The 72,089-nt window shown below is 47.7% G+C and overlaps 1 protein-coding gene and 1 pseudogene across 1 annotated transcript; both read right to left on the minus strand.

The window, feature by feature from the left end:
* Positions 1-24,238: 24,238 nt before the first annotated feature.
* On the minus strand, positions 24,239-25,701 carry LOC149369778 (uncharacterized). The gene is made up of 2 exons (XM_089576395.1): positions 25,052-25,701; positions 24,239-24,446 (listed from the first exon to the last, which is right to left on the minus strand). The coding sequence occupies exons 1-2, from the start codon at positions 25,699-25,701 to the stop codon at positions 24,239-24,241; spliced, it is 858 nt and encodes a 285-aa protein (XP_089432521.1).
* Positions 25,702-33,324: 7,623 nt separating this feature from the next.
* Positions 33,325-48,013, minus strand: LOC149369779 (uncharacterized; annotated as a pseudogene).
* Between the last annotated feature and the right edge of the window lie 24,076 nt (positions 48,014-72,089).

The following is a 72,089-nucleotide window of genomic DNA, read 5'->3' on the forward strand; positions in this document are numbered from 1 at the left end:
TATTTGAATACCTTAGTGAGCTGCAACCAGCACCTATGACTGCATTTTCACTGACGTCAGAGATTAGTACATTTTCTTGCAAATGCTGAGATAATGGAAACTATGACTGAAAGCATAAGGTTTCGGGGAAGTATGCTTCCTGATTGCTTGTGGGCAAGTGCTGGGTAACCACCAATTCAATGGGTACAAGCTTTCTCCTCACCTGGTGCTCGTCTTCTTTAGGGTGAAATGCCTTCCAAATGGTTCGTTACCCCACCTTGAGATGAAGAAAATTCCTTGTGCCATGGTGCTCATTGTCCTCAGATTCCCTCGCGCCATCAAAAATCACAATCGTCATCATGCTTGTGGGCAAGTGTCTGGCCTTTTTCAGATGTTACCAATGTTCCTTGCCGCTAAGCTGTGCATTGAGTACTATGTAATGAAAGGCATCTGCATTGAATTGTATTTGCCAAGCAACTTTAGCTACTTTCTATTTGCACAAAATTGTAGAGAACTGTAAAGACTTTCATACACACAGTGGCGTCCGAGTAAGTGCATTTTGTCTGCTTCTTCCTGGCCCTGTGGTTTTTGCTGTTTACTCTTATGAGAAATGAATTTTAGGAAATGAATCATATTGGTTTGGTTCTCAGTAAATGGCTTTTACAAGCTTCTACGAAAGCCGATTGCTCAATAGCGGATGGTTCAAATGTATTTGTGTAATTTATAATTGATGTTGTGTGGCTACTGAATGAGGATTTTTTTATCTTTTCAGATGAATCCGACAGCAATGTTTAGAGGTACAGTGTGTGCAATTTGTCATGAAAATAAAACGTATGTACTTGTACTCACCCAAACACTTGCCACTCTCATTCTAAGCTGCATTCTTTGTATGTGTGCAATACATAATATGCAAGAAAGTCTTGTCATAATACTTATTTCCTCGGCCTCTGGACTGCTATATCTGCAGTGAACATTCTGGGCAGAAGCTATACACAGATGCATGTGCATGTACTACTGAAAGTACTATCGAGAGCAAAAATAACAGACCCCTGCCAGCGCGTGCCGATCTGTGCCAAACTGCATACAAGCGCCGCTTGACGCACTCCAGATGCTGAGACGAGCGCAGTGGCACGCAATGCGTAGCGCTCCTCGAGATGTGCGCACGCCACTGCGCTGGTCCCGGCATTAGGAGCGCTTCGTCAGGCGGTGTTCGCATGCAGTCTGGCACGGATCGGCACGCGCTGGCAGGGGTCTGTTATTTTTGCTCTCGATAGTACATAATTACAATGCAGATCATTTCCGTTCTACATCAGATAACTTCCAAGTGAAAGGAGGAAGTATGCGTACACATTACGGGACCTTTAATAAGAACACAACAGACGCATTCGTTGCAAAAAAACGATTTCATTCTCGTGCATAGCATAGCGTAACTTTCCGTTACCAAGAATTTGACTACCGTCAGACGGAGTCGCTGTATTCATGTTGCGGAAAACCCTCCGGCAAAGCTTTACCAGCGGGTTTCTCTGTACTGTGGAGCATTTTTTTTACAGTGTAAGCAAAATGCAAAGAGTATTATATCCTTGAAACTAGGGCTTCAATACGGAGTTTCCCGTCTTTTATTGATGATTGTAACTTAGATAATGCAACTGCATGCGATCAAACCCTCGTAGTCACGATCGAGGGTGCAATAAGGAAAGCATAGCGAACTGAAATGCTGGTGAAATACCAGTTAACGACTCGGAAACTGACAAACGTCTGCATCCGGTGATATAATTAAAGTGCAGTTACTCTAATCACATGATCACAAGACCTAATAGCTCCAGCGCACATGCCCAGAGTGCAATCTAAGGACCACATCATAGGTCAATGGATAAAAACCCTTACACCCCGATAGCAGGACAGCCGACGCAACCAATAAACAAGAAAAAAAAAACAAAAAGCCCTCTCTGTTCCCTGCCTTCGTCCGTTCGCGCGATTTTTTGCCCAAATTAACACATACACACTATCCATTCTACTAAGGTGTGGAAGGCGGCAGCGCTAACCAAGAACGAAAAAAGAGAGACATGTGAACACAGGACAAATCGCTGAACTGCCATATGATTTTATATTGAAAACAGGCCGCGTTATGTACAATGTCTTGAAAGAATGTCGTACGCCAAAAAAGGACGAAACAGGAAGGAAAAACACAGAACAGGAAAGAGGCGAAACTTCCAACTTTAATAACAGGAAAGGAAACCAGGCGCTCTTTTATAGCCGCTGAGCTGCATGAGGGTGCGTGAACTAAAAAACAAATGCGGTGGTGGACGAGTGATAACAACACTACAACACAGCACAACAAGTCATAGGGAGGTCGCCATTACAAAAGGCATGTTGATAACTCATGCGAGCGTGAATGATAGCACAGGTTGAACGATTATGAATAATCGTTCAACCTCTAAGATATTAACAATCATGAAATCGATTGAAGGAAGCAGGCGGACTTTGCAAAGGGCATCTAAACGAAACCGTCCAAAAAAGCTAGTTCGTTTCTGGTGAGGAGAACAGAAGGCGTGCTAACGCAGCTGTCTTTTCTTTGATCAATATAAAAAGCCTCAATGACTTCTCTTTCCATTTTTTTTTTTGCCCTGGCTAGAAACCTGGTCTCTTGAAATTTCGGACAACAATCTTTACACCTGCTACAATGTAAAGCTAGATTGTTTGTCCGAAATTTCAAGAGACCAGGTTTCTAGCCAGGGCAAAAGAAAAAATCGAAAGAGAAGTCATTGAGGCTTTTTATATTGATCAAAGAAAAGACAACTGCGTTAGCACGCCTTCTGTTCTCCTCACCAGAAACGAACTAGCTTTTTTGGACGGTTTCGTTTAGATGCCCTTTGCAAAGTCCGCCTGCTTCCTTCAATCGGTTTCATGATTGTTAACATCTTAGAGGTAGTTCTTATCCTTATTCATAATCGTTCAACCTGTGCTATCATTCACGCTCGCATGAGTTATCAACATGCCTTTTGTAATAGCGACCTCCCTATGACTTGTTGTGCTGTGTTGTAGTGTTGTTATCACTCGTCCACCACCGCATTTGTTTTTTAGTTCACGCACCCTCATGCAGCTCAGCGGCTATAAAAGAGCGCCTGGTTTCCTTTCCTGTTATTAAAGTTGGAAGTTGCGCCTCTTTCCTGTTCTGTGTTTTTCCTTCCTGTTTCGTCCTTTTTTGGCGTACGACATTCTTTCAAGACAATGTACCAACTAACCCGTCAAAAAGTTCTACTATATACAATGGTTAGGCCGCCGCGGTGGCTCAGTGGTTAAGGTGCTCGGCTGCTGACCCAAAAGACGTGGGTTCGATCCCGGCCGCGGCGGCTGGAATTTCTTTGGAGGAGAAATTCTAGAGGCCCGTGTACTGTGCGATGTCAGTGCACGTTAAAGAACCCCAGGTGGTCGAAATTTCCGGAGCCCTTCACTACGGCGTCTCTCATAGCCTTAGTCGCTTTGGGACGTTAAACCCCATAAACCAACCAACCATATACAATGGTTAGAGCGAAACAGAACTGCGCGAAGACGACGGGACACAAGAAAGGCACGAATACACACACACAAAGCGTCTTCGCGCAGTTCTGTTTCGCTCTAACCATGAACCGATTAGCCCAACATCATGTCTTACTTATATACAATCTAATACATCCCGTGCCCAGTGACATGAGCAACCATGAATGTGCAATCAGTGCCGACGCGGCACTGAACATTGTCACTGCAGGCCATATACCGACCAACATCTCAAGGGCGTGACACCAAACGCGCAAAGGAGGATCAAAGTTATAAGTACAGAATGCGTCTTTACGTCATAGCAAAAGAGTAAACATGTCGAGGCAAAAGTACAGTCAAAACGTCGTCATAGCAAAAGCGGAGTCAAGAGAAAACCCTGTGCAGAAACAAAATAAAAAAATAAAATACAGGCTGTAAGACGGGGGTTTATTAAAGGCACTGGGACCTTATTAAAGGAGCAGGGCGGCAACAGTCTGCGGTCAGCCAAAGCGAGCCCAAAGCACGCGCAGCGATGGCACTGCCGCCGCTGCGCAGAATGTTCGTCTTCGTCTTTACAATTGCCCCCGGGGAGAAAAGGACCCAACCTGGCGACTCAGGGCGCAGGCAGGACGGCTGGGTCGTAGAATGGCTTGAGGCGCTGGACGTGAACAGTCTCGCGTCCACGGCGGCGGCGATCAGAAGATGGGTTGAGAGGTTCGACAGTGTAATTAACTGGAGATGTGCGCTCCAGTACGCGATATGGGCCATGGTACTTGGCAAGAAATTTTGATGACAAACCCGGAGTATTCGTCGGAATCCAGAGCCACACAAGGGAGCCGTTGGCGAAGTGTGGTGTTGTGTGGCTGAGGTCGTGGCGGGATTTCTCTCTGCACTGGGTGTCAGTTGTGAGAGCACGGGCGATGCGGCGACAGTCTTCGGCGTTCTGGGCGGCTTCAGATAGAGGCGTATACTCGGAAGCATCGGGTTGGTACGGCAGAATGGTGTCGATGGTAGCAGAAGGGTGACGGCCGTAAAGGAGAAAGAAAGGAGAAAATCCGGTAGTGGACTGCGTTGCGGTATTGTACGCGGGGGTTACATACGGAAGGACAAGATCCCAGTTTGACTGATCTGAAGAGACGTACATAGACAACATCAACATGTCACCGAGGGTACGATTGAAGCGCTCGGTGAGACCGTTGGTTTGCGGATGATATGCGGAGGTGGTTCGATGAATTATATTGCACTTGGTGAGCAGTGCTTTCACAACATCCGACAGAAAGGCGCGGCCTCTGTCGCTCAGCAGTTCGCGAGGGGCGCCGTGACGAAGGATGAATCAGTTTAAAATAAAGGAGGCCACCTCTGAGGCTGTGGCAGCTGGAAGGGCTGCGGTTTCGGCATACCTTGTCAAATGGTCAACCGCGACGATAGCCCAACGGTTGCCGGCCGAAGTGTACGGGAGGGGACCGTATAAGTCAATGCCGACGCGGTCAAATGGGCGTGGCGGGCAAGGTAGCGGCTGCAATTCTCCAGCAGAACGATGAGGAGGTGGCTTGCGACGTTGACAGGTGAGGCATGACCGCACGTATTTGCGGATGAATGTGTACATGCCACGCCAATAATATCGTAGTCGGATGCGATCGTAGGTCTTGAACACTCCGACATGACCACACTCCGGGTCAGCATGAAAATGGGCGCAGACTTCCGAGCGAACGTGACGGGGAATAACTAGCAACCACTTGCGGCCGTCTGAAGTGTAGTTGCGGCGATAAAGGAGGTTATCACGTATTGAGAAATGGGAAGCATGGCGGCGAAGAGCGCGCGAAGGCGAAGCAGCCGTAGGGTTGGTGAGGAAGTCAATAAGAGAAGAGATCCATGGGTCGGCACGCTGCAAGGAAGGCATGGCGCTGATGTGAAGCATCGGTGAGGAGGCGTCGAAGGCGGAAAGGCTAGAAATATTGGCTGGAAGTGGGCAGCGGGATAGAGCATCGGCGTCTTGATGTTTGCGGCCAGTACGATACACGACGCGGATATCGTACTCCTGGAGGCGAAGGGCCCACCTCGCGAGGCGACCGGATGGATCTTTCAGAGAGGAAAGCCAGCATAGCGCATCGTGGTCGGTCATGACTTCAAACGGGCGGCCGTAGAGGTAAGGGCGGAACTTGGTAAGAGCCCAAACTATCGCCAGACACTCTTTTTCAGTGACCGAGTAGTTAGATTCAGCCTTTGTTATCGTGCGGCTGGCATAGGCAACGACGTATTCGATGAAGCCAGATTTGCGTTGCGCGAGTACGGCGCCGATGCCTACCCCACTGGCGTCAGTATGGACCTCGGTAGGTGCGTTTGGGTCGAAATGGCGCAGTATCGGCGGTGCGGTGAGGATACGGCGCAAAGAATCGAAGGCTTCGTCACAAACTTGGGACCACTGAGAAAGATCGGAACTGCCGGACAGAAGTTGTGTCAAAGGTGCAGCAATTGAGGCAAAGTTGCGTATAAACCTACGGAAGTAGGAGCACAGACCCAGGAAGCTGCGCAGATCTTTGATAGAAGTAGGTCGAGGAAACGGAGCCAAAGCACGAAGTTTAGCCGGGTCCGGACGGACACCGTCCTTAGAGACAACATGGCCTAAAATGGTAAGTTGGCGGGCGGCAAAATGACACTTCTTTAAGTTCAGCTGAAGGCCGGCGTCAGAGAGGCAGGTCAAAACGTGCTTCAGTCGGGAGAGGTGAGTGTCAAAGTCAGGCGAAAACACGACGATGTCGTCGAGGTAACAGAGGCAGGTCTTCCACTTCAGCACACGCAGAATGGTATCCATCATCCGCTCAAAGGTGGCAGGAGCATTACAAAGGCCGAAAGGCATCACAGTAAATTCATATAGGCCGTCAGGGGTTACAAAGGCTGTTTTGGGGCGATCGGCCTCTTCCATGGGTACCTGCCAGTACCCGGAGCGTAAATCTAAAGAAGAAAATATTTCGGCACCTTGCAAGCAGTCTAGCGCATCATCGATGCGTGGCAGGGGATATACGTCCTTGCGCGTGATCTTGTTAAGGCGGCGGTAGTCGACACAGAAACGGATGGAGCCGTCTTTCTTTTGACAAGCACAACTGGCGATGCCCAAGGACTGCTTGAGGGCTGAATGACGCCGCTCTTGAGCATTTGGTCGACTTAATCTTCAATGACTTGGCGCTCGGTTGTCGACACACGATAGGGGCGCTGCCATAGAGGAGCGTGGGCACCTGTGTCGATGCGATGTGTGACAGTCGAGGTTTGGCCAAGGGAGCTGTGATGGCAGTCGAAGGAGGCGCTGAACTGGTGGAGCAAGTGGAGAAGCTGCTTGCGCTGCGGCGGAGGAAGATCTCCGTCGATGGAGCGGAGAAACACTTTTGTAGAGGAAGGAGTGGGCGTAGAAGATGGTGGGCTGAGGCAGTGAGATTGATGTGCGATGTTTCGTCAGTCTCCTCACGGGTTATAATAGACGCGATGGGTTGGACACTGCCGACACATTCGCCGCGGCGCAAAGCACTAGAGCAGGAGAACGGGTTACAGACCCACAGTACGGATAGGCCAGCAGAAATAGTCAGAACGGCGTAAGGCAGGGGAAGACACTTCCGGCGGAGAAAAGTATGAGCGGGCGTGAAAAGTACAGCGTCATCACGGATAGGGTCACAACAGAGGCGCACAAGGACGGAAGAGCACGGAGGCAGGTCGATGTCTTCGGCGACGAGGGCTTTAATACATGGCGACGAGAGATCAGCGTCCGGCAGCGTTTGGGGCAAGGCAGAGAATCCGACTTTAGCGCGAGCGCAATCTATCACCGCAGCATGACGAGACAGGAAATCCCAGCCCAAAATAACATCGTGGGAACAAAACGGCAGGACGACGAACACGATTGTATATAGGACGTCCTGAATCAAAACTCGTGGTGTGCAAGCTGCTGACGGCTTGATGTACTGAGCGCTGGCCGTGCGCAGCGAGAGACCGGCAATTGGCGTCTTAACTTTCTTCAAGCGGCGACAAAGTTGTGCGTCTATTACTGAAATTGCGGCGCCAGTGTCGACAAGGGCCATGACAGAAATTCCCTCGACCGAAACGTCAATAAGGTTCGCAGGTGACAGCTGAGGTCTTTGGTAGTTCGACGGGGACGCAGTTCTTGCCTTAGGAACTGCGGCATCTAGTTTTCCTCTTGCGAATTATTAGGACGGCGACGCATCGGAGAGATGGAACGGCGTCGCGGCGAAGGGGAACGGCGATCGGTAAGCGGTGAATGGTCGGGGGAGAACGGACGAGTCGACGGACGGGGCTCAGCAGACGCAGAGTACTGACGCGCTGGAGGCCAGTACCCGGCCGGCGGTGTCGAGACTGGGAGACGGCGACGACAATAGCGGGCTACGTGCCCAGGCAATCCGCAGGTGTAGCAAATAGGCCGGTTATCCGTTGTGCGCCAGGGATCTCGGCCTCGTGGACAGGGTCGCATATAAGGTGCCGGCGCTGGTACGGGTACTGACACTGTAGGGTACGTAGGCGGCTGAGTTTGAGCAACGACCTCGGCGTAAGTCAGTGGACGTGCGGCAGGTCTTGGGACGACGTTGGCATAACTCAGAGGCGTGGCGACAGGTCTGGGAGCGGCGTCAGCGTACGTCAGTGGAGCAGCGACATGTGATGGTGAATGGGTGGACGGAAGCGCCTCAGCAACCTGCTCGCGAATAGCATGTTGGAGAGCCGGAGCCAAATATGGTGGCGACCCCTGAGGGCTAGGCAAAAGAGAAAGCTGACAGGCCACCTCCTCACGTACAAAGTCTTTGACTTGCTGCAGCAGAGAGGAGTTATCAGCTGCGGGTGTCAATCCAGCAAGTGACTCTACATGAGCTGAATGCTGACGAGTCAGGACCCGCTGCTTCCGCAGCTCCTCGAAGCTCTGGCACAGCGTGATGACTTCTGAAACGGTGCGCAAGTCCCGCGCTAGCAGCATTTGAAAGGCGTCATCATCAATACCTTTCAGGATCTGCGTTATCTTGTCAGCTTCCGGCATGCGGACGTTCACTCGGTTGCAGAGGGCGATTACGTCTTCTATGTAGCTAGTGAAGCTTTCGCCGACCTGCTGCGACCGTTCACGCAAGCGCTGTTCGGCGCGGAGTTGTCTGACGGCTGGGCGACCAAACACTTCGGGGAACTTCGTCTTGAAGGCCGACCAAGTTCCAACGTCCCCTTCATGGCTGCGGTACCATAAATTGGCGACACCGGTAAAATAAAAAATGACATTGTTTAGCTTAGTCTCGTCGTCCCATTTGTTATAGAGACTCACACGTTCGTAAGACGCGATCCAATCTTCCACGTCCTGCTCATCTGTTCCGCTGAAGACAGCCGGGTCCCGCTGGCGAAGGGAGCCGGCACAGATGACAGTCGGTGGGCCTGCTTGCACGGCTTGATTTTGGGTGTCCACAGGCATAGCAGGTGTTGGAAGAGTGCGGTTACGGAGCTCCAGAGCCGATATCGTTACCGCGCACCTCCACCAAATGTAAGACGGGGGTTTATTAAAGGCACTGCGACCTTATTAAAGGAGCGGGGCGGCAACCGTCTGCGGTCAGCCAAAGCGAGCCCAAAGCACGCGCAGCGATGGCACTGCCGCCGCTGCGCAGAATGTTCGTCTTCGTCTTTACAAGGCAACAACAACCAGTGTCACAGGTTCTCTGGACTCTCTTTCGTCCTTGTTGCTTCGCGCTACCGTTTTCCGCGATGACTGACCAACTATACCGCACTAAGATATTGCCGCACTTAGTTTAGACATCACTCTACCGGCGCCCCCGAGCGGTCTTTCTTCGACCTTTGTCGCGCGCCGGACTTCGTCCTCTTCTGCTCGGTGCTAGGGCCTGCCGGCTGCGCTCTGCCCAGTGTGCTCGCCAGGTACTGTTCTGCCAGGAATAGAACGTCCTACCGGCGTCCGTGACATTTTTGGTGGAGGTGCTGGGTACGATCTATGTACGAAGAGGTCCCAGGAACCTCCAGCGCTCAGCCACACCCCCTGGACACGACACCTGTCCACAAGTCAAGCCGCCGCTTGAAAGGCTTAGCCCCCGAGTACAATCCCCTCACCGCGCCATCCCGCAAAATGACCTCTACGGTGGCCAGCCAGACCTTCCAGCAATCTGTGAGTTCGCCACCGCTGCTTCTTCATTCGCCTCGTACGCCCGCGTCATTTCATGGTGACAAGTTTGAAGATGTGGAGGACTGGTTGGACGGGTATGACAGGGTCTCTGAATTCAATCTGTGGGACGAGGACCGCAAGCTTCGGAACGTCTACTTTGCCCTCCAGGACGCCGCCAAGACGTGGTTCGAAAACCACGAGTCCGCCATCCACACCTGGCAAGACTTCCGGCGCCAGTTGCTGGATACGTTCAGCAGCAACGAACGGAGGGAGCGTGCTGAATTGGCCCTGCAATCGAGAGCGCAGCAGCCAAACGAGAGCGTGGCGATGTTCGTGGAGGATATGACCCGGCTTTTCAACCGCGCTGATCCTTCGATGTCGGAAGCCAAGAAGGTGCGTCACTTGATGCGGGGCGTGAAGGAGCAATTGTTCGCTGGGCTCGTGCGCGATCCTCCGGCTACAGTCGCCGATTTTGCAAAGGAAGCGGCAGGCATGGAGCGCGCCCTGCAGCAGCGGTTTGCGCACTACGGCCGTCCGTCAAACATCACTGCTGTGGAGTGCCGCATGCCGAGGTCCGGGGATGAGAACACCTCCCTCCGAGAGCTCATCAGGAGCATCGTTCGCGAAGAGCTGCAGAAGCTTCGCTCTGTGGAGCAGCCTCCTAGTGTCACCGCCATCTCGGAGGCTGTCCGTGACGAGATACGCCGCACGGTGCAGCCCACTCCACCTCCGCAACCGCAAGCGCCTTATGTGATGACCTACAGCGAGGCATTGCGAAGTCCTGCGCCACCACCGCCGGCGTTCTACTCTCCTGCCCCTACCGCGCCGTCCCACCGATTCCCGCATACGACAGCGCTGCCAGACGACCGCCCACCCGTCACGAAGGCAAACATGTGGCGAACGCCGAACAACAGGCCCCTGTGCTTCCACTGCGGCGAAGCAGGCCACATCCGTCGTCACTGCCCGTACCGCCGGATTGGCCTGCGCGGCTTTTCGCCAGACGCACCACTGCCACGCTATGGTCAACGACCCCGCGAGATCGATCAGTACCTAGCGCTACTACAGTGTGCTTATAGCGCACAGGACTCATTTACATGTTTCAACTTAGGCCTCGCTGCCCCAGCGTACATCGCCAAACTATACGCAGTGTGTGTATGCAGAGCCAGAGTAGCTGAGTACTCCAGCTCGCCCATTTCCCCACGGATCTACAGCGCATGTGCTGACCCTTACAGCCCTCAACAGGGCATTCAAGAGGGATTTGCTGCATTCGTCGTTCAGAGCTTTGGCGACATGCACGATACCTAAAGGAGTGCTTATGTATGGCATGCGGACGATACAGAACCGAATATTAGCAAACCAACGTCTACAAAAATGGTTGGCAACCTCACAACAGATGACGGAGTTCTTGTGGACTTCGGCCCTTCTTCACCTTCCAGGAAGTCAGAGGACTGACAAGCAAGCTCGAAATGCGCACTTTCTGAGCGACGCAAGCCTTCCACCGCAGCACTATTAGACCCTGGGAAAAGGACCGAAGTACTCCCAGCCGCCAGTAGTAGCGCCAGTGGAGAAGCTGGTCTTATCCAGGCACATCTCCCAAATAGTCAAGAAAGAGCTTCGGCCGAGGTTCTAGAGGTAAAAGCGTCAATGCTTTGGGTTGTCACCGAGACGACCAAAACGATCGAAGCAAGGACATCCGTGCCCTCATCATAGAGTATTTCCACAGCACAGATTTACGACTTTATTTTATCAAATCAGGAGTGCGCTTTATCACAGCTTCCTTATTGACTGCTCTCCTTATCACAGAGAGTTTTCGCATGCTACTATTTCGCTTTATATATATATTGATCATTTCACTACTTGTACAGCATTTTCCAAGTGTTTGTTACTGCCGTTAGCTGCATTGTTGCTGGGCCTTTTGAATGAATTTACGTATGTTGCCAGCGCTTTTGCCTTTCACTTTGCCTACCCCCCCATACACCAATGCCCATTGGGGCGACTTGTACGTACGCAAATAAATAAATGAAGGGCATTTCGTAGTGATTCCTGAAGTGATGTTCAATGAAAAGGCTTCGGCAGCCGTCAGCAAATGTTTTAAACAGGCAAATGTCGATCACGTGGTTGTGAAATAACGCGCCATTTCACTTCAAATCATTCTAATTCAATGTCGTTAGCCACCTGTGTTAGAAAAACAGGAGTGGAATTATTATTTTTCTCGTCAAAACTCACAGAATTAATGTCCCCTTTAGAGCTATCATTTCCAAACCCGGTACCTGGCAGTATTTGGTCTCTGGCTGTCTACAGAAGCACCTTTCATGTTTTGCGCTGGGTGATCGGTTTTCACTGAAAATTGAAGATGTACTGGTCATGTTCCTGGGGCAAGAAAATCCAAGAGGTGCCTTGGTTTTAGCACTGATATACATGACCTGTATTATTCTGTTCCGCATAAAGTCATGTTGAAAGCTGCACGCAAGTGCATAGATGAAAGGGATGACGAGGCTGGCTTTGTGGGCCGGTGCGGCATTTTTATGTCTGCGTTCGTTGAACTTTTGTCTTTTTATCTGAAATCGACGTACGTGGGCTGGAAAGGGGATGTCTATGTACAAAAAAAGGGCGCATGTGTTAGTTCGAAGGTTCCTGCGGCCCTCAGCAATATTTTTCTTGCTTAGGTGGAGAGGGAAATTAAGAACACGATTCTAATACATTTGAACATTTGTTGAACTTTTATTTTCATTATCAGGGACAGTTTCCAAATAAAATTAACGACATCCTAAAACTTTTTTTAAGAAATATGGTAACGGAATGTCTTTCACATTTAAGTTGCTTCAGGAAAAGCTCTCCGGTTTCTTAGTTTAAAGTTGTTGTTTTTTTTTTCAGGAAAAGCACGCCTTCTAGAGCGTTGTTTTGCCTCGAGACACTCGAAACTAGTAATAAATGGAATAGCGACGAGGAGCTTACGTTGAACCCTGACAAATTCATGCCATCACTGCGTAGCGGACAGCGTGTTTTTACAGGAATGTTGATTAAAAGCTCCAGGGTTTCCGAAACTAGTGATTTCAGCAAATTGCTAGAAGCATTAGTTTGATTTCAGCTAGTTGGTTGTAGCATGACATGTTTACGCAAAAACGTACTGGCGCTAAAAGACGACGACAATACACACAACGAGACAGGACTGGCGCCAACTTCCAACTTAGTTTATTCACGGAAAAAACTACTTACAACCACACGGCATGCAAAAATATAAAGGCAAACCAGATACAAGGGGTGATCTAACAAAGACACACGCCAAAAGGACAAAAGCGTTATAATCATTGCTTTGATCCCTTTGGCACGTGTGTGTTTGTTAAATCACCCCTTGTATCTGGTTTACCTTTATCTTCTTGCATGCCGTGTAGTTATAAGTGGTTTTTTCCGTGAATAAACTCAGTTGGAAGTTGGCGCAACTCCTGTCTCGTTGTGCGTATTGTCGTCGTCTTTTAGCGCCACTACGTTTTTTGCGTAAACATGTCATCTAGAAGCAATTGCGGCCAGTACGGGGAGATTTCTCCAAAGCTAGAGTAGAGAGCAAAAGATAGGAAAGATGCAGTTATTCCGTTTGTGCATCAAACTGCTCAAAATGTTAAAAAAGTGGCAGGACGGCTTGACGTGAACGTGCTGTTTTCTGTACCACACAAGTTGGGGGGGGGGAGGGGGGGGGAGGGGGCTTTGCCATATGGTGAGGAAGTGTCGTGACAACATACCAAGAAACAGCCCATTTCATTGTCCACTATCACATAGATCAGCACGTGTAGAATGTGTTAGATCAGTGGTGCATTAGATTTCTCTTTCTCGCAATAAAGCTCATAGTGGTGAGACCGGCCGGTGTATTAATATTCGGCTTATGGAACATCTTCGATCACTTTTGGATTGGACCTATTCCCATCTGAAAGAGCATTGCCAGGATTACGGGAAAGAAAACGAAAAAGTGTGCAGACCTTTAGTCGCACACACACGCATTTTATTTTTTATCCTTTCTCACAGAGATAAGACAACAAGTATGCCATATTCGAAAAACACAGGATGATTGCTTTAGTCCGCCTTCTTTATTGCTAGTCAGTAAAGGGGTTTTTTTCTTGGACAACACGTGATGTGTTTTAGTGATATTGGTTTTTTTTTTTGCTTTTTCGTAATTTTCTCCTGGTTTTTTGGTTGTGGTGACTGTGCTTCTATCGGAGTGTAGGGGTTTTTATCCACTGACCTATGATGTGTTCCTTTAATTGCACTCAGAGCATATGCGCTGGCATTATTATGTCATGTAATTGCTAGCTATAAGTATGAGTTCTTAATAAGAATATAGTTGCAAGTCAGTGCTGGGGTGGTATTCTCCCGGTGTCGCCTTTTGCGACATGTCGCATTCGCTCTTCGCTGATTGGCTCGAGCCGCGGTGACGGCGGCGTGATGACACGGACCCGCCTTCCTGCTATGTCATCGTGACGTCGCCCCAATTTACTACGCTTAGTCGAACAACGGAATGCGCTGAAGCGATTCGGGCGGGCGACGGGCTACCGTTAGCGTACGAACGCAATCGGCAGTTGCGGCTTTTGCGCCCTTAGTGTGAAAAAATGGCGACGTCCTTTCAAGCGAGAGCCGCCCGCTTCAGCCAATTCAGCAGTCCTTGCGATTCCGGTCGGCATGTTTACCGGCAACTACTGGTGTTGTTACTTTTCGCTATGACTTACCTTGCTTCGACGATAAAGTTTAAGCTGCAATTCAGCCTAGTTTTTTAGATACGCTCTCGATTCTGGAGCGCGCAAGCCTAATGGGACCTCCAGCTACACTGCTACCGTCTGCAACTGCCCGAAACGCAGCCGAAACCTAGCACAACCGTCCAGAACGAAAGAAAAATAGATTTGGAGCTTTTTCGCGGTGTTTTATAGACTTAAATGAAGTAAAGCGAGTTTATATTAAATTTGCAAATGTTTTTTTGAACATTAGACGTCATGTGATGGCAAATATTCTTCCTATAAAAGATACGAAACTACTGCTGCTAGTGGATCAGCAGTGGTAAATTGTCGCTTCTCGGAGTGAATGAATGCACCGCAGATGAAAGTGCCGGCGGCTTTTTCCGTTTCTTCGAGCATCTGTACGCACTTTTTTAGGCCCCGCCCATATGCGACATGTCGCAAAAGGCGACACCGGCAGAATACCACCCCTAGTTTGTGGGTTTCCTTGTTCTCTGTCTTTCGTCCGTTTGCGCTGTTTTCTACCCCGAATGTATACACGCAACTTTATTGGTGCTATGGGTGACGCGACGCAGACAGCGCACGACCTGCAGTGCTTATTTGCCAGATGTTAGTTTTCCTTTTATGCTACATTCTGGTTTTGTAGCACACTTTTACGAGCACCGGAATTAATATTTTTACGACTTGTGGTGGAACGGAAGCGCTGCGCTTTATCACTGAAAGTTGTTCCAGTTTAATGAATACGTAACTTTTTTCTGCGCAGATTGACAAAGTAAAAGGGGTGTTAAGTTATGACTAGCTTGGAGTGGGTACATCAAAACGAAATTCTGTCGGCTTAGCCGCCCTAGTACTCAGTGATACCTTTTTTTAGGCGTAATCATTAACTTTTGAGCGAAAACCCGTGTGTTTGTGAGTGCGAGCGTGCCTATGTGTGCGTGCGCATGAGTGTGTGCGTGCGTGCAGGTATGTGTGTTAATACTCATGGTGCCTATAATGATGGCGTCCTCGTGCAACCTTGCAGGTGGCGGTTAAATTAACGACTGGTGGCGCGGGTTGCTCGAGAACAGCAACCTGGATCGCACATTCTCCCAGCGATTGCAGCACTTGCCGCCCCGGAGAACAGGCAGTTAACTAAATGATTGGTCGCCCGTGGTTGCTTTGGAAAACAACATGGAACACATAAAACCTATCGCTAGTCGCCCCTGCCAACGCAGGGCCGTGGGGCACCGGTTAACCGCTGCACCTCTGCGCCAGGAGCGGTGTGAGGACTCCCAGGAATCAATGATGTAAGGTTGAGAATTATACCACGCAGATGGTCGGCGCATCTGAATATAACCCGAATGCAGCACTTGAGTGAGGGGGGTGCGGCGGCAGCTGCGCAGAGCCATGCAGAGGTAGAATTGCCAGCTCTGTGACATCGGGTTACATTACACCGCAGCGCGCTGCGACTACTTTCGCAAAGAGAGCGGGCGGTCTGACGCCTTCTGGTCCTGGATCAAACGCAACGGTTTGGTCCAGAACCCTTTTCCGAATCATTTTACCCCCGAAAAGCCGAGCACATGGCCGGGGGAAATCTTGTACCCACTAGAAAACCGGTGGGTACCTGCGGGACCGGTGATAGAAACCAGCACCTTCCGAATGCGAGGCAGATGCTCTACCACGATTAAGCGGGCGTACGTATTTATCCAAGTCAAAACCCCACAAAAAGAACCATAATCGCAGACGTTCTTGCTTTTAAAATCAATACCGGGGTGTATTTTACTACACAAGTTTTCATCCTTGTTTTGGTCTCTTTTTCCGAACCTCTACCTTCTCTAAAGCCTCCAGGCATCGAAGGTGTTGAAACAATATAATCGATAATCAAGTTATAACTTTAGTTCCTCGTTGGTTGAAACCTAGCAAAAAGGTTAATGGCAGCAGAAAAAGGATAGAACTGCCGACAAGCAACCATCATAAGCAAAAAAAACAACTGAAATGTCCTAACTATGCCTCATTTTACGCAACATCAAAAAGACAACGGCGCTCTGTGATGTCAGGATTGCTTTTTCGCACGGAGCAAATATTCACAGCTTTGCGTCATAAAGAGGAGAAAAAATTAAATGATAGAGATAATCGCAAACGAGTACGCCAACGTATGCTGAGAGTGTATTCCAGGATCGGTCAAGGCGATAAACCTCACATGCTGTAGTGTCTGCATTGGGCAAGCACGAAACCGATTTTAAGGAAAAGGCTCGCGAATGCAGCCTAACTTTGCGAAGAATCTCAGGCGGTCATGCAGCTTACCATTGCATTTGTTGTCGTTGCCAGCCGGCAATTGAAAACAATATTTTTCTACAGAAGTAAAGAGAGGACGGATAGGAAGATCGCAAGCATTTTATATCATAAAAGCTATGGAGAAGTTTCTTAACACGCCATTAATTTTATTGGCAAAGCAGTAAATCGCGTTTTGAAAAGCTACTTGTAATTTTCCGACAAGTTCACATTTAAAGGAATTCTTTCTCATCAACGCAATCATGTTCGTCTCGCTTTCTGCGCCTTGTTTATAAACTATTCGCAGTTCAATCACGGCCGCACGTGCCCTTGCGTGGTTTTCATTTCGTTCGTGTCTGTAGTGTTCTTTTTATAACTTGGTGTTACACTGTTTTATTCGCTCACCATCGTTTTTCCGCCTCACATGCAGTAGGTGCGGGGTTCGATCCCCAGCGCCTCCGGGTACACCGGTGACAAAATGGGTACAAGCTTTCCCTTCCCCGGTTCTTGGCTTCTTTAGTGTGAAATGCTTGGGAAATCGGCCTCTGACCCCACCTTGAATAGAAGAAAAACTCCTTGTGCCTTGGTGCTCTTTGGCCATAGATGCCCCTGCACCATAAAAAAATTAATCATCATAATCCCCGTCGCTTTTACTTAAGCGACTTGTCAGTTTCGTTTCCGTTTTGTTCGCGAGTTGCTTTTCCTGCCTCCCTTGTCTATGCTTTCTTATCCAACGTTTCAATGGTCTGATATCTGCTCTTTCGAAGGTTTCACCACGGCTTCCGCAATCCTATAGCTGGGCGTCGGGTTTTGTTGTGTTTTTGCTACCCGCCATGATAATTCTTACCTGCGAAGGACATGTACTTATATTTGTGTGACCATGCATAACTCATGTGTAGGGGTGATATCGTTTGTTCGTTTTTCTTTAGTATATTGCCTCTGAATTCGCTTGCCATGGAGAAACACCTGGAAACCCCGCCAGTGGTGTCATTTCTACCTCTCTGTCTTTCTATGTGTATTTTCCACAGTGTAGTTCCTTGGTTAATGTTCCTGCTGAAAAAACGCCTCAAACTGGAGGGTACGCACAAAAGCAGAAGCCAACCACAAGCGTCATCCGTTTCACTTCAATGAGCAATGATGACCTGGGCATCCATCCCTCATCAGAGGTGTGACATAGAACACTGACATGGCACTGAGATAGATACATAGTCAGCTCAGGAACACACCTTTAACTGCCTTTTTACGCGGCTGTTCAGAACAAGTTTGGTGCCCCGAAGAGCGCAGCGGGATGATCGAATCCTCCGCCAGGCGTGAACTTCTCGGCTATTATTCCTTCTTTTTGCGTTGTTTTTTCAACATGAATATATGCCAACTATTCAAAACTTCTGCGCTGCTACATTAAACGTTTCTCTTTACGAAGTCATGTAAATAATAAGTACGGACGGTGGAGGTGATCCGAACAGCGCGTGATAAAAATCTGTACTGAGCAATCATCTGAAGTAAGACTATTTCTTGATTGCACAACATAACGCCCATAGCCCTAACCGGGAGCAATGTAAACATGCTTTTGCCTGGATGCTTATCAAAAGAGAAAGATCACACTCCGTAAGCGTCATGGCATGCAAATAGGAAACCCCTAAATGGCGTGTTTTTCCCGTCCTGCACGATGCAGCCCGCTGTTACGCTGCTACAAGTTGGAGTCGCTGGTGTAAAATTACTCTTCTATTAAAGATTCAAAAAGCGTGAGCCGCTTGTCTCGAGCAAAAGGGTGAATCACGTAACCCCTTGCTTGCAGTGATTCGACGTTGACCACTTGGTGAAGATGAAGGCTGGCAATGAAGACCGAGTACTCCATTTGCCCTTACCTATAGCATTGACATTCGCATCATCTCTTTCTACGCCCTGGCCGTGGAGAAGCTTCAGATCAGCCCAGACAAGGCACCACTGTTGATCATCCTCTTGACTGCACTTGAACAGTCAGAACCAAGTTGGTTGCGATATGTATTTTGTATTTCCAAGAATTGCTTCCTTTTCATTCTTTCTCCCTCCAATATTTAGAAACACGTGTCTCTTTTTCTTGAAGATTAATTTGCCAATGCATGTTTTCTTTTTCGACTTTAGGGATGACTTGCTAGCTGCTTTGTCCAGTACGTTCAGATTGAACTTAAGTAGTGAAGCAACGCATGGAATCGAAATGTGGTGGCTAACGAACAAGGTTCACCTTCAAATAGTGCAACGCAATGAGGTGGAAAACCATTGGTGCGACATGAAGAGAAAGGAAGAGAGCAGAGTAGGACAGGCAAGAAACACAGGTTAATTATAACCTAGTCGAAATCAGGAAAGAATGGGCATGGGCAGAACATGCAACATGAAGGCAAGATAATCGATGGTCGTTAAGGGTAACGGAGTAGATTCTCAAAGAAGACAAGTTTACCAGGCGAATGGGCGTATGAGGTTAAGAAGTCTGCGCGGTAATGGTGCCCGCAGCCGTGGACGAAGGGAATCTACGGCATGGCGGACTTTATGCCCGTACTTGGCAGGTCAAACATCTATTAAGTAGTACTACTTAACTGCTTTTTATTTTCTGCCTCCAGGGTTCAATATTAGATTGCAGAAATGGAGACATTCAATATCATAGAAGAAACCAGTTTTAAAAAATATTTAAAGGTGCATTCCAGCTCAACATGAAAAACGTGGAATTATGCGCGAAACTAGCATACACAGAAACACACGGTGCTAGATGCACTGAGAGCAGTATAGCCCCGCCTCAAAACGGCGACTCGACCACAAAAAAAGCCCGCCCACATTTTCATTTAGAAGAGGAGCGCCTGGCTCGTAACATTCCTCAGTAGATGCTTCCGACTAGGGCACTTGACGCGGCGTACTCATGCTGACGCATTCTACATGGGGCTTCTGCGGCATTACTGGTGACATCAAAACAGAGAACGCTCTAACGGCTGCCACTCTCGGTTGCCGATTTCACCTACTCGGACTGTCGAACTGCGCTGCTGTACTGCACACTGCGTTAGTCGCCTAATTAATTGCCCAAGCACAACAGTTTTTCTTTGACTTACCGTCTTGTCTTTCTGATCGTCGCCTGCCGTTTTGATTTGGTTCATGATTAGCTGCCGCCGGCGCAAGGAGCAAAGGTGCCGTTCGCCACAACGCCCAAGGAACCCTACTACGTTTTCAATCTGAAAGCATTACTAGTCCGGTTACGAGACAAGCCTGCGGCGTGTTCGTAGTAGTTAGCGTGCTGTCGTCGGTACAGACAATCTTAGCGATGGCAAGAAGGAGAGGGTGAGGTCATCAGTCTGCCTTATGACGCAGACCCATCAAGCAAGCCGAGAACCGCCATATTACACAATGGCATGTAGATGTCGTTCTGCGACATATACCCCGACTGGCTGAGCTGATTGTGGTGCCAGGCACGGCAGAAATGCCGCAGCGTCACATCGCGCTTATTATGCAAGCGTGACGTTCGCTTGCATAACCGGTGGTAAAAGAGAGCTAATTTTTTTTTAATCTAGGCACTCAGAACTGGCTAAATTTACTGTTGTTTTCTCCTGCTTGCGCTTGCGTACTTTACATCTCAGAAGGTGTTCATCTTGAAGAAGGACTTGAGCTGGGCTAGTTGGTGTGACATACTATAAAACAGCCAACACATGGATGCCCCGCCGAAAGGAGCGCACACACACAAAGCTGACCAACAACTGAGCTTTTACTCAAGCTAACAAGCACATATTATTGAGTTGATGGGGAGGGGAAAACAGAGGGAAAGGTAAGTTGCGCAAAGCCGGGTGAACAGAAAAAGTGATTCAGAAGTAGAAAATCGTACGCCGCATACAACTTGCAATAATGATAGTGCGAGGCGATAAGTCACGGGTACGATAAGGCACGTGGTGTCACGTGGTGTGAAAATGTGGGCCTTACCTGAGGCTATAAACGTATGTGTTTTAGAACGCAACTCTTAGGTGTCTGTGTCTGCGTTCGCGCCGTCGCCGTTGTCCGTTGTAACTAGGAGAGGTTAAAAGCGCAACCTCCTCCCCTCCATAGCAAGAAAGAAAAGAAAACAGCGCCGGGCGCGCGGCTCTCTCAGCGCGCGTCGTAAAACGGGGGAGAAGGAACCCCTGCAGAGCGACTAACCTCTCGCCGACGCGGCGCGCGGGGGGATTGACGTCGAATGTTCTAGGCTGTCCGAGTCGTTTCTAGGCGATGTTGACAGAGAGGGCGTAGCCTTGGGTGCGCTAAGAGATGCCCTCCACGTTCTCACTCGCGCAATGGCGGCTGCGCCATGACAGAAAGTTCCAGATGCTCCTCGAAGCCACTCCCGGCCTTTGACCAATGAGGACGCGCTCCCAGCGCGAGAAGAAGGACACTGCACAGTCGACACTGTGTATATCTGCACGCCTGCCTTTGCGCGAAGAACAGACAGACGTGGAGCGAGCCTAAGAACGGCGTTGACCGCCTGAGCCGCCGTTTAAGCTTCAGTGAACCAATTCGAAGGAAAGGAAATGCTCAATATCTGTCTCCCTGAGCTGCGAAACCAATAGAGCGGGGGTTTGGAAAGCAGAGGGTAAAATTTGTAAATTGGGTTTTGAGGAAAAGAAATGCTCAGTATGTGTCTCACACGTCTCGGTCGTCACCTGAACCAGAGGGAAGGCGCATAACTGCCCTCTTGGAACAGTGGACACCTCAGTCGTGCTTTAAGCTAAGTGGCGGTAGCGTCAGATGTGCGCTGTATGCTTTGGTACTGACAACGTTGTGCCAGAAACACTGCCACCTGCCAGGGTGGGTGGGTACTTTAATGTAGATATAAAGACAAGCGGGAATTTCCTACCACTTATGCGGGAGAACATCCCGTTCATCTCGCTCGTGACGGCTACCACAGCTGTGACAATTTCGCGAAGTACTTGCGCAGACCTCGCCTTTGAGAACCAGACATTGGTGCAGCAAGTCGAGCATATATCCTCCTATTTCTCCGTCCACAAAGCTTCTTTCATGACAAACAAGAACTGTTTGGTGGAGTGTTTCTTGAAGAAGGAATATGTGTGAAAAATAACAAGTTGTCTGTAATTGTACATACATGTCTTGCTAGAATTCTTTGCCTCAATCTGTAGAAACGCTTGAACAGTCGATGAGCTGCGCTCAAATTTCGCATTAGGAAGTAGCGTAATCGTCAAGTTTTTTCTAGCAATAAACAGCTGGAAGTTGGCGCCTGTCCGTTGCCTCCTCGTCTCTTTTGTCCTTGTGAAATTATTTGCTCCAAGGTGGTTTTATACTAAGTTTCAAGATGCAAAACCAACTAGCCCGGCAGCATGCTTTACTGACATTATCTTGACAAAGATATTTCATCGCATCATGAAACCTTAAATTAAAATGTTCGTGCTGAAATAAACAGACGTCTGAAATTTTCAGTTGTTTTTTCAATGCAGCATCATCGATTTATGCAGGCAACTTTGACTAAACTCTTCAACATTCCTGCACTGGCATGCTTGTTTCCCTGCAACGTTATTATATGACTGACACAACACTCTTTCTACAGTTTAATGGACTTGGATATAACAAATGTGTGCTGCTCCCATTTTCAGTCATGACGTTCAGCAAGGGCAGTCTCTTGCACTGGCCCATACCAGCTACAGTGTGTAATGTGTAATGTAGAATAGAATAGAATCGATACAGAGAGGGGGAAAAGGAAACGGGCGATAACGACTTCGCCAGGTCCAAAATTCACTAAATTCGGTGTGAAAATCAGTCAGCTGTAAGGTAATTAGTGTTCGAGGCTTCCACCACTTCTGCAGCCGCAGCCACACTCGAAGTGCTCGTTTCGTGCGTAGTGACCAGGTGCAGCGACTTCAGCGGGCTGTGTTTTTTCACAACCTCACAGAAAGAACGATATTCTTCCTTCTTCAGCATGGTCACGTCCAGGCAGAGGTCGCTGACAGCCGCGTGGCTCCTGAGCGCTGCTGTGACACACGACATCCCTAGTGGCTGCCACCATCTCTACATTGGCTCATCAACAAATCGCTGGACCTCGAATCGATGTAACTCGGCATTTGTCGCTATCAGCTTTGCCAGGAGACTGGCGTTATTTCCCTCACTGCCGACGTAGACTATGCGAGAGGTGATCTGCTCGAGGTCGGACAGGGAGAGCATTGCATTGCAAAGCTGCTCGCCGCGCCAAGTTGAGGACACAACTGCGCACAACTGTATTCGCTTTTTAGGAGAGTGCACTTGGCCACACCTTACAGGGTATTTACAGGGTATTTAGGACAGGCATGACGATAGAGCACAGCAGTGGTTGAAGGGACACAACAGGTTATAAGCACAATGGTGCCTTGTTAATCTGATCATGTTTGTTCCACAGCAAACGTGTCCATAAAGCAAGCCATTTAATAACGAATCGTGATGAAAAACATTTTCCACAGAAATAAACACTTTATGCTTCAACTATTCTTCTATACGTAGCGGTCAAGGGTGAAGTAGTAGTTAAGACAAAATTATAGAAAAGTGCGACAAGCTTCACAGCGAATAATACAAGAAGAAAGCTCAGGTTATCAAAGCTGCGCACTATTTTAAAAGCATACGAGATGACCCGCAAGCGTCAGAAATTGGTAACAATGCAAAAAGTTTTTGTACTCGAGAGCACCAGTGCAAGAACGTGTCAAAGTTCTGCGGAGCCACAATGCGACCCTGGGGCAGAAATCTCTTACTACCAGTGCAGTGCCAAAAAAGATCTTTCAACACAGTGTCAATGAAGCAAGAATATTACCTGTTCCCACTTCTGTCGTATAAGCACTTCACCCCCTTCATGCAGGACAAAACAGTGCAAACAGGCCTTCTACACGGAACAAGATTCATCCTAGCTTGGAATCAGACGTACATGCAACCTTTCTCGTAGCCATAAAATTACAAATGGACTGGGTTAATGGTATGCTGGTCGAAATCAATAAATAATGAGCACTGGCAGGGCATGTAACGTGAAGGCAAGATGTGTTTGTGTCTCCTTGGCAGACCGAAGCATACTCAGATATTTAAATCCCCCCCCACACACACACACGGGTGTTCACAGCATGCCAATGAATCCTGTCTTTCCCTGGTATACTGATGAGCACACACACCCTAACAAGCCGCCATGGTGGCTCAGCGGTTATGGCACTCGGCTGCTGACCCGAAAGACTCTGGTTCAATCCCGGCCGCGGCGGTCGAATACCGATGGAGGGGAAAATCTAGAGACCCGTGTACTGTGCCATGTCAGTGCACGTTAAAGAACCCCAGGCGGTCGAAATTTCCGGAGACCTTCACTACGGCGTCCCTCATATCCTGAGTACACGCGTATTGTACGGTTTGTTTCCTGCACAACATATTTACTGCTGTCGATAAAACTCTAAAATTTCTTCCCGAACAGCTTGTCCAGTGCCTAGCACAACGTCAGTGGTGTGCGCTCGCTGTTCAAGAACCATGCTGTTAGCCTCAGCCTCAGCATGCCACTGTGGGAGCACTTCATCTCGAAAATGCTCGCATACGTTGTGCAAGACAAACCTTGCATGGATGGCAAGGCGAGCATTCTCAACTGTGCACTCCATGCGCTTCATAACAAAGCGGAACCTCGCCTTCGCCCTGTCAAATGCATTTTCCACTATCCGCCTGGCCTGGACTTTGACAGGTGATAGCTGGACGTCTTTTTTGCCTCGTTCAGCTGCCCTCGGTAGCTAAATGGCTTGATTAGGTTGGCAGTCAGGGGGAAAGCCTGGTAGCACAGAATGAGCGGTGGTACTGCTATGCCACTCATCATGGCAACTGGCGACTGAAATAGAGGTCCATCGACGATGTCTGACAGGCTTGACCTGTGGTACACATAGGAGTCATGGTACCGTCCTGGCCTACCAACGCTTATAAACATGAACTGGTATCGGTGGTCCGCCAGGGCCAGAAGGATTGTGCTGTACTTCCCGAGTTTTAGGACAAGCGAACAGGTGACATGAATACAGTGCAAATATAACAACTTCTAATAGGTGAAAATTGAACATATACGGCCAATAGATGAGGGGAGGGAGGGACGTCATCCCTCTCCTTGTACGAGGACACGACATTAGCCCTATTTCTTTGAATTAAAAATATTCCATACAGAGTTAAATTGACCCTCCCACCCTCCTGTACTCCACTGCTTCCTCAAAGAGTCCCAGCACGCCATGGGTCAGCAATGCCACAGAAATCAAGATGGGCTAGGAGTAAACTAGCTTAAGTGCAAGAACTGAGGATGCTTGTTTGTACGCGCTGTCGCTGCTTTTGTATGACACAAATTAGCGGCAATAAAACACAGCTTTTAATTCAGGTACTCAGTAGGAAGCCACGCGGCATAAAAGTATGCCTCTGCTGCATATCCAATCACAGCCTCTTAAAACGAATATCATCCATTTTAACATGTGATCGAATTATAGAAACTGCTTACCACCCCTTGTAGTTCTTGTAGTCGCTAGCGTGTTCTCCCGGCGGCGACACAGGGAAGTGACACCCGTCCAAGACACTCACTGCGTGCGGGAATGCAGACTCGGCGAAAAACTCTTGCATGGGTTCCTCCATGCCTTGCACAGACGGCGTCCGGATCTCGGTGGCATGGAGAACTTCAACGACGACCAAAGAAAACTCGTGGGACACTGCATTTATCGACGACCGCCCGACACCGAAAACGAGGGCGACAGTCCTGTCTTCCGCCGAGAAGCATAACTTGAAAAGTCCGATGGCAACCCACCTCTCGACAGATATAGCCTCGCGCATATTAGTGTCGATGCGCTGCAGCATCCGCCGGCACTCGTCAACTATATAGTGAAACGTAGCGCGTGTCACACGGAAGTGCCTTTTAAACTCCAGTTCGCTGATCTGGGGCACAATTCGTTCGAACCATACTTCGTTGCGAGGGAGCATCCACACTCTCCTTTCCACTCGTGCAAATGCCATGGCAGCTCCGATGATCATGCCGTTGAGGAAATGTAGCCGCTCCTCAATTTCGTCGGCTTCCGCTTTTGCCGCTTCTATTTCAGAGTCCAGCTGCACGATGTTAACTACCCCTAAAGCTATCTGAAAATCTTCGTTGTCACTCATTTTCAAAAGGTTGCAGAAAACAGCGAGCGACCCGCACGAGCAACGCAGTAGTGAATTAGACGAGTGTAGCCAACAAACCGCAGAAAAAAAATATATATATATATATATATATATATGATGTCACGCCCGCGCACTCTTGCCTCTTTTCTAACACAGAGGCGTTTAGTAAGAGATAAATACAAAATTTCCTTGGGAAAGGCGTTTTGTTGCAGAAAGGTGCAGTTTTCTAACGGATTGCAACTATACAAATTAAATGTTGCTGCTATACTTTTCAAAAAACTTGACGGCAGCAGCGCCCCTGAAGCATGGCGACAGAATACTGAAGCTTTCAAATGCGTTTGGAAACGGTCGTGTAGCACCGCGCGGGTCCGTCCTTTCCGAATGCCGTTCGATTCGAATGCCATTCCAACGTATCCGTGTAGCACAGGTATAAGCTACACGCTGGCACTACAGTCGAGGACATCCTTCTGCAGCTATGTAAGGAAGGCTAGGCGGAGAAGGGAAGAAGTCCAAACCATGAGGCCTTGTGGAGGAGCTCATTTCTTTCATTTTATTTGGGGACGGACTAGTTAAGGCTACTTAAGAATTCAACACAATGGACCTTTTCCAGTAATGTCCTGTGGGTGCGCCAAGCCACTTCTGCCATTTTAATCGACCGCACCTATCTGCTCAGGCGAAACCAGTAACCCCACCCTACAGTTGTAAAAGAATTTTCGCAGAAAAGGCGGCAGGAAGCTTAGGCGACCCAAACCGGAAACGCTAAATTGGTGGGTTACTGAAAAATGGTCCATTGTCTAACCCAGACATCCTTCTTTGCTCAATGGCTTTAGAAGGGTTAACTTTCTGTGCATCGGTCCCCCGAACTTTGGCCAGAAAGTTCTGGGTTCTGAAGGACTATGGGTCTACTTTTTGTACGCGGAAGAAAGAATACTTTCGTGGCGCGTGCAGTTTACACACCTGGAGAGGGAATAGAACTGGTGAAGCAAGGAAGAGCTCAGGTGCCTCTCCCTTCGCGAGAATTAGCAGCGGCCCATTACTTCGCATTACTTCCTGTGTGGTTGAATAAAATCTTCCTTTCATTTTTCGCACAGTCATAGATCTGGAGGAAAAACGTGTTCCACCAGCGCTGCCCCGCTCTTTAAAATAATCTGGCAACTATGGTACACCCAGTGCGTCGTCTGTTCTTTTGGTCCGTCGCGTCCACTCAACGCCATCGGATCGCAGGCCAGTTTTTAGTGGCGCATGAACACGTAATACGGGGGCGAACGGACTGTCATGTGAATCGGCCTTTAGCAGTGTCGCAGCGCGGCTGTGCGAGCAGAGCGAGGCGAAGACAGAGGCGGGTATTCGTCGGCAGGAACAGTGAGGCATCGTGAAGTGTAATGTGACCAGGGGATCCGCAGATTTACGCGCTGTGTATAGCTACGGGCCACCGACACAGACGTCCGCGTAGCGTTGGCGTGGCAAAGCGAAATGCAACGCAGAAACCGCGTTGGCACACGCGGTAAGTTGACGGAGATTGGCTGCAGCGAGCCGCTTGATAGCAGGACTCGGTGTCGTCCCTCGCTCGCTTGGCTTTTCTCAGCGTGTCCCTGTATCGACCAAGATTGCCGGCACATGATTTCGAAAGGCGCTGCTATGCACAGAATGTGTACGAGAGCAGATGACGCAGTAATCCGTGCGTCACATCTTTTGGGGCGCATGTGACCAAGGTTCCCTGATAGGACGCCGTAGCACACCACTGCGCACTGAAACCGAAATCGCTCAATATAAACGATAAAATATTAGATTATTTACCGCGCATATATAAATTCAGCAGCGTGTATCACGCGTCCTCGGGCGATGCGCAACGTTTGAAACGAAGAACACGCCAACCGAAAATTTGATGTCTCCGTGGAGACATCACCCCTTTCGGCCCTGAACCGCATTCCCGAAAGTACGCCCTGGCGTGTGTCATTACGCCGGCATCTCTTCGCCGGTTTGCCGTATTGGGCAATTTGCCGTACGGAATTGTTCGTGCTCTTGCGTATATCTGCATTCGTTTACCCATACCCCCAGGTATTTGTGTTTGGCCACTCTGGGTATTTCATGGAGTTGCGTTGTAATCGCCTGATAAGTTATATCGTTGAAAATCAGCACATATCACTTAGTTGCGCTAAATCTGAAATCTGTATAGCGTCTCGACAGCAAATCACCCCAGTTTGCAAATCTTCCTGGCTTTCTGCTGGGTTGGTTGTGGAGGGTTTAACGTCCCGAGTCGATCCAATCTATGAGGGACGCCTTAGTGAATGGATCCGGAATAGATCACCTTGGCGCTTTAACGTGCACTGACATCGCACAGTGCATGCGCCTCTCGAATTCCGCCCCACGGAAATTCGACCGCCGCGGCCGCGATCGAACCCGCGCCTTCCAGGTCAGCAGCCGACATAACCACAACCTGCCGCGGCGACTCCAGGCTATCTGCTAACATTACAATAACGTCGTCAAAGATTAAACCCGAGAGCCGTTGCTCAACGACCTTTCCGCCTAATCTGTGCGACAGATTATAACCTAGATCACTTTTTGTAGGCATATTTCCGTATTGATCATATAAAGCAAGACCTGCAGCGCTGATAGAGGACAACTTTCCATTAATCCCTTGCGTACCTCGACAGTTATTGTACTTTTTATCCCTTCGCATGTAATTTAGACTTTATCATTACGGTAAATTTGCCTTAGAAAATCAATTACTTCATGACCGATACCTTCATCCTTTCACAAGAGTTCCTTGTTCGCGTGGCTATCATCTGGGCCCCGTTAGCCAGCGCCGCGGCAGGCCGTTCCTACGGGTGATCGAGCGGCCGTGTCCGTTTTTTGCCCTGCACAAAATGTCAGTAAACTTGTACATACCGTCTTCTCCAGCACCCTCGGGCGCTCGCGGCTTTGTCTCCGGCCGCGTCGTTTCTGTCCCGCACCTTTTTACGAAGTTGGGCCGCAACGCCGTCCAGTGTGTCTGCATGCATGCCTCAAAGGAAGGACCCTCCCGTGATCAGCTGTCCTTTGCACGTGTGCGCATATACTGAAAGAATTTTGACAAGGCCTGAGTACTCCTCCCGTGACGTCACGAAAAGAGGCACAGAGTCGCCACCACTTATGGCGGAGTTTAAGGAATCGCGATTGGAATCAACTAGCAGCATCCATTTATCAGTCCACATTTTTCCTTTAGTTAAAATATTGGAATGAATAGCAGACACTTTAGGCGGAATTCATTTTGAGGCACTAGCCGCAAACCATCTGTGCAAAGATTGTTTAAGCACTGATGTCAGCACCTCTATCGCATTGCTCTTTCACAGTAGATGTTTTTTTTATGCATTACTTGAAATGAATTTGCCATTGTTTTAAAACTTTTCCTTTTTTTCACCTAGTTTTATGAAGCACAGCGATAATGAAGAATTAAACACTCTCGATTGGCTTCAAAACTGCGTATCAGTATTTTTATTGGAGATACATGTGTTTGTTCTAAGATCATATTTTAAATGAATACGATCCCTTGAGGCGCTTGGCTTAGTACTATAAGACGAGCATCCCGCAAACTTTGATGGGATTGCGCCTGGGGGAAGGCGCAGATGCGAAAGTGGTGCAGTGGTGGTGCGCCCTGTAACCTCGTCGATGTGGGAGACCTCTGGCGCGATGTCAGCCTCAATGAAGTGAAGCTCGCAAACCTAGAAGGAAGTTTTGTTTAAATAGCAGCTGTAGCTTGTCAAGAGAGTTTTCTTCAAAGTCTGCATTCGCTACCTGCAGTGCTAACCAGCTGCTTAGTTTAAATACACTTTTTTTTCACAATGCATTCCAAAAGTAACTATTCTAAGAAGTAGTTTCGAACATCTTACCTGTGAGTGCGGTGATATAACGAAGTTCTGTCATGGTATTGCCCTAATCCAGGCGTTCTGTTCTTCATCTCGGGGAAACTTATACCCCTGTCACACGTCCAGTTTCAAAGATTTTCGATCGTCATCGAACTCGAGGGAGTTGTGGAGCTTCTACACGGCAAATCTCAATGGCCATTGAAATCGTTCTCGCGTCTGACGCCAAGCTCGTGTGGCGCCACAATCGCTACGTTCGATTTCGCGCAAATAACAAAAATATATTGACGAAACTTTAATAAATGTTGAAATGCACTTTTTTGCAGTCATAAGGCGTGTTCACACTTGTTCAAAAATCCGGCAAGCGAAGCGGATTCGCTCGCCTCAAAAACTAGGACCTGTTCTCATCTGTTGACGCCCGGGCGAGTTGGAACGGCCGCGCCGCTGCTGCTTCTCGCTGTGCGCACCACGTCGCCGCTCGCGGCGTACACAGATACAGTGAGAAAAGAGCATAAATTTATGCTGTCTACGTACCACGAGCGCATGCACGCTTACCTACACTAAACGCAGGCACATTCCCACATTTAGTTCAGCGTATGCTAGTAGAGACGCAAAAATAAACTCAGCGCCTAGTGGCGCCACCTGGTTGTCAAAACGGGAACCATTACTGTCAACAAACCGACTCTCTTAGGCCTAGCAGCGGCAGAATCGTCACTCTAAATAAAAAATAAAGCAAATTTATCACTTATACGTTTTCTTGTAGCCAAGATGAGACGAAGCGAAAGACCGGTGCCCCATTTATGACCAGTGAACGGACAGAAAAAGGCAGCAACAACGAGAATTCAGTCCGAAGCGAGGGGTCCGGCTTTGAAGGGCGCCGCCATGTTTGTTGTCGTTCGAAGCAATGCTAGCAACCTTGGGCAACGCTCGAAGGCCCTCGAAATCTCGATAGAGTTTCGGGCTGCTCCGTCGACTCGATAGACTATTGACTCCATGGCCATTCAATGTGGCCGTGTAGCAGCGCTCGATCGCTTTCGAGTCGACAGACTATCGGTTCGAGGACCTTCGAAATGCCCGTGTGACAGGGGTATTAAAAACGTGCCTTTTGGAACGCGATTTGTAATTATTCCAGCAATTGGGCACGCAGCGCTTGTTAGGCATATCCTGGCCGAAGCGTAATCCACATTCCACTCCAGCGATGGCACTAGAACATCGTCTCGGACACAACCGCACGCGCAGCACGAGGTGTCAACGTCTAGAAAAAAATGTGCGTTCGGAAGCATGTCGCGACAACCCATGACTTTCCCCCAGGCAGTGAAAGGAGTGTCACGTGTTTCTAGAACCGATCGCATTGTCGTCGCTTTCGTTCCCCACTCTGACTTCTCGGTATAGGTGGGGTTAACCATTGTGTACCTTCCAGGGCTCATTTCCAACACGAGTGCGCCGCTCGTAGCTTCGAGACGTGCTGCACGGAAATTCTATGTAGGCCTCTTTCGCGTGACTGTAGCGTGACGTAGCTCAGGGGGGGAAGGAATAGCCAGCAGGCCTGATCAACACCCTCTAGAGAAAACTTTAGAGGGTGTTGGCCTGATACTGTTCGAGGTGTGTGTGTGGGGGGGGGGGGGGAGCGGGAGGAGGGGCACAAAGAAAAAAGGGGTGGTGGGTAACCGGTTACTGCGCCTAGGCGAATGGGCGGCGCGTTTCCTCCTTTCCTTTGCGAGGATAAGCACTTGCCCTCTCTCACTTTCGCCTCTCTCCACCCTTGTCAGCGGTGAAGCCACGTAGCATGCACACCATTCGGACAGTTCTCAAGCGCGCAAGGCCAACGCAAGGCACGCCTGTCGTGTTCGCGATGCTGACAAGCGGCGACGTGAAGGATGCTCTGAGTGCTGAGGTGCTCTGTGCGCATTGCGGCATTGACGTTCGTGGTTCACGTCTGTAGTGGACTCCGTTGGCGAAACACGTGCATCCGCTGTCATAGCCACGAAGTGATGCCCAGGTTTACCAGCCAGCGCCTACTGTGGAACCGCGTGGAGTACACCTGCTTCCCTGACCATGCCTTCTCCTCACGTGAGTGAAACAACCCATTTATTGTACCGTAAGCGTTATTATTATTGTGAGTATGAAGGTATTAGAAGGCTATGTTGACGCCTGAGGTGTCCGCAATATGTGTCGCCGTAAGATGGTATCCTGTGCTGGCGTCGGTCAAATGGCGTCATAGGACAAAAGAAGCTAGAAAAAATTCATTAAATATAAGAATGGGGTCTAAGGGGCAGTCGAAATCGGGCCGCCGGCGTGCGAGCAGACATGACACGATGAGGCAAGATTTACAGAGTGGTGACATCATACCCGAGCTTGTTCACAATCGCTGCCACGTGGAGATAGCAGAAATGATAAAGACGCGCGGCGCAAAACCGCGCCCGCCGAAGCGACGGCGCTTCTTTGAACAAGAGATACCGCGGGTGTAGTTGTTGCGACTGAAGGTAGGATGAAGAGGAAAGTGCACGGGCCTGCCCACTGTCTCGAGCCGAGCAACAACCGCTACCACGGGCCGACAGAGGAGAGTTGAAAAATGTGACGGGAAAGATGAATGCACACACGCGCGTAGTCGAGAAGCGCCGGTGAACGCGACTGAAGTGGTTTTTCTGTTGTGACAGGATCTCCAACCGGCGAAACCACTGCCCGCCGACAGTGGTGTCGACAAAACGGTGGTTTCGCCGGTTGGCGATGCTGTCACACCAGAAAAACCACTTCAGTCGCGTTCCCCAGCACTTCTCGACTCTTGCTTGCACTCTGTGCACAGCCGCAGAAACTGGAGACATCTTGCGCTACCGTAGCTACTGGCTGTTTTGCGGAATATCGGACGAAATATAACCATAACCGTGCGCGGCTGCTTCGGAGCAGCCATGCTGCTACACTGCGCCGTCGATTCCGTTCCACGATCCATTATTACCCAGCCGGTCACTACATATCCCGCCACAATCTCGGCAGATTCATCGAATTTGTTCCCCATTCTCAGAGTACTAAATGTATAATAGACAGCTATAGTATCACGTTACTGGACGCCGGATTTTCCGGTTAGCGCTGGGCACGCTAGAAGACGTTTCAGCATACCGTCTCTCCCGTAACAGGTTACCGTAAGGCGAAAACGAATGATAAATATGGCAGAGGCTCCAGCATTAATTACAGACAAAACTGCGCATGCATTGCAAGAATTTCTTTCCAGTGGGATGCTACATGTTCTTTATTCATCTTGTTCTCTGTATATAAAGTCGTGCGCACTACTTCAAAACATCCCCTCACCAGTAGACAATTTTACTACACAGAACGCTACGCTTGTTTAGGTGCATGATTTGATTATGTAGCCTTCCCTCCGTAATGGGAGGGCGCCTGGGGTGCCCTGGCTGGATACACAGACATAAAGACAATAACACTATCAAACGCGAAGCGGCAAATACACACACAAATACCGACGAAACAGTATCAATGAAAACAGTTCTAGTGTCGCACCAGCGTCCACCACTCAGTCAATCGGCGCTTCGTCGCTGCAACTCCCGCATAGTTTGCTGCATCCGTTGTGCAGCCCTCGTTCGAAGTGCGGAAACCCAGCGCCTGCGGAAGCGTAGAGCCCTCCTGCGGTGGCGTTGGCAGCTTCTCGCAGAACAGGACGATGTCCTCCGTTGTTTCTTCGAACGCTCCACAGGCTCTACAAACGGGGCATTCGACTGTAGTCTCGAAGCGCTTTCGATGCGTAAGCGCTGGCATGGCACCTGCGCCTGCCTCAAACAACAGGCCGCTGCCAACTCTTCTCGTAGAGGCTCTCGACGCAGATGACCTGCTTGAGTGCCCGGTACACTTCCAGCGTCGACTTCCCCTCTATGGCAGCCATCCACCTCTCTCGCACCTGCGCACGCATTTGGGCATCAACTGCCTTGGCCCATTTCCTCGCGCTCTCGGCTTGCACATCATTGCTGTAGAAGCCGACCTTGCGACGAACGTGTTGGAGTCGCTTCACCCATGTAGTCCGCAGGCGGTTTTGGCCGACATCAACAAAGACTCTGCGCGCCCATCTATTTTTGTGCCTCAGGCGCAGCCTGCCGTCGTAGGCTATTTTGCTCCTTGCCTCGCGAGCCTCGAAGTTAGACAAAGCGAGGTTAGCCTCGTTAGCCACCCACCAATGGCACCCGGTGTCAGATGTCCCACCGCTCGTGGGCCACGCTCAAGCCATTCCTTCGTGGGCGATGTCGCGAAAATGACAGTGCGGGCGCATGTACTGCTTTCCACAGCTCGAGAACCATAACAAATCGATTGCAGCCCCATAGGCACCGCCTTCGCAGTGTGTTTCCCGCTCGCTGTGAAGCTTGTTTCAAGTGCTCATGTTCTGCTGCATATTCTGGCTGAGTGCTGAACCTAACGCCGAGGTATCGGTACTCCGTTCCCATCTCGAAGACGTCCCCGTTAGGTAAGTGGACCAGCTGCTCGGCGTCCAACGGTGCTGAGAAACACAGCACTGCCGAGTTCTTTGCGTTGAAGTTCAGTCCAGGTGGTGCCATGACTTCAGCGCATGCGTTAATGAGCTCCGGAGCTCATCAACGATCAAATCTTGGAGCTCCGGATTTGTCTCTGCCATTAACACTACATCATCGGCAAAGACTAGGCCTGGCAAGATCCATCGGTCCTTCACACCACCGCTGATGTAGCTTAGCGCGAACCCCAGCTACGCATCCAAGAGCTTGCGCTCCACCCCTGCAGCGTACAAGTACAGAAGAGGGGACAACGGGCAGCCCTACCTCAACCCTTTCTGTACCACCACTGGCTCTGAGCGGACGCCGCACACTTTGGCCACTACTGTGCAGCGCGCATAGAGGCGACGAATCACGCCTATCCAGGTGGAGAGCATTGCAATGACTCGAGGCGTGGCGTTACAGGCTCATGTGGTACGCTGTCATACGCCTTCGCGACGTCCATAAAACAACAGGTCAGTCCACGAGCTTCCCTTCTTGCAATCTCAATTCATTTGGTGAGGACAAAAATATCTTCCAGCCGCCGTCCTACACGAAAACCATTCTTGAGCTCCCTCAGATGCTCATTTTGCTCCGCCCAGTCACTCATCCACACTTATAACACCTGCGTAAACACTCTGTGCATTACGCTTGTCACTGTCAGAGGCCGGTAGTCTGCTGATATCGGAGCGCCTTCCAGAATGTCACCGAAGATACTCGCCATTTGTTTTCTTGACTGGGGCTCTGAGGCACTTGACGATGCCAGCAGGGATGCCATCCAAACCTCAGGCTGTGCGCACGCTGATTTTGCTAATGATTCTGTCTATCGCTCCACTCGAAACCGTCCACTGTTGGGCGTCCGGAGTTCGTGAGGGTATTTCCACGCCTTCGAAGACGTATGGCATGCCGTCAGTTGCCTCATGTGGTCTCTCAGTACGTGGTAGAGACCGCCCGTCTTTCCTGTTTCTGCATCTGTGACCAGCGGGTCTGGTGTCCTGCCGTCCACAGACGCTACGTACAAGATATACTTGAGGCCTTACCCTTTGTAACGGGCGGGCACGGCTAGGTTGAGAACGCAGAACAAAAAAAGAACGAGAATATTAAAGCGAACTAGGAAAGCAAGAAAAAAAAAAAAACAAAGGCAAGCAAGGGGGTGTTAGGGGGCGCGGTTAGACACAGTGCGCCACCAGAGTCAGTCGACGCTTGGTTCGCAGCACTCCCTCGCTCTTGTCCTTGAGTAGTGCTGCAAAACTATCGATAGTACTATCGATAGTTGAGTCACTATCGAATTATCGATGGTAAAAAGACTATCGATAGCCGTATCGATACTACTTTTTATATATAGTACTATCGATACCATAAAATCAACCACGCGTGCACACTGCGTCCTAAACTTGGTTTCCCGACTATGTGGTAAGGAGGTGATGGTATGAGTTGCCGAAAGTACTCCCCCCCCCCCTTTTTTTTGGCGGCCTACTCGTCATCGAGCTCTGCAGACGTTCCCTACGTAAGTTGCTGGATAAAATGTTAGCTTGCGAATGTTCAAATTGCGAAGCATGTGCGCGAAAACCATTTCTGCAGCGGTGACGTCAGCAAGCCAGCACAACTTGTTTTGTTTGTTCTTTCATCGGAGCAGTTCCAGGTATTTTTCGGAACTGTCCTAGTGCACGTTAAAGAACCACAGCTGGTCGAAACTTACCCGGAGACCTCTTCTACGGCATCCCTCATAGCTTGAGTCCCAGAAACACAATCTTAGTTGACTGTTTTGCCTGTTGATCGCGTACAGTGAGTTATAATGGTGCTATTAGCGTCGGTAATACCGCGTATATTCCGTTTTTTAATATTTCAATGTCCTCCCAAAAACAAATTCATGGCTCTGATGGTGTCCCCACAGAGTGGCGGGTTTTAGCAGCGGATATGACATCACCTGACACGAGCTTGATGATTGGACAAACAGTAAATATACTGCAAATTGTGTGTATAGACGCATTTTCTCACCTGTCGGTGTTTTATATTAGATCAACAAAAACAACTTGCTCGTTTTAGATAAAAGCCCTGTAAAGCAAGTAAAATAAAAATACACCACCAGGGGCTCTGGCATGGAAACGACGCTGCCAGTCTCAGCAAGAACGAGTTACAGAGAGCAGGCAACCATGGAGTGCAAACTTCAGCGACGTGCTCTGGCAGGCTGTTTTGATTGGTTGCGCCAGGTGCCGTCATTGGGAGAGCGAAATAGGAGTGGCAAGCCCCGCCGAAATCGAGTTGAGGGCAGCGTTTTGTTTGCTTCTCATTTGAAATTTCTTCTTGAATAACACCCGTTCCTGTGCATCGATTCCTGTAATTCTTTTTAAGAGCGTTCACCAGTGGCAATGTCCATAGGAAATACATGGGAACTTTCAGAAGCTGTACCGTGTCTGTGACTTACCCAACTGCGTATCTAGCTCTATTTGTCTTTTCGCTGATGACTGTGTAATTTACCGTAAAATAACTAACGCTTCTGATGTGACTTTACTCCAGACTGACTTAAATAATATCGCTTCTTGGTGCTCCCTTTGGCAGATGAAACTGAATGCTGCAAAATGCAAAACAATGCGAATTTCCCGCAGTCAATCACTATGTCCAAGCTACTGTATTAATGATTCTCCACTCGACTCCGTTCGCAATGTGTACCTTGGAGTACCCATTGCGAATAACCTTTCCTGGAAGTTTCATATTAACTACACAACAGCCAAAGCCAATCGCATGCTTGGGTATTTGGGTATTTGAAATGTAACTTTTCACTAGCTCCGTCTTCACTTAAAAAACAGCTATATACTACCTATGTACGACCCAATCTCGAGTACGCTTCATCCATATGGGACCCTGGCCATGTATCACTGAATAAAACCTTGGAGAGCGTACAAAATCGCTCTGCTCGTTTTTTATTCTCAATAATTACCACCGCATAGCAAGCGTCACTAGCATGAAACTAAGTCTAAATTTGCCCCCTCTCACTGTCCGTCGTAAGATTTCTCGTATTTGCCTCTTCCATAAAATTTATCATCTTAACCATCAACTCAGGACGCGCCTGATCAGATGCTGCGCATGTTTCTGCCCGTGTAGATCACTGCTACAAAGTCGCCATACCTCGCCACAACACCATGACATATGCACATTCATTTCTACCAAAAACATCCCGTGACTGGAACCATCTACCTGCTGACCTTGTCGCTATCACCGACAGCCACCGATTTCGTACTTGCCTTACTAATATATTTTGAAGCCCTTTTTTATTTTCTTTTTAAAACTTGCACTGGCGCTTATCATGATCTGTATGACTGTTCCTTCATTTTATTTTATTTTTTTTTACGTTGATGCTCTACTCTGCTGCATTCTGTTCAACCAAACTATTGCACATTTGTAACCGACCCATGTGCTTTGAATACGTGCCGTTTTTGTTCTTTTTTCGTCGTTGATGTTGTTGCCTTTATATTTTTTTCTGTTTCCTTTTGTTAACCAAATTGCATAGTGTCCCTTGTATTTCTGCCCCTCCCCTCTACAATGCTTTTGTAAGCCCTGAGATTAAATAAAATAAAAATAATCATGGCTCGTTTTTCATGAGGTTTGTGGCAGCGTTTTCTTCTTGAGTGAATAGAGGAAATGATGCGAACTGCTTTTACTGTTTCACTTTCATTTTTTTACCAATTAAACTCGAAGTTCCAGAAAAATGGTGCTTTTAAATATGTCGAACTTTCATGTCATCTCCGGAAGAACCTAAGCCAAATATCAAAATTTCGTCCGCAACATTTCCTCCCTTTTTCTTTCTTGATTGTTAAGCCGCAATTTTTATCCATATCGAACCTAGTGTTTGCGTTTTACAGGCTCTGAAAGTTGTGTATGTATTTTCTGCGGGGATTTGAATTTCGCGCTAAAATTGTACTAGTGAGACGTGGCTCCACCTGGCGACAAATTATTTTGTCGCTACTACACTCTACCACCAACTTCTTGCTTGTCTGTGTTTGTGCGCACACTTATCTCCTAGAACCTCGGCGAACTTGATTTATTTATTTTCTTTTTTTCTTGCTTGGGCTGTTTTTCGAAAGGATTTGTGCTTTTATTTCTTTCTCGACCTTGTGTGCGAAAAGGAAGCGGGATGCAAGGCCACACCCAAAAGCACCACACCCCCCTCCCCCGCAGCACACACATTAAGGCATTCTTCGCACCAAAGCACACGTGAGTCGAGTTATCGGGTCAAAAACCGGTTACTGGGTTCATGTAAACGCGCCGAGTCGAGTCAAGGGGTCGCTACCAGTACACTCCACCGCAAGAGGTAGGTTGACTCCCGTGCCTCCACCACGGCCGCTAGATACAAAGCGCAAATCGAGGTGCGGCCCGCCACGTCGCACAGAAGCGGCGTCTTGGGTCCAGTTCTCCGTGCGCCCACCGTGGCGCCACTGCTCGGGGACAACTAGGGTGCATCGATGCCAGCGCCGCCGTCGCAGCGCTGCCATTGCCACCATGCTCAGCTTTTTTATATATTTTTGTTTACTGTGTTGGCAATTCTCATTAAGAATCACCATCATCTTTACCTACGGTTTCCTACAATTCTAACCTTATGCCACATCTCTGCTTTTTCGCCACCAATCCTCCAATCGCTTTTTGCTAACTTCCACTGCAGATTTATTTACATGACCATTGTTATCTTTAAACCCTAGGGCCTCAGGAAGAGTGACTGCGCCTGCATCGACATCCGGATGGATACCGTTACATTTGACTATGAGGTGTTCAATTGTTTCCACAGATCTCCCACACACGGCACATGTGTCATCTTATTCGTTAAATTTCTTTTTGTAGCTGCGCGTTCTAAGACACCCTGACCTAGCTTCAAAAAGTAGGGCACTGCCTCTTGAGTTATCATAGAAAAATTCTTTCCTGATCTGCCTTTTCCAGTATCGATATAGTTCTACACTATGTTTCTTTTCCATTGAATTCATCCAATTTTTAACTTCCGCGTTTTTAACCTGTCGTTTAATGCTCTTTCTTTCTCCATCCTCATGACCGGCATACTTACTGGTGAGTTTTCTAGTTCTTTTCCGCCACTGTGAGCCAACGCTCTTTCTGTATAAATATTTAAATACCTTAGCTGCCCACCTGTTATCGTCCAATTTTCTCAGGCGTTCTTCATATAGTATTTTACTCTTTGCTTCCCGTGCTTCGAACGATGTCCAGCCCATATCCCCTTGTACTGCCTCGTTTGTGGTTTTGCCGTGGGTACCTAGTGCTAATCTTCCAACAGCTCTCTGATTTAAGTCTAATCTCGACTGAACTTCTGCCCTTAAGCACAGAACCGCATTGCCGAAAGTGAGTCCCGGCACCATTATTCCTTTCCAAATACATCTTAGTACTTCATATTTGTTGTACCCCCATAATGCCCTATGTTTCATTATCCCGGCGTCTCTTCGTCCTTTTGCCCTAAGAGCCTGTTCGTGCTTTTCCGTGTATATCTTCCCTTCGTTTAGCCATACCCCGAGGTATTTGTATGCGGCCACTTTGGGTATTTCGTGGCCTTGTATTGTAAGCACCTGGTAAGTTGTATCGTTAAAAACCATCACACCTGATTTAGTTGCGCTAAAACTGAATCCTAGAGCGTTTCCTTCGTCTCCACAGCAATTAACGAAAGTTTGTAAATGAGCCGCCGCGGTAGCTCAGCGGCTATGGTGCTCGGCTGCTGGCCCGAAAGACGCGGGTTCGATCCCGGCCGCGGCGGTTGAATTTCTTTGGAGGAGAAATTCGAGGCCCGTGTACTCTGCGATGTCAGTGCACGTTAAAGAACCACAGGTGGTCGAAATTTCCGGAGCCCTCCACTACGGCGTCATAGCCTCTGTCGCTTTGGGACGTTAAACCCCATAAATAAATCAAATCAATCAAAGTTTGTAAATCTTCCTGGAATATCTGCTAACAGTACAATATCGTCCGCATACATTAAACCCGGGAGTCGCTGCTCAACTACATTTCCGCCTAATCTGTACGACAGATTATAACCTAGATTACGTTCTTGTAGCCTTCTTTCCATATTTGTCACGTAAAGCATGAACAGCAGCGGTGATAGAGGACAACCTTGCCTTAATCCTTTGTGCACCCCCACAGATGTGGTACTTTTTTTCCCTTGCCATGTAATTTCAACTTCATTATCTCGGTAGATTTCCTGTAAAAAATCAATTACGTCATGACCGATACCTAAATCTTTCAATATGCTCCCCAGGAGTTCCCTGTTCACGTTATCGTATGCACCGCTTATGTCCAGAAAGGCTAAAACAGAGGTCTGTTTTCCGCCTTAGCTATTTCTATGCATTGGGTAAGCACGAACAGGCTATCATCTAAACGCCTACCCCTTCTGAACCCATTCTGAAGTTCTCCGAGTATCCTATTTCCTTCTACCCATGGCTGCATTTTTAATTTAACCGCCTGCATTGCCAGCCTGTACATAACAGATGTTATCGTAATCGGACGGAAGGATTTTATGTTCATCTTATCTCCTTTCCCTTTATAAATCAAACTCATTTTACTCTGTCTCCAGCTGTGCGGAATTTGCTGATTTGTTATGACCGTCTCCAATGCTTTTATCAGCGCTTCCTTGCTTCTTGGGCCAAGTTCATTAATCAGCTTAATTGGAATTTCGTCTATCACTGCGGATGTGGTTTTAGGAATATTCGCTTCCACCTTTTCCCAGTTAAGACTAGTCAGTTCTAAGCTGTCCTCTATTGTGCTGTTCTGTGTTGCCGCCTCAATTGGGAAGGTTACCCCATTGTCGTTGCTAAAAGACGCAGCTATAAATGATGTAATGTAGTTCACAGCATCGTCTCCCTCTAAACATTTTCCCTCAGCATCTATAATCTGTTCCTGCGTTCTTTTATTTGTTTTTCCTAACCAGCTTATACGGTTCCAAAATTTTCTTGGCCCCCCTTTATTTGCCTCGCGAACATCAGCCAGCCATTTATCCGAGGACTGCTTCATTTTAGCCTGGACTAGGACCTGAACTTGCTGTTTCTTTTGTCAATAAGATTCCCAGTTTTCGCCTATTTCCTCTTCAGATAACTGCGCCTTCTTTGCTTCTCTGTGTTCCCTTGAAGCCACCCGTCTTTGTTCGATGGCGTCCTTAATTTCCGTATTCCACCAGCTTCGTGGCTCCCTCAATCCTCTCCAGCGGTTTACTCCTTTCACTTGTTTCATTTTTATAGCGATGAGCAGTTCTAACTGATTAACAGTGGCGCCCCCAGCGAAAACAGCGGCCGCGACTGTAAACTCCGCCAGGACATGCTCACCCATTGTGAGCGGCGCGGCGTGGCTGGCCGCACCTCGCTTTGCGCTTTGCATCAAGCGGCCGTGCCTCCACCATGCCCCGATGTGCTTGTAAACGCTGCCGGGCTGAAAAAACGGAGGGGAGACGATAGATGCAAACTTGTTTTTCACTTGCGCCGTCGCACCTTCGAAGCAGCGGTGGTGTGCCTCAACCTTGGATGCTACCACTGTTCGCTCGCAATGCGGTGCTCGACGCTTGGTGTCGCTGCTGATGAACCGGTCTCGACTAGCTAAAATCGAGTTCGTGTAATTACGCGTTGGTCGAGTTGGGTTGACTTCGCTCAGCCCGACCCCCGACTCAACCTGGCGTTATTCGTTCATGTGCACAGAGCTGAGCAAGAACTCGCTTATGCAATGCCAAAGTTTGCTTTCAGTCACCATGCACAGCTACAGGACGCTCTCGGTGCTTTTGCAAACCACACTTCTCGTCCTTTTAAGTTTCATCCAACTTTGATTTGCTTGGTGCCTTGTTCGTGCTTGATGCCTTGTTGACACGCTCTTCCTTGACTTTGAAAAAGCTTTTGATAAGGTACCCCACAAAAGATTACTACTAAAACTTTCACGTCTTAACCTTAGCCGCTTGTTGTTAAAATGGCTACAAAATTTTTTGACCAACAGAGCAATTTGTCTACGCTAACAAATCATTGCCAACTATTTCCCCCGTTACTTCAGGTGTACCACAAGGCACAGTGCTTGGACCCTTGCTTTTTCTAATCTACATTAACGATCTTCCCTCTAACGTCAACTCGAACATCCGATTATTTGCCGACGATTGTGTAATCTACCGCCCTATTACCTGCAGAACCGACTCTGACACCCTCCAAACTGATCTAACCCAAATCGAAACTTGGTTTAGAACTTTTTGTTGGGCTACATGGTGCATGTTGTAAGAAAAGAACAGTAGCGCAACCAAGACGAACACAAGAGAGGACCACACAGGACTAGCGCTAAGCTTCATCTAACTTTATTCACTAACAGCGCAGCAAATATAAGGAAAAACCAGGATACGTGCCGACAGATACCAGTTTCCACACCACACTATCTACTGAACCGTTCAAGATACGCCATCTCCGATTTGTAGAGGTTCACTGACGTATCGCTAACACACGATACACCTCTCTTCCTTATATGATATGCTTCCAATAGTTCCCTCGCCCTTGTGTCTTTGCTTTTACCTAAAATCTCATGAAACCGTGGTTGGCACTTTCTGCAGTACTTGCATCTTGCCTGTGGCAAATGTTCTGCCGCTCGAGGGCATTCATAACACTCAGCGCTGTGCTGAGAAAGGTGTGCACCACTTCCGTCTTTCACTTACCGGGCGTGCTCACCTGCCCTTTCATTAATGCACCGCCCTGTTTGGCCCACATAGGCCTTCCCGCATGACAGCGGTATTTCGTACACCACCCCGATGCAGCAATTCACGAACTACTTTGCATGTCTGATGCGGCACCCACTCTTGTCTTTGCTCGCGATGAGCGCGCAGAGCTGTAAAAGCTTGCGTGGGGCCGAGAAAACAACCGGTACGCCATGTTTGTTGGCCACTTTTTTCAAGTGGTGGGCTACCTTGTGCACATATGGCACGACTTCAGGTTTCACAGCCGCGTTCCTGTTGTAACATGGCTGCTGCATCTTGACGGCTTTCATCTTGTTCAACAGGGCTTCAGCAACCGCTGTGATGACTGTGCCAGGAAATCCTGCCGAACGTAATCTTTCCACCTGCTTGTCATAGCTCGCTTGCATGGAATGACAACACGATTTCATGAGAGCCGATTCCAGGCAAAGCGTGGCAATGGCGCGTTTCAGTTTTTGACTGGGCCGAAGCATACGGTAGTAGCTCCTTCTGTGCTCGCGGTGCATATTGCCAACAAGAATGACCTTCACCCACAGTGATATTGATGTCTAAAAACTGTAAAGAACCCCCCACAGGCAGCTCATGCGTGAACCTCAATCCCCCTCCCATTTCTTTAAAAGTATTTAACACCGAGCTCACGGCGTCTGTGTACGTCAATTCATTCTGCTTTTCTCAGGAAAAAAAGAGACCCATTATTGCAAAGCTGTTCAATGAAAAAAAAGTCGAAACGCTTATGAGTAAGGGCTATAAACTCAAAAATACCGATTTCAGCATTTCGCGAGATTACTCGAAAACGGTTCGGGAGAAACGCAGCCAACTGTGGAAGTACGCCAAATCAGTAAAAAAAGGTGACAAGGTCCGTTTGTCTTTTGATAAACTGCTTATCAATGGTGTCTCGTATTTCTGGGATGATCAAACCAGTAGCGCAGTGCGCGTGTCCCTTGCCTGACGCATCCCTTCCAGTTCTCGTAAAGTGGCTGGCAAACCACCCGGGCGGCCAAACGCGCAGCGTTGCTCCAATTACGATGTCAGTTTTCTGTACACTAACATAAGGAGTGTTCTTTCTAAAAACGTAGCTCTTTCTTCTTTAATTGATTCATGCTGCTCCTCGGTCATCGCGCTTACCGAGACTTGGTTAAATGACATGGTTCCTGATGATGTCATTTTCGCCTGTGACTCCGAATTCAACATATTTCGTTGTGACCGCACGGGCCGTAGAGGTGGCGGTGTCCTTCTGGCTGTCAATAAAGTGCTCACTGCTGTGCCTATCGAGGTCACGTCGTACATAGAATCGGTATGGGTTCGGTTGAGTTGTGGTCCCACGGTCGCCATCATTGGCGTCATTTACCGCCCTCCGGACATGAATTCTTCATTCGCAAGTCAGTTTTCTAATTTACTAAGCAATCTTACTTGTCGTTTCCCGAATTCAAGCTTACTTTTACTTGGTGACTAACTTTCCGGCTATTAACTGGTCGTCTTTAACAGCTCCTGCCAATGATCCCGAAGCTCAGGCTTTCCTCCAGTCCTGTCTCGATTTCTCTTTGCAACAACTTATTTCTGAACCTACGCGTCGTTCCGCCACTACAGCCAATATTCTCGATCTTATCTTGACAAGTGATCCTTACCTTTGCTCCAACATTGCGCTCTTAGAAGGCCTTTCCGACCATTCCATAATTACGGGTAACCTGAATTTTGTGCCCCATAAAAAGGTAACTCGTACTAAACAAATAAGGTGCTACAACCGAGCAAACTTCGGCGAAATAAACGCTCAGTTGTCAGTCTTTGCTGATCATTTTCTTCACGATTTTTCGTCACGCTCCGTGGAAACGAACTGGAACCTGTTCAGCGTGAAACTGGTTACTCTCATTGACAGATTCATACCCGTCATCAGTATCTCTTGCACTAACACAGCGCCTTGGTTTAATAGGCATCTACGTCGCCTTAATAACAAGAAAAAGCGCCTTTACAGACAAGCCGACAAGATCAGACACTCCGAATCTTGGCAACGGTACAAACTATGTGATAACGAATATCAGTCTGAGTTGATATCTGCACGTAGGCACTTCTTCACACACGATCTAACGGCAATGCTAACAAACAATCCACGGAAGTTCTGGCAGATAATAAACCCCGCTAATCATCCTGACATTACTCTTACTAACGCGGAAGGCAGCAGTGTTCCAGTGGCCGAATGCGCCGAACTTTTCAATAACGCATTCACATCCGTTTTTACCCGTGAAGATCTCCCTCTACCTCCTATTTCTGTCAGCACTTCTAATACATCAATGTCCGAAATATTTATCAGTGAGACCGGTATCTTATCCTTACTAGGGAAGCTTAAGACATCAGCATCAGATCACCTTGGCTTTAATAACAAAATACTCAAAAATTCATCTGATGGTATTCATCGCATCTTGTCCGCTATTTTTTCACAATCTCTATCATCAGGCGTGATTCCGCTGGACTGGCGCCTAGCTAAAGTTGTGCCAATTTTCAAGTCTGGTGATCGTTCCTCACCACTAAATTACCGACCCATTTCATTAGCTAGCACTGTTTGCAAACTTCTTGAACACGTAATTCACTCGCAGGTAATTAACTATCTTGAAGAACATAACATTATCTTTAAATATCAACATGGGTTCCGTAAAGGCTACTCTTGCGAAACGCAACTTGCCGGATTCATTCAAGACATACATTCATCGATTGATGCTGGCATTCAAGTAGACTCCATATTTCTTGATTTTTCTAAAGCTTTCGACAGAGTACCACACAACCGGTTATTAATGAAACTAAGACTGCTTAATATTAACCCTCTTGTCATTGCATGGGTTAAAGATTTTCTCTTTTCCAGGTCTCAATTTACAACTGTCAATAACCACAATTCGTCTTTCAGCCAAGTACACTCTGGCGTCCCACAAGGAAGTGCGCTTGGCCCCTTACTTTTCCTAATATTTATCAACGATTTACCGGATTCCATTTCTTCCCATATCAGACTTTTTGCTGATGATTGTGTAATTTATCGCAAAATTTATTCTAACACCGATTGCCAATCCCTTCAATCTGACCTGGATTCAGTAACAGCATGGTGCTCAACCTGGCTTATGCAACTTAATCATTTAAAAACTAAATTGATGTCTTTTACTAACCGAATGTCTCGAATTCAAACAGCATACTCCTTAAATAATACCTCACTTGAGCTAGTCACCACGTATAAGTACTTAGGACTTCACCTTCATTCAGACTTAGCATGGAACCACCATATTAACCTTATGCTTGCATCTGCTAATCGGTCATTAGGTCTCTTAAAACATAACCTAAAGCATGCTCCTCCTCACCTCCGTGCTCATGCCTATACCACTCTAATTCGACCTAAAATTGAATATGCCTCGGCTATTTGGGACCCTTACCAATCTTACCTAATAAATAACATTGAATCATTGCAGAACCGCGCCGTTCGTTTTATTTACTCCGATTATTCACGTAACACCAGCGTCACAGCCTTAAAGAAACGCGCAGGTGTCCAGGATTTATGTCTCCGCCGTAAAATTGCACGACTGTCACTTTTTCATAAACTTTATCATCATCCATCACCTCATAACGACTTTTTTTCTTTGCCTACTTCGATTTTTGACCGCCCCGATCATCCCTTGAAAGTTAGACGTTTCACGTGCAGAACATTTATCTATGCGCATTCATTCTTACCACGCACAATATCTGACTTGAACACTCTGCCTTCACATATCGCAACCACCACTGATCCTGATAAATATTTTAAACTTATATCTTCAATAACTACTGCTTAACCCTTCGCATACATTGTTATTTTATTTGTTCATGGCTTCCTTTTTTGCAGGGTTTGGGACTAAAAAGATTCAATGTATTAGTGTTCTGTTGTATAATTTTAATAATGCAGTAATCTTCGTTCTTTGCCGCGCTGCCATTCTTTTGATTCTTTTGCTTACTTATATGTCATGCAAAGTGTCTTATTTGTGCTTTTGATTGATTCTTTTGCTTACCTATTTCATCCAGTGTGTCTTATTTGTGCTTTTGTTGTTTGTTTTATATTTGTGGTTTTTCTTTTATTCTCTTCAATTGCCTGTGCCCCCCCCCCCCCCTTATGTAATACCCTCTCGAGGGCCTTTAGGGGTATTCTGTATAAATAAATAAATATCATCAAAACTACTAGGAAATCGTCAACATACCTAAAAACCTTCAGTACCCCCTTCCCCGTTAAACTTAGTTCAAGGGCGCGGTCAATAGATGTAAGAAAAATATTAGTCAGTGCAGGCGCTACGCAGGATCCAATGCAGATTCCTTGTCTTTGGCGATAAAATTTATTGTCGTAAGCGACAAACGTCACACCAAGGTAAAACTCAAGTATCTTCATAAAATTATCTATTGAAACCCCTGACGAGTTCTGAAATTGAACAGCACCGCTCCCTTCTATAGCTTCTCTTACAGCTGCAAACAACTCACTGTGGGGCACAGAACAAAATAAATCTTCCACATCGACGGAAAACACATACCCAATGGAATCATTTGCTTCTAGAAAACTAATAACATCTTTTGAACACTTGGTATGAAAAGGATCAACTACAGGAAGATTATTGAGGTGTTTTTGCAGAAATCTGCTTAGATTAAGCTGCCAAGTGTCCGTCTCGCTAACTACAGATCTAAAAGGCACTGACGGTTTATGCGTCTTCGCAGTAAAAAACACCGTAAGCGCATTCTTTTTACTGTTCGTAATGCTACTCGCAAGTCTGTCTAAATTCAAGTCTTTGCACAACTGGGCTGCCTTGCCTTTCACTCTCGTGGCACTGGATTTCACAGCAACGAAGTTCTTGGCAATAGCTTCAACGACTCTTACTCCGAACTCTTCCTCGGTGAACACGACAAAGCCGCCCTCCTTGTCGGCTTGGAGAAGCTGGAGGTTTTTTTTTTCTAAAGTAGGACACTACTTTCGTCAAGGTATGCTTTCCAGTCCTTGTGCCACTGTTGCACGTAGATCTTGTTAATGCATCCACTCCATCCAGTAGGCATCTTGGATTATTATCTTCAGACGTCTTTCCTGCTATACTCCTATTCAAGGCCAGGAACTCATGTGCTTCAACTTGCGGCTCATGGCTGAACTTAGGTCCTTTCCTCAAAAGTTGGTTTACTTCACTAGGAAGCTCAACTTTCCCCACGACAGTCACCGACCTCTTTGGCTGCGTCTTGCTCTTCGTCACAGCAGTCCGCGTCCCTTGGTTGAGTGTGTGGGCCCACCAAAACTCCGTCATCCTTCCAATTAGGCGGCGAATTGCTTGGAGCTTGGTCTCTGCTAGCCATCTCGGATCCATGGTGTAGCATATTGTGCGCACATGGTCTTCGCACCTTCTAATTTGTGCTGTGGATTAATGAAAGGGCAGGTGAGCACGCCCGGTCAGTGAAAGACGGAAGTGGTGCACACCTTTCTCAGCACTGCGCTGAGTGTTATGAATGCCCTCGAGCGGCAGAACATTTGCCGCAGGCAAGATGCAAGTACTGCAGAAAGTGCCAACCACGGTTTATGAGATAAAGATTTTAGGTAAAAGCAAAGACACAAGGGCGAGGTAACTATTGGAAGCATATCATATAAGGAAGAGAGGTGTATCGTGTGTTAGCGATACGTCAGTGAACCTCTACAAATCGGAGATGGCGTATCTTGAACGGTTCAGAAGATAGTGTGGTGTGGAAACTGGTATCTGTCGGCACGTATCCTGGTTTTTCCTTATATTTGCTGCGCTGTTAGTGAATAAAGTTAGATGAAGTTTAGCGCTAGTCCTCTGTGGTCTTCTCTTGTGTTCGTCTTGGTTGCGCTACTGTTCTTTGCTTACGAAACTTGGTGCAAGCATTGGCTAATGTCCATTAATATTACTAAAACATGTATGATTTATTTTCATCGCCGGCAATCCCATATTCCCTCAAAAATGTTCTTCTCGGTTCTGAAGTATCATCTGTTCTTTCCTGTAAGTAACTTGGCATCACCTTAACTCATACCCTAACATGGTCATCGCATATCACGAACATCGCTAACGACGCTAACCGCACCCTTGGCTTCCTACGTTGAAATCTTCGTTTTGCTGCCCCTTCTATCAAATTAATAGCTCATAAAACATTCGTCCGCCCTAAACTTCAATTCGCATCAGCAGTATGGGATCCTCATCAATCTAACCTTTCTATAATCCTTGAAAAAGTTCAAAACCGCGCTATCCGTTTTATTTATTGTGACTACTCTTACTATACTAGCGTGTCCTCTTTAAAATCCAGAGCATCCTTGCCTAACCTTGAAACTAGAAGAAAAATATCTAGACTATGCCTATTCCACAAGCTCTATCATTCACCTTTAGGATCATCTATCATATCAACAGCTAATCGTCCTTCTAGCCGCAACAACCACATCAAAACCGTATACCCACCCGCTGCAAGAACTACATCTCATTTCCGTTCTTTTTTTATCATATCATCTCGGGACTGGAACGATCTGCCGCCGGAAGCCGTACTCATCGTCAACTGCATCGACTTCAAAAAAAAGATTGAGGCCATCCTTATGTAATCAGTAATCTTTATGTATCCTCATCTTTATGTACTCTGTAATCTTTATATAATCTGCATGTAATCCGCCTATCCCTCATGTAATGCCCCACAGCCGGGGCCTTTAAGGTAATAAATAAATAAATAAATAAGAAGCGGAAGATGGGTGTTCGGGGCTGGGAAGGCTCGTACCAGGCTAGGCAAATCAAGCTACAGGCTGTCACTACAACCGAGGACATGCTTCTGTAGCTATGTAAGGAAGGCTACGCGGGAATGGGAAGAGAACCAATCATAAGGCATTGTGATAGGAGCTCCTTTCTTTCCTTTTGAAGTCGAGAGTTCGACGAAAACTCGTCTGGTCGGGGAAAAACATATTGACGATGAAGAAGGAACGCCGACCAAAGAAAAAACAAAAAAACAGACGTTTCGGCTCCCGTACGGGAGCCTTGTTCACATTGAAATGAAGCAAGCAGCTCAGTGACATTACATACATGTATGCTCGAAAAGAGGGCGCAGAGAGCGTGCGTAGATTGCGTTACGATTTCCATCGTTGCGGTTGAGGGTGTGAATAGTAGTTTGGATTATTAATGATTCCAAGTGCAGGCGAGGGCTGAGCTTCTTTTCCGTTGAAATCACGTCTGCCCGACCCCAGTCGATGTCATGGCCTGTAGATACTGCGTGCTCGGCGATAGCATTTGAATCCGCTTTTTTGTTACGTACATCGTTACTATGTTCTTTTAGCCGCCTCTCGAAATTTCCGGTTTCGCCAATGTATGCGTAGTCAAAGTCGGAACAAGGAACCTTATACACTACGCCAGGATATTTTTCTTTGGGAAGGGGGTCTTTGACATTTACCAACGCATGGCGCACTTTTCTTGTCGGAACGTGGGCGATATGGAAACCAAAGGTGCGCATCATGCGCGCTAAAGCCTCGCTTAGTCCGGGAGCATAGGGCACCTCCATCGTATCCTCTCCCCTCTTGTCGGCCTTGGCTCAACGCACGTTCGCAACTCGACTGATTTCATCAAGAAGGTAAGCGACATAGCACCGTACGATGACGAGCTCATGGTCTCGTTTGACGTCAAGTCGCTTTTCACATGCGTTCCCGTCGACCTGGCCGTAAAAGTTTGCTCTGCTGCTCTCGAAGCTGACAAGTCTCTACCTAAACGAACCCCCATTAAAGTTCTGGATCTCCGTAGACTCCTGCAGTTCTGCCTGGATAATACTTATTTCGTCTTCCAAGGACGCTTTTACCGTCAACTTCAGGGCACACCAATGGGTGCCTCTATATCAGTGACCGTCGCTAACCTCTGTATGGAATCCGTCGAGCGCCGTGCCCTTGAAACGTTTGCATCACCTCTTAGAATTTTCCTGAGATATGTTGACGACTGCTTTTGCCTGATTCGTAATTCTGACTTAGCCGCCTTCTCGCACCATTTGAATTCTATAGAACCAGCAATACACTTCACTACCGAAGAAGAAGCGAATGGTGCGTTGCCCTTTCTGGATGTATTTATAAGGCGGGAAAGCAATAAGCTCAGTTTCAGCGTTTTAAGAAAACCGACCCACACCGGAAGATATATCAACTTTAATTCGGTTCACCCTGCTACACAGAAGAAATCAGTCGCTGTGTCCTTGTTTAAACGATCGCAACGCATCTGCAGCTCCCTTGAAGACCAGACCATTCATTTTCAAACTATACGACAAGAACTTTCAAGCAACAACTACCCGACCTCATTTGTGCAATCTGTGGAAAAACAGTTATGTCGCCCAGCAGGCGATACTCCTGTCACCCTTGAAACGTGCTGCCGTGCCCTATGCTCCCGGACTAAGCGAGGCTTTAGCGCGCATGATGCGCGCCTTTGGTGTCCATATCGCTCATGTTCCGACAAGAAAACTGCGCCATGCGTTGGTAAATGTCAAAGACCCCCTTCCCAAAGAAAAATATCCTGGCGTAGTGTGTAAGGTTCCTTGTTCCGACTGTGACTACGCATACATTGGCGAAACCGGAAACTTCGAGAGGCGGCTAAAAGAACATAGTAACGATGTACGTAACAAAAAAGCGGATTCAAATGCTATCGCCGAGCACGCAGTATCTACAGGCCATGACATCGACTGGGGTCGGGCACACGTGCTACCAACGGAAAAGAAGCTAAGCGCTCGCCTGCACTTGGAATCATTTATCATCCAAACTACTAGTCACACCCTCAACCGCCACCATGGAAATTTTAACTCAATCTACGCACGCTCCCTGCGCCCTCTTTTCAAGCATATGTAATGCCACTGAGCTGCTTGCTTCATTTCAATGTGAACAAGGCTTCTGTAGGGGAGCCGAAATGTATGTTTTTGTTTTTTGCTTTTCTTTGGTTGGCGTGCCTTCTTCATCCTCAACATTTATTTCCTTTTATTACGGACTGACTACATAGGTGTTCAACACAATGGAACCTTTTCCGGGTAATGTCCTGCGGATGCACCAAGCCTCGCTTCCGCCATTTTAACCGACCACACCTGTCTGCTCTGGCGAAACCAGTAACCCCACCCTACCATTGTAAAAGAATTTTCCCAGAAAAGACGGGAGGAAGCTTAAGCCACCCAAACCGGAAGCGCTAAATTGGTGGGTTCCTGGGAAATGGTCCATCGTATGACCCCCACTTCCTTCTTTGCAGAATGGCTTGAGAGGGGTTAATTTTTTGTGCTCTGGTCCCCGAAACCTTGGCCGCATACCTACAGAAAGTTCTGGGCTCTTCTTTTTGTAGTGATGGTTCAACAGCGGAAACACACACAGGCCAAGGAGACAAGACACACATAGCGTTTTCAGCGCTGTGTGTGTCTTGTCTCCTTCTTGGTCTGTGTGTGTTTGAGCTGTTGAACCATCGCTATGAATCTACACCAACTAGCCCAATCTGCTGTTCTTTTTGTACGCGGAAGAACGCATACTTTCGTGTCGTGGTGTAGTTTACACTCCCGGAGGGGCAATAGAACTTCCCTCCTTTTTGGGTACTCAGGTGCTGCCATCTAACGACAGAAAAAGTTCAAATCTGCGTTGCCTTCTAGCTGGTGAGCACTCTTAAGGTAAGGTGGCTACTTAAAGGGCCACCGACCAGGGTCCGGACATTTTTGAAAAACAAGCCCACTGCATAGATGAGGCATCGAAGATAACCTCTGCAAAATACTATAGCCATGCGCGCCCCGAAAAGCTGCAAAAATTCAAATCAAAGCCCGCTTGTTCTTCCCTTAGGTGCATCCTTTGGTGCAAAGGCACTCCATTGGTACATCGTTCTGACTGACGGGAGAAGGTTGGGCGCAGCCTTGGCGTCGCGTCGTCTGCGCAACGCTTTCCGCAGCGCCTTCTGTTTTGCCACATGCCTACAAACCCGCATGAAGGAACAACAACAAAAAAAAACTGCGGAGGGAGCGTACGGCGACAGCCTTGAACCCTAGCCACAAAAAGTAAAAAAAATAGTAAAACTGAATGAGTTGGTTCGTGATCACGTCACGAGACGCTCTACGTGCGCGCTGCCTTCTCAGTTTTTTTTTCTTCTATGCAAGCCCCCTAAAACAAAGTTTTAATTACTAGTGCAGCAGAGCCTTTCCCTCGCTCGCCCACTTGACCGCTCCGCACACACACCGCTTATCCTTCGTGCATCTTGCGTACGCCTTGACTGCAATGAATGACATGGGCTTTGGAGCGGAGAAAAGACGCAAACACACAGAATACAAACACGCATGGAGAAAAGCAGACGGGCGGTTGCCGGGTCCGCGCTTCGCCGTGTGTTTCGAACACAATCGACTTCCGCCCCTCCGCTCGTGAACAGTGGGGAGGCCTAAAAAAATGAAAAGGTGGCTCGCTACCTGAGCATGACAAACAGATGAAGGATGCCCTCGCTAACAAGTCTAGCGGCGAGACACCGCGAGGAGACCCAAAAAGCAAAACAGAGAGGGTTTTAAGAAACCTACAGCGCCCTCCCCCCCCCCTCCGCTCTAATAGACCCAGTAGCAAAAAACAAGAAAAGACTTCTATTGAAGGCGGGGCCATGACGTAGACATGTGACGCACTCCACAGACACCACGCCTCCGGCTAACATCGGAGAAGGAAGGGGTGATTTTGCCTTGCCGAGCCTACTCGACGAGCGACGAGGAGCGGGAGAGAAAAATATCGAGGGAACGGAAGGAGAGGAGGCTCGCTCCGAGAGGGGTAGATGGTGTTTTCGACCGGAGGGTGATCACAGGCCCTTTAAGGGGGAGTACCACAGCGGCCATTTTGGACAAGACGTTAGTTCAACCACCAGGGCGGCTCCACTTGTCCGTGGAAGCGAAAAAGCGCTCCTCCTAGACGGTCTGGTACTCCTCTCTGCGTTACCTTGACCTCCTCTCCCTCGCATCGTGGCAGGAGGCGGTTAGCCACGGAGGGGGGATAACCGCCCTGACAATGACGACCGCGCTCGAACGTGTTTGGCACACTCGTACTGCTTCATTCGCCCCTACGCACCCCTTTGCGGCCCTGCCATGGTGCCTGGCGATTCTTTTTTAGGAGGTACTATTTCGAATGTGGAAATTTTCTATATCTTTGACATTTACAGAAATCATATTTTGTTTCAATTTTTTTCTAGAGTTGTACACGTTGTTTTATAGTTATTCTTTTCTCACGACCCTGAACAATATTTTGATGACCAGCAGCGGCAGCCAAGGCAAGCAATATTACAAAATAAAGCTTCGTAGGTTCCACTGGCATCCATAACAAAGGGCCACAAGACATCTATGGGCTATGGCCTTCGTAAAACAATATGGATGATGTCGAAATGGATGCAGCGGAATAGTAGATTACCTCTTGGTTTCAAAGGGCGGTTGCCATGTGTGTTGTCACAGCCTTTTCTGCCGTCAAAGGCGCGTGACGCTACGCAGCTGCGGGTGTCGCGTAAGACGTGTGTACTATTGATTCCCGTTCGTTATGCAAACGTTTATTTCGCAATTGCAGGAAAAATACTTGCAGTGAAACATCAACCCGAGATTTCGAAGCATGGCGAGTGTTTTTATTATTTACTCACACACTGCCAGTGCTATGTAGAATTCTAAGAGAAAGCTGATATGGTAACAGTAAATACGAGAAAACGGACAGAATAAGGCATATCAAAATGGTACAAACATATTGTGTTCAAGTACTAACGTTGTTTAAAAGCCCCAAAGAACCTCGCGCGCTGTCTTATTCGCGACTCCTGCCAAGAACCTTGATACTGTCAAGCGCCGGCTCACATTTCCACTCTGCGCAGTGAAGGGGTAAATTAGATCCAGTTCCCATTTCTAGCGATTTTGAGTGCTCCCATGCTGCGAAGGATTCACCATGCCTCTTTTCGCACTGGTGCTTTTTTCTTCGCCCATTACGTGTGCACAAGCCGCTGAGCTGTCTCGTGGCCGAGAAACAGGCATGCCATACCTGGCAGCAATATTTTTCAGGCTGTGTAAAAGCAAGGCTTTTCCCTAGTTGTCTAAGCAGGGATAAGATTCCTTATACAGTGCTAGCATGCGTCAAGGTGCGGTTAGCTCGTCAACATATCTAAATATTCGCAGGACAGAGTCGTCGTCAACCGAAGGTGCTAAGGCACGGTCAATGGAAGATAAAAATATATTGCATAGCACCGGTGCAACACCAGAGCCTACGCAAATGCTATTTTTTCTGAACAGACATGTCTGTTCCAAAACAAACAACAGTGGAGCGAAGGTATAAGTCTAAACACAACAAGAATCTTTCCACACTAATACCTGCTGAAATTTCAAAGTATGTAGCCCCATTGAAATCAGTACACTCGCGTATACTGCCTAAGGCAGTTCTGCGCGTCTATGATAAACCTTCAGCATTAACTGAAAATAAAAACGCAACATCCATCTGCTTTCTCAAAAAAGCTGTCACATCTGTCACATTCTCGGTGGCTAAGAGAAGAACACAGCTAATTTGCGGTTGACATGAATTGCGCTCGGTAACGATACACCTGAAAAGCACATCGGGCATATGCGTTACCTCTAAATGACCCTTCTTGCACTTGCTTGGGCTCCATATCCTTACACAGGCGTATCGTTATGGTCTTCACTCTGCAGGCTTGTCTGCTCACCTGAACGAAGTTTTTCTATAGCGCGGATTTGTTGTGATGACAGCACAAACCTCCAACAAAAAGGCCTCCCTATAGGACGCCTATACGAATCCGCGCTATAGCGCTATAGAAAAAGTTCGTTCAGGTGAGCAGACGAGCCTGCAGAGTGAACATCATAACGATAGGCCTGTGTAAGGATATGGAGCCCACTAGGTATAGCGAAGCCTTTTTGTTGTATAGTTTGGGGCTGTCATAGACTGCCTTTCTCCCAAAAGGACGGTAGGCAGGGAGTAGTTGTAAACTACTTCGAAGACGACAACCTATGACTTCTTTATGCTGATAAACAAGACGATTCGGGGAGATGACAGCCCCAAACTACAACAAAAAGGCGGCCCTTTGTTGTACGTTTGGGTGATCATCACCAAAAATCCGTCTTTTTTACCACCATGAAGAAGTCATAGGTCGTCGCCTTCGAAGTAGCTCACTACTTGCTGCCTACCGTCCTTTGGGAGAAGGCCATTCTGTGCGGTTCGCGTTAGGCGATTACTTCCGCCAAAAGCTTCAGGACGGCGTCCAGCCGCCGGGCCGCTCCTATCCTCCTGAAAGAAATAACAGTCGTTATTTTGAGCGGAAAATACTGACATCTTTACTTACCTTTCGTAAAGACAGTATTTCACGCGATTTTTGCGCAGTGTGAAGAGGCGGTGTATCTGCACTGGCACCACATTGTCTGCGTAGAAATGAAAGCAATCATTATATTTTAACCGTGGTTCTGTTGAGTTATCCACGTGTTTACTACCTTCAAAATGCGCCAGTGGGCGCTGCTGTGGGCTGCACGGGCGACGGGCGGCAGCGTGAGCAGAACAACCACGGCACAGCGCCCGCGCCGCCACTCCACAATCTCCTGCAGGGTGGCCACGAGCCGCCTTGAGTCACCCATGGTACGCGCCTGCAAGAAAAAAAAAACAGAAATGAGTTTGCATGCATAAATGCCGATGCCGTAAACAAGCGTACCCTGGTAAGGTCGTTTGTGCCAACCAGGACGGCGACCATGGGCTCCACGTGAGCCACCCTGCGTAGTTGCCCGAGCAGACTTGCCGCAGTCCCTCCCGGCATTAGGGTAGGACTTTCTGCGCGGCGAAATTTACAAACAGTTAGGCACTGCAGTTTCAGAAAATGAACCATATTGCTTCTGCGGCAATCCTTACCGATCTGGCTTCGAGGAAGTCCAGAAGCACGCTCTGCCAACCGCAGGAGCATGCTGTCTCCAATGAGCTGATGCTGTTAAAGTTGCGCGGGTTGGTTTTGAAACATCTGAGTCACGAAGAGAAAAATCACTCTCAGGGAATCTCCAGTTATGCCGCGAATATATGGAAAAGGCGATACTTAATGCTGATGATCGAGGATCCTTGTGACGGGATGACGGGTCGCAATGCGGTTGCTACACTGCTGTCCCTTAATTTATTCTGATGGGTGCGCCCGGTGACCTCTCTCAGCTTACGTCATCAGTGCACATGTTTCCTGTCTCGTGTACAAAACTGGCGCTCTACCAAGAAGGCTCTTACCGGGAAAAGAAAGGCTGAGAGGCGTCTCTACTCGGGGACAAAGGTGGAGGGTGATCGCTCCACACCCGCAAATTTTTTTCAGAACCGAAAGCGGATAATTTTGCCCACCGGGCCACACTTTTTTGATGGCACACTGTTTTTACCAGGGAGGGGTCTATTTCGATACCTCATGGCCGTTTGTCGCAAAACCGGATGGAAAGAAGGGTCGAGGGACGACGCACGGGAATGCGAGACTGACACTGAGGTTGCCAAGCCGGCACGAAGGTACGGAAGTAGTCTGCATAAAATTAAACGGAGGCGTTCTGCTCCAAGACTATTCTGTGGCGAAGCGACAGCGTGTCGTGTACCATGTATTGAAGGAGACTGATCTTTGTCACTGGGCAGTGGCAAGTTGGCTGGTCATTGTTCGGGCTACTGGTACGAAGTGGTGAAGGAAAGCAGTCCGGGCGACGGTTAGGGTTTAGTCTAATTTTTCGGTCAAGAAAGTTTTATATGCGCTGATTATGGGGTAAACCACTCCTGCCGTCACGAGAGCAAAGCCAGTTTCTTGTCCTTTCCTGCCTAGCCTCTGCTGCCTTGCTGCAGAAGGTAGGCTGCGAACCCCTAAATTGTACTATTGTACTTTCTCGACAGCTCCCTAGGAGTACTCTCGAAGTCACATGACGACATTCCAAAGGGTTTTCATCAGCGGAAACATGGCTCTGTTCGTTTCCACAAAAATGCGATAGTGTCTTCCAGGAACGAGACCTTTTCATTGAAAACAAGCCTTCCCGAAAGCTCACCTACAGATTTGCGCAAATGTTCCATTCATCTTGCAGTTTTGCAGGGTGCAAAATGTCCCATTATCTAAAGTGACCATGCACTGTAATGGGCGTCGCGCAGGGAAGCCAGTGCTTTTGTAAAGGAAAACTTCAGGAACCGAAAAGCGGGGAAAGTGGGAAAGCTGCTGTGTGCGCTAACGTAGATGCAAGATCAACAAATAGAACATGCCTGCAGGCAGGCGTGATGCCATCTTCAACTTTTCGTATCAATACGTGGCTTGTTTGCTCGAATCATCGGCAATTAACTATAGGCTTCACAAAACGTTTGACGCCGGGTATAAAAGCTAACTTCATTGGCTCATACTTGTCATGTTGGGTATTGTGCAATCATAACGAATCGCTGCACTGATAACTGGGACTGCAGGCTTACAAAAATTTGCAAACATGCTGAGCCTCTCTGGCCACGCACCACAAAAAAGAAAAACGTACATGGGTGCTTCGCTGCCTTACTTGGAGGTTTCAGTATACCACGCATCAGACGGCATTACACCGCCTACTCCTTGCTGTTCATTCTTCCATCGTCCCCTGTCCTTTTCAGTTCATTTTCTTTTTCCGTACAATGGTCCATTCTGCCATCTTATTGGTTATGTGAACGCGTAGCACTTTTCTGACCTCACACGTTTGCTGGGTATCGCTTCCTCGAATCAACATGGTAACCATCTTTCGTCCCAAGTATTCGTTACCTCTCCGACTCAGTAAAGCCGGCACAGCTGCACCGGGTCCTCACCTCCTGGAATATCTGACGATTATGCCGGAGGCTGGATATCCACGCATTGTGCATTGGCTTGCAGCACGCTTTGACAGAGCTGGTTGTCCTGCAGCTGCGAAGGTTGCCAGAAGCATTTTGAGGAACAGTAACCAATTTTTATTCAATTCCACAACTGTGGTAGAGGAAAAGCCGCAAACTAAGCTACCTCGCTGCACATGACGCGAGCGCTGCACAGCTTGTACATTCCGTTGGGGAAACGTTGTGAGCGACGTTTACGATAAAGAATAAATATCCGGTTTTTCGAAATGTCCTACACGGTTCTCTGCATCCTGTTACGATTGTGTGAACACGTGCGCTCTCAGTGGAAGGGAACTTGTTCGTCAACCGGAGTCGACTGGAGCTAACATGCTTGTCCCGGCCAGCTGAGTTAAATAGGGTTCGGATTCACCAGATCCCTGACTGGGGAATGAAGTTCGAAGAGCGCTGTCTAATCGGATGGACAGAAGTAGACGCTGGTGTTACCACTCACGGTAGGGTCGGTGCTGGCTGTTCCGCTCTCTCGCAGCTCGGTCTATGGGAAGGAGTAAAGGCTGAGTAATCAAACACGGCTGGAAATGAATCTCCCGCAGTCTACCAGCAGGTGAACGAACGTGCTTCCCCGCCGGATGTACAGAACACGAGACCTCTGTCGAGGACACAGCCGTCTTCAGTTAAAAGCAGCTTGACTTTGCACAGCCCCACTTCGCCGTCCGGCGACCCGAGGGGCTGACTCGGCCTTACGCCACCCTCGTCGGCCGCTGCTTCCGTCGCTACTAATCTTCACCAGCCCTTGTCGTATCTTCGGCCTTCGCTGGTCTTCGACCTTCGTCGCTGCTGCCGTGGTCACCTCCGGTCATGGAAGTCCGCTGCACTAATCCACTTAGGCTAGGGGGCATCACAAGCACTACACTGCACCGCCGCCTTCGCGAGGTTGTCGGCCTTATTGACCGTCTTCGGTTGCTGCTTGCTCGGGCCCACGTGGCCGGAAGTATGATCATGACACTGTGGATTATTGTACTTTGACCACCACGACTGAAGCTGACAGCTTACCAGTGTTGTTGGTGTAGCTGATGCGCGCTCTTCAGTTGTTAGTCAACATCTCTCCCGTCTTCTGTTTTGTCCTTGTTCCCTATTGAAAAATCCGGTATGAATTATAAACCGGGACCACACACCAGGTTATTGTAGAGACTTGCGATACCCGGATACCGGAGTATCCTGTATAAAACGCGAGAGTCCTTATTGTACAGGAGGCCCCTGTATCACAGGACAAAGGGAGGAATAAAATGCTTCAAATATATCCCACTTGTACTAAATCTGCACAAAAACTGGGGCATTTCTCCAAAAAGTGCCGTAAGTGTACATGCCAAATGCTACAATATACAGAGCCTCAGAAACTAGTAATCTGTGATTATCAGCGACTCGCATTGCAGTCGATGTGCAATTGTGTTTGCTCACAGCTTTCACCAAGTGTTGGTAGCTTGGTTAGTATTGTAATGTATCAAAAACTCCAAAAGATGTTTATTTTTTCGCATGTCTTGAACCAGCTCACTGAGGTAATAATTTAACTTTTTGCGACACTCTGCCGACGCTGGGGTATCTACATTGCTGGCCAATGATATAGTGAAAAGCACCTGCAGAAAAGAAAATATGATTGCTAGTACATAATGCCCCCCGCTGATCATTTAACGGGGCACTGACTCACAACATAATGCATGGAGAACTGTGACATGCAGCTTACGGCCAATGGCTTGTAGCTTTTGAGGCGTCATTGGCTTTCTGCACACTGTAGAGGCTTCTGACCTCAGGTACCGACGGCAAGCTTGCCCTGCCACCCACTTTTCCAGGAGTTGTGGCGTCGTCCATAGGTTGCGGGCTGCGTCCTTGCAGAAACGAGAATCTTTCGGTACCACCATAACCGCTGCCCACTTTGCCGAATGAATAAAAATTCCATTCCCGAGGTGGACCTGTATACAATAATCACAAATGCATACCCCAGTAGCACAAACGGGGCTCTGAATTGCGGGCCCTCGTGGGCCCGGCACGGGCAGCCCATGGGGACCCGATGTGGGATATGTGCGGGATTTGCCACACACAGACCAAGAAAGAGACAGGACACACACCAGCGCTCAATTCAGCGCGGTCCTCTCTTTCTTGGTCTGTGTATGATTGCGCTGTTGAACCGCCATTATGAATCTACACTAATTAGCCCAATCTGCACTTCTTGCACAGGCAAAACAATCCACTTTCGCTTCTCACCCGATTTTCCTTGGGACGATCGCTCCCCCGCCCATTTATTCTCCCGGTGACACCTCGGTGCGCACTATCTTTTGCTCATCGAACCAGAAACATAACATAACAAGGATCGTAACACAAGGTCATAACATGAAATTATGTTGGGTTCCAAGCCATATATATTGGAATTGATGGTAACGAGAAAGCGGACGCATGCGCTGCTCAAGCCCACAACAAGGAAATACAGAAAATAAGCATGCCACATAATAATTGTATGAAGCTAGTTCAGAATAGACTGAGAAACAAATGGCAGAGCATATGGAATAGTCAGGTAAATAACAAGCTACACTTAATGAAACCAATATTAGGAGAATGGAAATCATGCACTCATCAGGAACGCTTTTTTGAAGTTATTTTATGTCGTTTACGTATTGGACACACACACACCTTACCCACAACTTTCTACTAACAAAACAAGACAAACCTACCTGTGAAAAATGCGGAGATGAACTCACAGTAACTCACCTCTTAATCTCGTGCAGAGAACTTGAAACACTGAGAAACAAGTTTTTTACCCCGTTTTATAACCAACAAATCCCTTTTCATCGGTCATTGATTTTAGGTGAAAAAGCTCTTATTGATAAGTCAAGGGTTTTTAACTTTTTCAAAGAAGCCAGTGTACTCGAACCCAGCCCCAATGCGCCAGGTGGGCACGCAACGGGTATGCCACGAAGGTTTTTTTTTTTTTGTTCTCCCATGCCTAGCCGACGAGGGTCCCATTCAGGCACGAAGTGGGCTGCCCAAGCGTTTTGTGCCAGCACTGTACCCACGGGGGACTCTAGCCGCCACGGTGGCCCAGTGGCTATGGTGCTCGGCTGCTGTCCCGAAAGACGCGGGTTCGATCCCGGCCGCGGCGGTTGAATTTCTTTGGAGGAGAAATTCGAGGCCCATGTACTGTGCGATGTCAGTGCACGTTAAAGAACCCCAGGTGGTCGAAATTTCCGGAGCCCTCCACTACGGCGTCTCTCATAGCCTCAGTCGCTTTGGGACGTTAAACCCCATAAACCAACCAACCACGGGGGACTCATGTGGGTTTATTGCGGCCAGCCAAGAGCCTCATTGCCCATGTCGGATCCGCATGGGCCCACCACCTTGGGCTACTGGGGTATCTTTAAACGGAGTATAACAGAGCAATATACAAGGTGTCCTAGCTGGATTTAGCCCTTTTTTAAAAATATGCCGTAGCGCTCTAAAACGACGGTACCAAATGCATGTTGCTGGCCATTGCATGGAGCAACTCACACCATTTATTCTATTGGGGCTTCATTGAATTATATCAACTTCGTAATAAACGAAGATACAGTAAAAGGTCATTAATTCTAACTTCATGGGACCAGGAAAAAAGTTATAATTATCCGATGTTCGAATTATCGAATGACCGCGGAAAAACTGACAAGAACCATTTGCATTAGTGTATATGTATTGCATTTCCTCGCGTAACAAACCCACTCGCATAATGAACCCACTCACCCCTATTTATGCCTAAGAAATTCAAAAGAAAACGCGTCAGTCGTTAACGCTTCCCTCAGTTTCGCACCGTCACGGTCCACAGCGCATTTCTTGGCGCCGCGCCATGATTCTGGGCACCGATAACATCGCGGTGTGTTTACTTGACGTTATCTCTAGCAAGGAGGGAAGCGAACCTGGCAGAGTGCTAACGCTTGTCCGGTTGTGCAAGCCTCTTTACACGCCAGCTTTTGATGCTTCTCTTTTTCCGTGGGGCAGCTTCCCATCCTTAATTGCTGGAGGAACGCGAGCGCCTCATCATACAGGAATTGTTCTGCAGGCACGTACGTTTTAAGAATGAAAAAAAAAGTTCAACAAAAACGTGTATGTGTTGATTATCGCACTTATGGGCACGCTGCCCCCTCCCCCCCCTCTCCCCCTAAAAAATATCTGCTGGCGTACAACAGCCAATCTGCAGACCAAGCACCAAAACCAAGCAGCACATATCGCTCTGAGTACAGGCTGGTCTGTCCGGTTCGAGCTCCGTACCGGACTGCTCTGTCCGGTTTAGCTTCGAACCGGGAATGATCTGCCTGCTATGAGCTCCGTACTGGAGCTGTCTGTCCGGTTTGGGATCGATACCGGACCGGTATGAACCGGTATGGCCATCAAACAGGACGGGTCTCGCCGGTATGAGAGTGATACCGGACCGGTATGAAACCGATATGTTCCTGTAAAATCCGTTTTGCCGAGATACCGGATTTTTCAATAGGGCAGTTGCTACGCTGTTTTCTTCAAGTATCCTTCCTTCCGCCTACTTTGGCCATGCGCCGTTGCGCTGGAAAACTACAAATTTGCACGTCTAGAAAATGCTTGTCACCTGGTACCCTCCAGCTGCTCACGATAGTGGTCTCTTCTAATCCATAACGTTGTTACAAGCGAAGCTGCATCCCTACAGAAAAAGAACCAAAAAATTCCTAATGTAAGCATCTTAGTGGGTACACCTCTCATAAAAGTTACATGCTCCTCAATGAACAGACACTGGACAGTTCTGTACAGAGAATTTGTCCCATCACTTGGCTGAAACCAAAATAGGGAAAAAAAACCGCTCGTCCCTACCACCGTGTGCATATTTTAAAAGCCTGAGCAACAAATTGTTTTGAAAGTGGTTAAAAAGTGCATTAGTATTTAAAAGAACTGTCAGAACCCAAATCTGAAACCTTTACTCTCTCTGCGGTAGCGTCCCTTGGCCCGACATAGAACACAAAACTGTGCTTGAAACCGGGCTGTAGCTTCCTCGGCTTCCTCAGCCCTGCCACGATGCTCAGAACCAAAGAGGGCGGCCACTACCCGGCTCAAAACAAAAACCAGTGCTGTATGCCGCGAACACGGCACACATGGTACCGGTCCACAGCAAACATCTCCAGGTTCGGTTCTCGCTGAGCTGTCAGGAAGAAGTGCTAAAATATAGGCATAATTTTGAGCAGGTGGGGCGTACAGGCCATTACCATTCAACACCAGAACTATTACATTTATTCTGTACGAGCTATGTAAAATTTAACGAAATAGGCATACAGAAAAAGGGCAAGGTTTTTGAGGCCACTGGCATGCACCTTTCATGCATCTGAGCCAAACTAAGCAGGTGCAGTTTCATCACATGCAGATGAAAAGAGGAAGTTCATTGAAAGAAATATTCAAAATAGTAATGGCGTGTGTGCAAAACTAGAGAGGGCGCTATCTTTCACCCGTCTTATGCAGACTGCTGATGCATACAGCTGCAGACATAAGAATGTGAACAGTGTAAAAGAACACCAAGGTCAAATTGAAGTATGCCTATATTGACTGGATACTGTGTTCTAATAAGAAAACAGCAACTTTTAATGAATAGAGCTTTAATAAGCTGGAAATGGCCAAAAAACTAAATACAGCTGTCACTGCCACAGGCCATTTCCACCAGCCAACTGCAATGATATGATCCTTCTTTTTTATACCTTCTTCAGGCACTATGTCCACCTGCATTGATATGATCCTTCTTTTTTATATCTTCTTCAGGCACTATGTCCACATATGCAAACATGACCGCAACGGTATCAAATCTCGCGTATCAAAGCAGCAATTTCCACAAACACGGAGGATGTAATTAAATGTGCTGAAATCATTTGCGTAAAGAGATACCACGTCATGTATACGAAACATATGCCGGAATTCATTAATTTTGGAGAGGAGGATTAACCGCGAAGAGGACAGGACGCTCGTCCTGTCCTCTTCTCGTGTGTTCTCGTTCGCTGGCACTGGCTGCCAACCACAGCCTCCGCCGCGACAATTCTAGGCCACAAACTGAATCAACACTGTGCCAACTATCGAGGAAGTGCAGTTTTGATGCATCCCAAATCCTTTGTATTCGACCAACCTCACACCACCGAGTTTGCTTGTCTTTGTCCTGCTTCAAAATGTGTAAGTGTAATGAGGTCCCACAACAACAATGGTCACTCAGGAATGCATGAACGGCTGCCAACCGATTTGAAATGATGTTTCCACAACATAATAGGTATTTACCAAGAACTCGCAAAAAAAAAACTTTAAAATGGGCTGTGTTGAGTACTGGCAATGTAGTTATTTTAGTACCTTAATTAAACCTTGTGTAAAAGAACAAAAATCCGGCTCCAGCTTACCACTGAAGGCACCTCATATCTGCGTGCAAAAAAGAAACAGAAGTGTCAGAAGTGCTCCTAGAAATGAAGGTTAGGTACGCAAAACTGCTGAGAAAAAGCAGAGGCATGTAAAAATGAAGACATGCATGGAGACTAGAATCGAGTGGCTCTTGGTACTGTCAAATGATTTCTAGTACCCTTTTACCCTTTTATTGGTCCTCTCAAAAAAGAGGTAAAAAAAAAACATAAAAGAAAGAGAGAGGATGCCTGGACCAGCAATGCTTTGCCAGGCTTAACGCCAATGCAAAATAAATGAAAACTAACTAAATGTTTCAAAGAAGAAAAAAAATTAATCGAAAACAGAGCATAAAAAAACTCATAAGAAAAGAAAACAAAAGTCTCGTCATAGTAAGTTAGACGCAGGCAGATAGCCAAAGCACAGCGTGCAGTCCGCGAAATAAATAAAAATAATAATAAAAAAAGAAAACCCAAGTCACTGCAAAGTCATTGTCACCGTAACAGTCAAAGAAAGCACTGAGGCCGGCCACAAAATAAAGGTCACAAAAATAAAAACATAATCAAGACAAAAGAAAAAAACAACCGAAGACACAGTCACTCAGACAAGGACACAGTCACAGTCACGCAGTCAATACAGAGTCGCAGTCACACAGTCAAGGACGTAGTCACAGTCACAGTCACGCCACGACAAAGCCACCTATGCTCAATAAAGGAGCACGGGGCGCTCCGCTGTGCAAAGCTTGGGGAAGAGAGATTAGAGGAAAGAGAGAAATCAGCGTGAATAATTTGGAATTGTACTACTTATGAGGTGAACCATTTGAAGGAGAAGAGCACAAGCAGCAGGGTTTCGGAGAAAGGAGGGGTAAACAGATGGTGTGATGTCCGATGAGCAAAGAGATTTTAAACGAGAAACTAAAGAAGCAGTAACAGAACAGTCCCGGAAGTAATGACGGATATTTTCGCATAACAATCCACAGGAACAAGTTGAAGACGGAGAGAGGCCAAATCTTTTAAAATAGAACGGAAATCTACCATGCCCAGTAAGTAACGTTATTAGAGGATTCCTGTGTAGACGAATAAGGGGAATGTTAAGTGTATCAGGGATCCAGTTGAATAGTTCAGTGCCACCATTATTCTCGCGCCAAAAAATGCTCCATAAAAGAAGTGAAGAATGATGCAAACGGGAACGAACGCAACGGCGTGAAAGGGTAGAAATATGTAAACTTCCAAACTGGCCGACACTACCAGCAGCTTGGTCGGCTAACTCGTTTCCAAAGATTCCAGAATGACCCCGGATATGAAATAAAAGAAATGGGGCTAAAGAAGACAAACGATAAAGATCTTTCTTAATTGCAATAATAGTCGGATTGTAAGAAGTAACTGAAGACAGCGCAGAAAGCAGAGACAGAGAATCAGTGTAAAAATGAACAGGCGTAGAGGGAGGGTTGTGAATAGCATAAACAACAGCAGAATGAAAGGCTACAAGCTCAGCGGCATAGGCGCTAGAGGGTGGTTCTAAAGATATACGGTGTACATGGACAATATTTTGTGTTGAGCTAAGAACAACAAATGCTGCACCAGCTGAGCGAGGAGTGAAAGACCCATCAGTGTAAATATGCAGGGCACGTTGACAAGAAAAGAATACAGCTTCTTGAGAACTAAGTTGAACAAAAGAAAATTTAAATTTTAATGAGGGATGGTCTGACCAGGGATCAAATAAAGGTTGAATGTGAGAGGGATCATAAAAAGTATTGCCGTACACTACGGATTGACGTAACGTGAAAAGCATAAACTCTGCGCATAACTGGTCCAGATAGATAGGCAGAGGAAGAACGCTCGCAAGAACATGAAGAGCAGCGGTTCGCGTAGTATGATAGGCACCAGTAAGAGCCAGAAGGGGAATTCGTTGAAGCGATAAAACACGATCTCTTAGCCGAGAAAGGGGGCAATGAAACCACCAAGCTGGGGCGGCATAGGTAATTGTACCAGCAACATAAAGAAAACGACAACAAAAACGACAAGAACAACTGCAAAAGTCATGCAAGCTTTCCAGCTTCATTGCTTTCTGCTCGCAGTACACTGCATTGGTAGATCTGCAACACTGCCTCAAGAACTATGTGAACCATCCTAGGCTATACATAGCTTGGACATGACGTCACGTCATTGAGATCGCTGCTTTGGCGGCCATGTTTACGAACCACTTGGCTGCCGCGCATGATTCAAGACGAGGATAAGAGATGCGTTTTGTGCTACAACGAGCTCATTTGCTCTCTGTGAGTGGAAATGCCTTCTCCTCTGAATGCACAGTCCTTACAGAAAGGCTGCAAATTGCAACTGATCGTGTCAGTGCACGTTCAGTGCGAATAAGAAGTTCGGCAGTGCAAGAAAATCCGCCCCTCATGACTGGAAGCAGAGAAGAGCGCAGGCGTTAGCCTGTTTGCGGACATTAAATACACATATTGTCAGCTACCTTGCGACCGTCGATTGAAAGTACACAAATCACCGTAATCGCACAATTCCTATGTTAGTGCGTAGGTGAGTGCTTCTCAGCAAAGCAGACTCAAGGAAGACTGAGTCCTACCTCAGAGGTCAGCGGGAAACTTTCTTTACTTTTAGGCTCTTTGAGCTGGGTTAACTCATCTCGAGGCGTTTATGTTGCACCGCCAGTAAATGTTGGTACATTTTCTGCTGCAAAAAAAAAGCCAGCTCGCACAAACATTTATTTCTGCTGTGAGCTGTGGGCGGGATGAAAAAAGATCGGCGCGTGGCTAGGGTGCCTCGATAAGTCGATATTGTTGCGGGAAAGAATATATTTACAGTTATTTACACAAGCGAAGGGAACAGCTGCGAGCGGCACCGGGAACACAGCCAGAACATCGTTGTCCTCTTCGTCTCCTCACCCTCGTTGCATCTGTCATTGTCGTCGCCTACCCGCTTCAATATGGAACGATGCATCAAGGCAGCCTTCGCATGGCTCAGTCGGTGTTCCGGATATGTTGGCCTCCGCGTGCTGTTTCTGCATGGGCCTCAGCTTGCCTCTTCTCACTGTGTGCTGGTGTTGTGCAAAATCTTCATGCTTGAAGCTTTGTCTCCGCGAGCTGCTTGGGTCGTCACCATTTCAACTAAACACATCCGGTTTAGCACTGACGCTTTTCTTGCTTAACCATTGTCACATACTTGACAGTCGAAATTGCGAATTTATCAGTTATGAAGAATGCACCAAATACTTGATGTTAGCGGTTTCTTGTGGTCAAAGTCGGCACGTTAAGTGCTTCGTTCGCTCACATGGGGAGAAAATGTGTTTGTTGGGTGTTTCCTACCGCAGCTACCGCTGCGGTAGGACTGCCGAAATATAGCGTGGTGCCGTGCTGAACTGATGCGGAATGCATACTGCAGGAGCTCGTTGTTGAGAAACATGGCGGACGCATTTCCTAGAATTCCTTTCACTGACGTCAGTGCAAACTATGAATAAGTAGTACAGGACAATTCTGGAATGTAAAACACGCTTACGTCAACATTGAGAATTGTGGCACCTAGCCTGGAAAGGCGCCGCACCAGAAGCCTGTTGAGGTAAAGGCGGTCAGCTTCCTTCTCACGTCCCAGTTCGTCCCCTCGGGGCACTATTTTGAAGACGAAAATGTGGCTTGCTTACTGTTTGACTTCTGCCACAATCTCCTGGATATAAAATATTGGATAATGAGCATTGAACAACAATGCTTTGTTTTTGCAAGACTATTTTTACATCGGGAATGCAGAAGAATGCAAAGTGCAAGCACGTGTTTCCCACATCTGCCTCTTCAGCACTTCCCAGCATCAATGACATGCACAGACTGACAGTTCGCGGCTTTATTTGAAAGTTCTATACACAGTCAGACCTGCAGTTTCAAATACAAGTATGACACTAAGCTGCACTTTCACAGCACTGCGAAAACAAGCTCCCGCATTGCGGATCACCAAACACAAGCAGACGTTTAATATGAACTTCCCCAGGAGGAGAAAGGTTAGCCCTATCTGCACACTGTAGCAACTTGTAAACCAAGTTCTATCGCGGAGAAAGTGTGTGCTTTGCTTTAAGATATTGTATCCTCTGTCGTCGATTTCTGACAGCAAAGCAGCATGCCCCTAAACATAAAACAGATCCCACACACTACCCAGCCCTTCACTTCCAGACTACAAAACGCGGCACACCATGAAGAACATAAGTAACAGTGGCTTACCTCGAGGCGTGCAACGATCGTTGAGACTGTACCGCTGTTTCCGCCGGTGTAAACAGCAGTGAAATGTAATTGAAGCTGAAGGCGAAGTCCCCGGACAAGACCCTGCAGTGTGTCCGTCGTGGCTCCACCGAAGTTAAAAGTGACGACTTGTACCGTGCTCTGCAGCGGAATTCGGACTCTCTACAGAATCTTCACCTGGCTGTCGCCAACGACAACACCGCGCACGCTGTCTGACATGTTGTTCTTTTTGCTGCGCTCTCGACAAAGGCAAAAGTGCCAAAAGGCCAAAAGAAACATCCTGGTGACAGGATAGACTAACTAAGGACATGATTGTCTCGTTTTAGGTTTTTTTGAAAACACATGGAGTCTGATGCACCTAGGGAGACCCAGGGGCAACCTCAAACTCCTATTAGCGGCGGATTTTAGTCTCGTGCCTTGGAACGAGTGGTCGGGGACAAGCGTAGGCAGTTAGGTAGGTTGGAACGCTGATTAAATTAAAAAACGTGACGTGAAAAGCCGCGTGATATTTGCTGACGTCATGTCCGGTTGGGGACAGGCGCGTTTTCCTAACGTTTTTTCCCCGTATTCCCCACATTTTTGAGACCGCGTACGAATTTAAACCGCGCACCTGACGCGCTGCGCTCTCATACTGCATGCCTGCTTCAGTGCATTTCCTAAAGACTCCTTCCTATCATACGTCACTATACTTTTTAGCCGAAAGGCTTCTTACGCAGTTATTTCAAGGTTTATTGCTATGTACAAAGAATATGTTTGTACCAGGGGCGTGAGCCCGAACAAAAGAAAACTGTTTTTATTTTCCTTAACTCTTCAGTATTCCTGCTTATCAAGAGCTGGGCATTTATATGCTGCAATACAACTTTTTTAGGGCATCACAACTGATGCTTCCATGTGTTTGGTACACATTCATCTTCAGACGTTTGTCTGCTAGGTCAAAAAATATGAAATAAGAGTTTACTGCATCAATTGTGACTCAGACAACTAACATCACATATAGCATGCTCTTGAAATTACTCTTGCTGTTGTACAGAAGACTGTAATTGGCTTCATTGTAGCTTCATACACGTAGTATTTAAAGTCTGCACTTCTCTTTTTTTTTCAAAAAAGGAAATGTGGTTAGGTTCCTAAATAGAGCTCTGCACGGCCGCAGTTTCTATCCCTTGGGCCCAATACTGGCCCTCGCCTCTTGTGAAGTTACGCGTCTTCCAGTTTAACACAACCCGCATCCTTGGCCCAAGTGGTATCGCAGGTAATCGGCGCGTTCATGCGTAGCCGGGGGAAGAAACTCCCAGGCTCCTGACGATACGCAGCCAAGCTCATGCATTCTCTTGCAACCGATCTATAGTTTTTCAAAACGCGATCCTTTGAATAACCGCATGACACAAACGATTTGCCCACCTCGGCGTTAGCATTAAAATTTATTACTTTCCATGAAGTTACAACTGGTACTTTTTTCATTTCTTCTGTGTATCTCTGTGTTCACGTGCTGCAGAGAATGTGGAGTCCATCATACCTCCTCAACAGTTCAACAACGTCGCTGTCTGCTTCAACGGTGCAGTAATGTGCCATACCAAGGTATCATCGAAGTATTCATTAACCGAAACCAACGCGGTCAGACGGCGTCTGGCAGTTAGCGCTTGAAGGTGGCTGCCTCTGTTTAGAGCGCGAACGTTTTGGAGGATACTTCTCATCCTCTGCCAGCGGCGACAGTGATAGTAACAGAACATTCGTTTCATCGGTACGCTATGCCAGGTTAAAGAACGCAGTGCAAAGAGACAGGGACAAACGAAGAAGTGGACAGGACTGGCACTTCGTTTGCCCCTGCCTTTTCGCGCTGAATTCGTTAACCATGATCACTGACCATCAAGCCCAAACAGCCACTTTCGTTCATCGCTATGCCAGGTTAGACTTAACTGACATGGATTGTTCCTCGGCCTTAAAGTTTCTGGAGGTCATGAGAAGGTGTAGACAGTGGAGTCATGAAGAACCATGGAGCGTACTTTGCAATGTGAAACAGCAGCATTCTGCGAAGTCTTCGCAGACGAGGTTTTTAATTAGAAAAAGTGGCGGATAGGGGGCCTGCTGTAGTGCAGTGCAGTGACAAGCACAGTCTACAGTAGTGGTGCTTGCATTTCGCGGACCAACAGGCAGATGCAGTTTCGCTTAGGAGCACCGCGGGCAACCGTCTTGTGGATTCCTCTCTTCTTACAAACTCAACAAACATGCACTTTGAAACAACTATTGCTCATGTTGCAGATTGTTCATTCCTTATGCATGGAGCCTCATGCCATGGTGCGGTTTACTGACACTTTGCAATGTGAGACAGCAGCATTCTGCGAAGTCTGCGCAGACGCGGTTTTTAATTAGAAAAAGTGGCGGATAGGGGGCCTGCTGTAGTGCAGTGCAGTGACAAGCACAGTCTACAGTAGTGGTGCTTGCATTTCGCGGACTAACAGGCAGATGCAGTTTCGCTTAGGAGCACCGCGGGCAACCGTCTTGTGGATTCATGTTGCAGATTGTTCATTCCTTATGCATGGAGCCTCATGCCATGGTGCGGTTTACTGACACTTTGCAATGTGAGACAGCAGCATTCTGCGAAGTCTTCGCAGACGAGGTTTTTAATTAGAAAAAGTGGCGGATAGGGGGCCTGCTCTAGTGCAGTGCAGTGACAAGCACAGTCTACAGTAGTGGTGCTTGCATTTCGCGGACCAACAGGCAGATGCAGTTTCGCTTAGGAGCACCGCGGGCAACCGTCTTGTGGATTCATGTTGCAGATTGTTCATTCCTTATGCATGGAGCCTCATGCCATGGTGCGGTTTACTGACACTTTGCAATGTGAGACAGCAGCATTCTGCGAAGTCTTCGCAGACGAGGTTTTTAATTAGAAAAAGTGGCGGATAGGGGGCCTGCTGTAGTGCAGTGCAGTGACAAGCACAGTCTATAG

The sequence above is a fragment of the Amblyomma mixtum genome, chromosome 1, assembly GCF_055824585.1.
Source record: "Amblyomma mixtum isolate Tamu chromosome 1, ASM5582458v1, whole genome shotgun sequence".
Taxonomy (NCBI): domain Eukaryota; kingdom Metazoa; phylum Arthropoda; class Arachnida; order Ixodida; family Ixodidae; genus Amblyomma; species Amblyomma mixtum.

What these genes read in the sequence shown, in the direction of transcription:
- LOC149369778 (XM_089576395.1), bottom strand. Translation starts at nt 25,701, where the DNA reads ATGAGTGACAACGAAGATTTTCAGATAGCTTTAGGGGTAGTTAACATC. An exon ending in TACAAGAACTACAAGGGGTG is followed by an intron (nt 24,447 to 25,051) that starts GTAAGCAGTTTC and finishes TGTGTACCACAG; the next exon opens with GTCAAGCCTGTCAGACATCG.